General features: G+C 38.0%; 2 protein-coding genes and 1 non-coding gene across 3 annotated transcripts; 2 read left to right on the forward strand and 1 right to left on the reverse strand.

The window, feature by feature from the left end:
- Positions 1-9,334: 9,334 nt before the first annotated feature.
- Positions 9,335-11,629, reverse strand: LOC137734280 (AT-hook motif nuclear-localized protein 1-like). The gene is made up of 4 exons (XM_068473573.1): positions 11,606-11,629; positions 11,021-11,152; positions 9,912-10,067; positions 9,335-9,736 (listed from the first exon to the last, which is right to left on the reverse strand). The coding sequence occupies exons 1-4, from the start codon at positions 11,627-11,629 to the stop codon at positions 9,335-9,337; spliced, it is 714 nt and encodes a 237-aa protein (XP_068329674.1).
- Positions 11,630-21,699: 10,070 nt separating this feature from the next.
- On the forward strand, positions 21,700-21,804 carry LOC137735824 (small nucleolar RNA R71). Its single transcript, XR_011068727.1, has one exon. It is a non-coding gene; the product is annotated as a small nucleolar RNA R71 (small nucleolar RNA).
- Positions 21,805-34,786: 12,982 nt separating this feature from the next.
- LOC137734281 (uncharacterized mitochondrial protein AtMg00810-like) lies at positions 34,787-35,698 on the forward strand. The gene has a single exon (XM_068473574.1). It carries the CDS (start codon positions 34,787-34,789, stop codon positions 35,696-35,698), a length of 912 nt encoding a protein of 303 aa, XP_068329675.1.
- Positions 35,699-72,089: the final 36,391 nt, after the last annotated feature.

Genomic DNA, 72,089 nt, shown 5'->3' on the forward strand with positions numbered 1-72,089 from the left:
GGAAGAGAATAAATGTATGATGGTGGCTAAATGATTAAAGGGAATGAATGGGAATGACACTAGGTTGGTTATGCATGTGGAATGTGGCTGAATTGTTGGTGAAATGATGAAATGGAATGCTGAAAAGGTAGGGAACTCACGGCAAGGATGTTTGTTTGTGTGAAGTGTGTGTGAATGCATGTGAAGATGCTAATAAATAATGCATGTAGGGTTAGGAAATAAAATCATAACTTAAAGGGAGATGATTAAAGGGTGTTGAAAGGTTTGAAATGCATGTGTAATGGCTGAAATTGTAAGGGGAATGCATGTGGAAATGTTGGAATGTGAAGGAGTAATGCACGGCAAAGGAAAGTGAATGTAGATGGGTGCATGTGTTGGTGGTTTTTGCATGTGAATTAGAGGGGAAAGGCATGTGCAATGAATGGTGTTTTGTGATGCATGGTTGAATGATTAAAGAGTTGCATGTGGGTTTGAAATGTGGCTGCAATGATGAAGTGTAGTGGCTGAAAATGGGATGGATTTGCAAAGGCCACGGCAAGGAATGGGTTTGTGTTCATGTGGCTGAAATTGGTGTGTAATTGGGCTAGGGTTTAAGTGCATGAAATGGACCCAAATTGCTCCCCCTTGCATGGCAAGGAATGGTGTTTGTGTTAAGCCCATGGCAAGGTGTTATGTGATTGGGTTAGGGCCATTGTTTTGTGTCCTCAAGTGCATACAAGGCCTTCAATTTCATCCAACACTTGGGCTCCAAGCATAAGCTATCCATCCTTAGCCCAATAGTGCTCCAAAACACTCCACAATGCATCCATTCGTCAAACACGTCTTATTATCCTGAAAACACACAAAAGAAGCATAAAGGACTAAACTAACTAAAGAAACATAACGTAAATGTACGAGAACAAGCCATTTAAGTCGCATGAATATGCTCCTATCAGCACGCGCCCCCACGCGCCTGAACAGGCACGGACCTACGCGCCCCCCACGCGCGGCCACGTGCACTGCACACTGACGGCGTCAGCTGACGCCGTCAGGAATATTCCGTCAACTAACGGAATATTCCGTTAAATCTAACCAGATGCCGTCACTGCCGTTAGGAATATTCCGTTAGACTTAACGGAATATTCCCCTTTCTTCTCCGGCGAGCCTCCGGCGCCGGCGACGGCGCCGGAAAACTGGGAAAAATTCAAACTTAGTTTTCTACTTCGTTTTTCAACCATTTTTCACGATTCAAACGCCAAAATGAAGCTTAGGACTAGTAGAATCACGATAAACTAGTTTCAAGGGCTAAAAATTGCTAGATCATACCTGTCCACAACTTCAAAAGTCGGCCAACTTTGAACTTAGCCTTCCCGACGTCAAAACTCGTCCAACGAACTACTCCCAAGCTCCTGGGAACCTCACAAACCCAACTACAAGCTTAGAATCTCCTAAAACAAGCTAGATTAGGTTTGCATGAACAGTGCTCAAATCGGCCATGGTGATATCGACGTGAAAACGTCAAAGTTCTTACCTGGAAATGGCACCACTGGACTCCTCTCAGCTTCACGAGCACGATGGTGATCTTAGTTTCTCGATTGGTGAAGTATTGGGTATGTTTGTGTGTATGTCCGTGTGTTTGCAGAAGGAAGAAGAAGAAGAAGAACTCGGGAAGAGAGAGAGAGAGAGACAGACAGAGAAAGACAGAGTGAGGGAATGAGGGAGGGAATCCCGGAAGAAAAAGAAAGTGTATGAGTGTGTGTGTGGTCCTACAACACCACACAACACAAAAATACACGTAAAATAACAACTGGGGGGTAAAATTGTAAATTCACACGTACGTTTCGTTAGTTTCGGGACGGGATGTTACAACCTACCCACCTTAATAGAATTTCGTCCCGAAATTCAAAATAACTAATTACACCCCTAACGGTCAAAGAACAATCTAGGATACAAATCCCTCATCCTATTTTCTGTCTCCCATGTCGCTTCTTCAATCGAGTGATTCCTCCACAAGACTTTCACCAAATTCACCGTTTTGTTCCTCAGAACCTTCTCTTTCCAATCCAAGATCGTTAACGGTTCCTCGTCGTACGTCAAATCTGGATTTATCTCTAACGGTTGAGGAGGTATCACATGTAACGGATCAGCAACATAATGTCGGAGCATGGACACGTGAAAAACGTTATGCACTTTAGCCAACTCCGGAGGCAACTCCAACCTGTAAGCTACCTCACCAACTCTTTCTGTGACTATGTACGGTCCGATGTACCTGGGACTCAACTTCCCCTTCTTTCCAAACCGCACAACACCTCTCCACGGTGAAAGCTTCAGAAATACCCAATCTCCGACCTCATACATTCTGTCCGTAGCATATCGATCTGCTAAACTTTTCTGTCTGTCCTGAGCTGCTTTCAGGTTAGACCTAATTACCTGAATATTTTGAGTAGTCTCCTCGACAATCTCCGGACCTACTAAGACTCTTTCGCCAACCTCTGACCAACATAACGGAGTGCGACAAGATCTACCATACAAGGCCTCAAATGGCGCCATGCCAATGCTCGAATGGAAACTGTTGTTGTAAGCAAATTCCATCAAGTCTAACCGCTGGTGCCAAGCATCACTGAACTGTAACACCGATGCTCGCAGCATATCTTCCAAGGTCTGAATAGTTCTCTCGGACTGTCCGTCCATCTGTGGATGATACGCCGTACTGTAAAGTAGTCTCGTACCCAAAGCTTCCTGAAAAGCTACCCAAAACTTCGATGTGAATCGTGGATCACGATCCGAGACAATACTTACAGGGACACCATGGTACTTCACAACCTTTGAGATAAACAACTCTGCTAACCGGCTCAAAGAGTATTTCTCTCTCACTGGAATGAAATGTGCCGACTTAGTGAGCCGATCAACGATCACCCAAATGCCATCAAAGCCATTATGTGTACGCGGCAACTTGTACACAAAATCCATAGTGATATTTTCCCATTTCCACTCTGGAACGGGAAGCGGCTGCAACAATCCAAACGGCTTCTTTCTTTCTGCTTTAACCTGCTGACAAACAGCGCAACTGCTCATATACTCAGCTATCTCCCTTTTTATACCCGGCCAATAGTAAAATGGTCGAATGGTATGATACATTTTAGTTGCCCCTGGGTGCATGGCATAAACCGAGATATGTGCTTCATCAAGAATTTCCTTCTTCAACTCCACATTACTAGGCACGAACATTCTACCCTCTAACATCAACATGCCATCAGAATCACGAACTCTGAGATCTTGCCTCCTTCCTTGATCTCGAGCTCGAATTAGTTCTTGAATCTGTTCATCAGCTACTTGAGCTTCAAGCACCCGATCAACCAAGATTGGCCTAACTTGAAAATTAGCAAGTAACGCCACTTCTCGATCTTCTGCTTCTAACCTTACTCCCGTAGCACGCAAATTCACCAAAAGAGGAATACGACTAGCGTACAACGTATTGATACGGCCATGTGACTTCCTGCTAAGTGCATCGGCTACTACGTTCGCACGACCAGGATGATAGTCAATCGTGCAATCGTAATCGCTGAGCAACTCCAACCACCTCCGTTGACGAAGATTAAGTTCCTTCTGGGTGAAGAGATACTGAAGACTCTTGTGATCTGTGAAGATCCTACACTTTTCTCCGTAAAGATAATGTCTCCACAACTTCAACGCAAAGATGATAGCAGCCAACTCCAAATCATGTGTAGGGTAATTCATCTCATGGGTTTTCAACTGCCGCGAAGCATAAGCAATCACCCTACCATGCTGCATCAATACACATCCCAGACCATTCAAAGAAGCATCGCTATAAACCTCGAAATCACCACTATCGTCCGGGAGTGCCAAAACAGGTGCATTAGTAAGACAATGCTTCAACTGCTGGAAACTTTGCTCACACTTATCATTCCACTCAAACTTAACGTCTTTCCTTGTTAACCTCGTCAGTGGCAAGGCAATTACCGAAAAATCCTTAACGAACCTCCGATAATATCCCGCCAAACCAATGAAGACAATGACAAATCTATCCAGGTAAGGCTGGAATACCTGGTTCATTAAATCCATAAAAGCTGCTGGTGCATTCGTCAACCCAAATGGCATAACCAGAAACTCGTAATGACCGTAACGAGTCCTGAACGCCGTCTTAGGAACATCATCCCTACTAATCTTCAGCTGATAGTACCCAGACCTCAAGTCTATCTTAGAAAATACACAAGCACCTTTCAGCTGATCAAACAAATCGTCGATACGAGGCAATGGATAACGGTTTTTAATCGTCACCCTATTCAATTGCCTGTAGTCGATACACAGCCTCAAAGTCCCATCTTTCTTCCTCACAAACAACACTGGAACGCCCCAAGGTGAAGTACTAGGCTGAATAAATCCCTTATCCACTAATTCCTGTAACTGCACTTTCAATTCCCTTAACTCAACAGGAGCCATACGATAAGGAGTTAATGAAATAGGATTAGTACCTGGAAGCAACTCAACATTGAACTCCACATCTCGATTTGGGGGTAAACCAGGTAAATCCTCAGGAAAAACATCAGGGAAGTGTCTAACCACTCTCACATCCTCAATTCTGCTAGGAACGGTCTCCTCTAGCACCACATGAGCTAGATATCCCTGACAACCTTTAGTCAATAGTTTCTTCGCTTGCAAAGCTGAAATAACGCCATGTCTCACCCCACTCTGCTTACCCACAAATGTAACCTCAGGTAATCCAGGACGGTGAAACGTAACTACTTTCCCGTAACAATCAATGTTGGCACGATAGAAGTGCAACCAATCTGTGCCCAAAATCACATCAAAATCGACAATATCTAACGGAATAAGATCAGCGGGCATAACAACACCCTCTACTATCACTGAACATCCTGGGTACATACAATCTACAACACATCTCTCTCCTCTAGGCATAGTGAACTCTAAATCGTACCCTAGAGGTGTGGGGCGAGGTTGCGTTACTTGAGCAAATGTATGAGAAATAACGGAATGTGTAGCTCCACAATCAATTAAGACTCTAGCAAAATAACCAAGAATGTTTAACGTACCCATTATCAAGTCCGGGTTGTTCTGAGCATCCTGCAGGGAAATATTGTGAATACGCCCCTGGCCCTGCTGTCGTCCGCCACGACCTCTGCTCGCTTGAACACCGCGACCTTGAGCTCCACGCCCCTGACTGGGCTTACCCAACTGTCTCGAAGACCCTGCACTACTAGCAGCAATCTCACCCTGTTGATACTGTCCTCCTTGGTACCACTGAGAACCACCCGTTGGAGCTGGAGGATATTGCAGGTAGTTGCTGGGATACGGAGGATAACCACCTTGTGAATACGGGTCCTGGGGGTACTGATACGGTCCCGGAGCATAGGGAACAACATCACCCTGATAGTGATAGGCACCACCTCTACCTGCTTGACCATAATTACTCGGACCCTGGATTTGCCCAATTGGTGCAGGTGGCGGCATAAAGGTCTGCTGCGGCTTTTGCTGCTGACCCTGGGGACAATTCACCGCTCTATGTCCCACCTGTCCACACGTGAAACAACTACCGCTAATCTGCCTGCACTCGCCGAAGTGTCGGTTATTACACCTACGGCAAAATGGGACTCGGTTTCGGCTACCATCACCTTGTCTCTGGCCTCGAGCACCTCCATAAAACCTACCTCCACGTCCCTGTCCAGAGGCACTGAAACCACCACTAGACGAACTCGAACTGGCACCACCCCTTTTGAAGTTTTGAGTTTGGCGAGGCCCAAGCGACACTTGACTTTTCCCTTTGTCATCTTTCTTTTCATCACTGTCACTCGACATATCCTCTGAGTCCTCTATCCTCAACAGTGTCTCATAGAACTCCTGGTAGGACTCACAGTGAGTCGTAGTCGCCATAGAACGCCATCTCTTCTTAGTGCCCAAGCGAAAACGACGAAGCATCTCCGCCGGATTACCAGCGACGTCAGGATAGTAACGAGACAAATCAGTGAACTTACGATAATACTCGTTAGCCGTCATCTTTCGCTGTTTCAACTCAGTGAATTCTTGTTTCTTACGATCAATATACTCAGGGGGTACAAATCTCCTCTGAAACACGTCCTTGAAAACATTCCAATCGGTCCTCTGAGCTGGAGTCAACCTACGAAGTTCTTGCTCCCACTAAGCTGCAGACTCCATCTCCAGAAACCAAGAGGTTGTCTCAACCCACCTTTCCATAGGAAGGTTCCCCTGGTTATGCAACACACGGAAAGTCTTCTCTATGTGTTCCAACCAACGCTCTGCGCCTTCGTGACCCTCATTACCTTTAAACTTTTCCAACTTCAAATTATACATAGTTTCCAGAGGAGTCCTCTGGGGAGGGCGCATCACTGTTTGAAGGGCTGTAGCAATCACTTCCCCCAACTGAGTAAGATCAGGGAAACTAGGCTCATCAGAGCGACGTGGTTCCCGACGAGGCGGCATGATTCTGACAGAAGACACCAACTATTAGAATACTCACAAAGACACAGGACTGCCAAACCTAGGCTCTGATACCAAGCTGACACACCCCGACCGAGATCAGGGCGTGCTGGCCGTCACACGAAGGTGACATAGCCATGTGCGCGTGTGGAAGCTATTAAGATAGTAAGATAAAAGTACGAATAATTAAAAACCTAATAGCATACAAAGTACTAGTGTATGTGAGACACAATTCAGAGCAAATCTACGACAGTCCAAAAGGAAAAGATACGACATATTTACACCCGAAGGTGACCCTACAATGGTGAATGTCTGTCAGAAATGCCGGGACGCCCTCTGGGATAAACCACCGAACTTGCTAGACCACTAGAACCTGGAGGGGCGCAAAAACAAAAGCGTGAGTGGGCAAAAACAAAGCTCTTTGAAAACTCTTTAGCAAAATACATTCTAACCCCTCGTCGTAAAACCTGTATACTTCCCAGAAAATGAACATATATACGTATGTATAGATATGTCAATCATGCTCCATGATATGCCATTCATGCTCACAATATGCCATTCATGCTCACAATATGCCATTCATGCTCGAGAATATGCCACAACAGAATCTCATAATCAAATATAAATGCTCAAGCGTAATTCACATCAACAACATATAATCTAGCAGCCGGGAGTCACCTAACGTGACCTGTACGGCTGCATCTAGAGCTCCACTCTCAACTCAATAACTGAATCTGCACACGAGTCGGAACCACCTAACGTGGTCTGTACGACAGGCTGGGTGTAATATATATATGTATGCTCTAGTGCTACGATCACGTGAAGCTGGGCGATAAATCGCGGGTCACCTACAAGTCGGAACCACCTAATGTGGTCTGTACGACAGGCTTGCACCTAACTTGGATCCAAGGCGAGCATGCGGTGCTGGTGAACATACACGTGAAGGCTGTGCCCTGGCCTCGGGCGGGAGCACTAACACTGGGGGTGCAGATTATGAGCTCTCTAAACATCTCAAACTACCATTGCATAACAACATGAATACCGCTTACCTGGCACTTACCTGTGCGTCCACAGCACCAAATACACATATATATATGTATGCCACTACTAATACATGCAATGATGCGTAAACAACATTTATATGATGCATGGCATAAAACAAATAACCTTTTCTATTTAATTTCTGGGAATTAATATGTATATAGGTATATACGGAAAACAAAAGCCCACTCACTGGTAATTAGAAGGGTCGTAGCCCCCCTGCCTCGAGTGTGTACGCTCGTCCTCGGAGTACGAATCACCTAAACGCGACAAAGTTACGAAAACGTTAATTTAAAAGCACCTAAGCAATTTCTCGTAATAACTTCTCATACATTGCTCAATTTGGACAAATGAATATACCAACGTGACCTACACAACCTCAGGATCACACCCATATTTTTAGAAAAAATTTTGGACCACGCACGCGCCCCCACGCGCCTGAACAGGCACGGACCTACGCGCCCCCCACGCGCGGCCACGTGCACTGCACACTGACGGCGTCAGCTGACGCCGTCAGGAATATTCCGTTAGACTTAACGGAATATTCCCCTTTCTTCTCCGGCGAGCCTCCGGCGCCGGCGACGGCGCCGGAAAACTGGGAAAAATTCAAACTTAGTTTTCTCCTTCGTTTTTCAACCATTTTTCACGATTCAAACGCCAAAATGAAGCTTAGGACTAGTAGAATCACGATAGACTAGTTTCAAGGGAGAAAGTGTATGAGTGTGTGTGTGGTCCTACAACACCACACAACACAAAAATACACGTAAAATAACAACTGGGGGGTAAAATTGTAAATTCACACGTACGTTTCGTTAGTTTCGGGACGAGATGTTACATTCTCCCCCTCTCTAACCTAATGGCTAAAAAGCCTTATTTATACTACTACAAAATAAAATCCTACCTTGAAAAGGTCCTAGAAGAAAACTAAGAAACATAATTAAATGATAAAACAGAAAATAAAAGGTTTCCAATTTGAACTAAAATTCGGAGTTCTTAGAAAATCATACTTTTGATTGATCAAATCAATTCCGATTTGGTCCTAAAAGGTCTCTTTTGAAAGCTGAAGACGTCCCCTACAAATTCTCAGAAGGAATCTTCCTCAAAATATGCCATCTTGACCTCCAAACTACCCAAAACGTCTAGAAACATCAATGGGAAAGCTGTGTGCTGGGTCTTTATTTCATCGCCACGGTCAAACAGCTTGGAAGAAAAATCTGGAATTTTGATACAATCATCTTGAAAGGTACACGAACATCCTCCAGTTGGAATTACTCCAAAATTCATCCGTTTGATCACGTTTTGCTTCAGAGGAAGTCGAATGTCCTACATTGAAAATATAATACAAAGTATCAAAATTTTACCAAAATAACTGATATATTAATACTAAGATTAGGGTAAAATATATGGTACAATATGGACTCATCAGTATACTTCCCCTTCATATTCCGTAGCGCATCGTAGAAGCGTATTGATCGTGTTATGGCCAATTTTCTAAAGGGTAGGGATAGGGTGCGGCAAGAGAGAGATAATTTGTAGAATGCTTAGGAATTGTGTGATTTGATTCTCCCTATGCCAATGCTGTATTTATAGTAAACTATGAGGAAAAAGTATTCTAACAGGAAAAAATCACTAGAATAATGGATAATCTAAAACCCAATCTAATTAGGACTTACACAATCACATATATTAAGTTATGTTCACAACGTTCTTAAGGCGGAAGAATCATGAAGCAGTATTTATTTTAATTGTTGTATACAAAATGAACCCATTCAGAAAAAAACAAAAATCACCAAAATTAAGAATAAGATGATTGTTTGTTGTGAAACAGCTGGTTCAATCACTACTGAAAATCGGAAACATTGAGATCGTCTAGCGAGTCGAATGGATTATTCCACCACTGTCCCGAATCTTCTCCTTGGGGAGGTAAGGAATATCCGAAGTTTGGATTTGGAGGATAAAAAAGTTGGTTACCATCAAAAGGTGCGACGCCAACATTTGGTTCTGGCCTGGGCATCTCAACGTCTGGCCCTACATTTGGCTCTGGCATGGGCGTCCCAATATTTGGTTCAAGCCCGAGCGTCTCCACATTTGGTTCTGGCCTGGGCGTCTCAACATTTGGTTCTGGCTCGGGCGTCTTCACGTTTGGTTCTGCCCCGGGCTCCTCCACATTTGGTTCTTGGTCGGGCTTCTCAGCCTTTGGTGTTATTTTTTGTGGTCCTGCGGTGAAGCTCCCTATGAAGACCTGGTGGTATGTTCAGAGAAGAAATGAAACGTATTCGTTTTAGGGTATATGGATAACCAAAGCACTTTACGAAAAGCACGTTACGATACGCAGACATTAGCGGTAGAAACACATGCAAACAAATAAAAATATATCACACGCGTCCCAGAAAAAACAAGAGAAAGAAAAGCCTCACCTGCACAGGAGTGGCAGCTATCAGAGCTCCTCCTACAGCTCCCAGTGAAACACGACCATCAGAATCTGCCAAATGAACAGTCATGGCACCACGCCTAGTTCCTTCCTTGTCATGTATCATAAACGTCCCAGACATTTGAATTATTTTAAATTGACCCTACAAGAAATTTCAATGTTCATTCTCAAACCAAGGTCACACACTCATATATAAGATCAAGGGACAAATATTTTTACACTTCTTTGTAGCCTTTAGATTTTATAACATCCAAGAGTTCTTATTTATTCATTAAATGACATGGATACTTATGTGGATTTTAACTAATATTAATGATGAAAATAAAACTGAAACAACATAAAATCTGAAAAATTAAAAATAAATTTTAAAAAAGAAAAAAACCCTAGCTACCTGTAATCGTGAACACAACATGCTTAAGAATTTAATGTAAGTTAATTTAGGGTTTCAAAACTGCAACTTTTTCTATGAAGATTCAATTTTATTTCCGATATCAAGTTTCAGTTTCTGGGCTTAGAAGCATCATCGGGGCATCTTCACTGATTGAAAAAAAAATGGAATTCTTTAATAATGGGACAAGAGTTCTCTGATTCTATCTTTTAATCCCCTCTTTTTCTTCAGCCACTTTGTATTGCTTGCTTCCCATGACTTGCAATTTCAGACAACCCATGAAAATACAATATTGATACTGAGGATGATTCAAGGGAGGAGAGAGAAGGAAGAAGATGGTGAAAGGGTCGATTAGGTTGTACGGAGCGATCAAGATTGATAATCCACCATGGGTGATTGAGTTCTTGTCATCTTAGTTAACAATGGCCTAGGGGTTTAGAGGAAGATGGAGGCTGGGAAGTTTACGTTTTCCTAACTTGATAATGTTCCTTAAAATGTTTTAATTGAATAATATCTTTTTATTTCCATGTCATTACCACATCATTTAGTAGTTTATTTTGAGTCATATTAGTTTTATTGAGGACCATTAGATGTAAAAAGATCCAAGAGCTAATATGGAGTGTGAAGATATTTGTCAAAATAGTTGCCTCTTGATCCTATATATGTATGTGTATATTATATCTCGAAATGGAATGAGTATGGCAGACCTCTTGTCTTATGACACCGGCGTCATGAGCCGGATCAATCACTGCAACTTTTTTGAGCATTCCATTTGCAGACATAATGACAATGCCTCGACGTCTTTGTTGAGCAGCTTCTGCAATCTTCCATGCAACATCCTTAAACCAAAAAAACCAAAAAGGAAACAAAGTGAAAAGCTCCATTACATATCAAGCAAAAAAAAAAAAAAAAAAAAAAAAAAAGTAGAGTTGCATATTGACCAAAAACACAGAAGAAGTTACATTGTAAAATATATCATAACAAAATTGTTTTCTATATATAATAGGAGTAGTATTTTTAACGTTTTTCAGAAGAAACTTCTTTTTATTTAGATTAGGATACTGAAGCACTGTTACGACTATCATCAATTTAAGTAAAGCCATTGGAAGTTTCTGATAATGCAATAATTAAACTTTTCCTCACATTTGTTCCCAATCCTAATGATACTTTTCTACATTCTGTAAATTTTTATGTAACAACCAAGGTGAAATTCATATCAAGGGCAGACAGCTAACCAAAAGTAAGTACAAGCAAGGAAGAAACTTCACTCAGTAAATGATGCTATAATTTACCTCATCAGGACTGATAGTGATCATATGGGGCATAAAACTGTTGCATTGAGTAATGACTGAACTCCAGTTCCTCCCTGCAAAATAACAATATAGAAGGGCTAGTCTACGGTACTCTAAACAATATAGAAGGGTTAGTCTACCGTACTCTTTAAAAATCTAATTTCAATATTCAGCGCATATCGTTTGCAGTAAATATAATGAAAGCTACTTTTCATGATAGGTGGTGAGCACAAGAATCCTTTGAAATAAACACACATTCTATAATCACTCTCTTAATCCTGAATAGAAGTACTCAAGGTGATGGTTCAGCAAGAGAAAATGGAAATATACGGCATCAAATTTTCCACAGAGATGAACCCCTTCGATTTTAAGGTTCTGCACAATAAACATGTATACTTGAATAAAAAATGAACCTAATTCGTAAACTACAGTGATAGGATTTTTACCACCTGCGTAAAAGGGTTAAAAACACCTAAAATACTTGCAAGAGAAACAAGGTTATTGTAGTATAATTGGCTCAAGCAAGGTCGTTCTCCACAAGGATTAATTTAAAGAGATCAAAGCAAAATCAATTCTCAACTAATTAATTAAAACAAAGTTTTTCTTTTGAAAGAGGTGATTTAATGACCTAAACTAAGAAAAACGAATTTAATTAAAAAGATTACTTAAAAACCACAACTTTAAAGAAAGATACGGGGAACAATTTTTAGGATTCAAAGAGAGAAAGTACTAGGGTTCCGCTGTCACCCTAACAATCCTATGTAGCTTTTCTAAATTACTTATGAACCATACATGTATGTTTTGAAAGTTAGGTTTTCCTAGAGTATATCTTACTTGGAACCTCCAACATAGAACGTATATCTAACATGCAACCCGTCCGTGGTGTTCAGATCGAATGTGAACATGCAAGACTCATTAAGTTTTATGAAAACCTTTTTAAAAAAACCATATAACCCTTAAAACGTGTCGTCCATCCTAAGAGGTTACACATATTAACCACAAGAAGCTTTAGTCAATTTTAGGGACAATCCTCCGCCAAAATTGAATCAAATAACTTTTCCAAATATCCTGATGGTCGCGAATCACTAAGACAAATAGATAGTTTAAAGCACAGTGATTAACATTCCAAAACCTGCATGCATAAATTCATAAGCAAAGTAAAAAGAGACTACATATTCTTGCTAAGGATCATGGCCTCGCCCTAGCAAAAAGAATTAGTTACGCATATTCATACTAAAAATCATAGTCTTTATTGAAATAGAAAAAGAATAAAAACACCTTGTAGAATAAAATCTGAAAATCTCTAAACTTTGCCCAAAATCTTCTCTCCAAAAGTTGCATGCGTTCTCTCCTCTTTTTCCCCCAAAGTTGTATATATAAAACCCCCCAAATTAGAACGGCTGACCCTTTTAATATCTCTCCCTCAAGCCAACACAAAAACCCTAACCATCAAGTATTTTATTCCCACTAAGAAAGTAAATAATAATAAAATAAAATAGAAAATAAATTCCTAATTAAACTAGGAAAAGCTGCACAGAAACTGTTCAGCCACGTTTTAGCCTCAAATCTTCTTCAAATCCGGCCCAAGATAGCTTGTTTTAAAGATAAGAACGTTCTGAACACATCTCCAGAAGGTCACGAACCCATCCGAGGTCATCTTGGGCTCCAAAAACGCAAGTTAAGCCCAAAACGTCACTATTCCAGCACTGCGCATGACTCCTATATTTTATTGCCAGAAAATATTCGCTTGGTAGAAAAATCTGATATTTTGACACGATCAAGCTAAGTGACTCACGAACGTCCTCCAGTTGGAATTACTCCAAAATTCGTCCATTTGACCATGTTTTGCTCTAGAGGAAGTCGAAAATCCTATATTGAAAATATAATTCAAAGTATCAAAATTCTTCCAAATTATTAACCAAAATATACTAAGAATAGGGTTAAATATATAATATAAAATATACTCATCAAAATACCCCCAAACTTAGCTTTTTGCTTGTCCTCAAGCAAAACAAAACTAGAAAACAACAATAAACACTAACAAACTAGAACTTAACTAAAACTAACTGACAAAAATTTTTCACCTTCAAAGTTGCAATCCATAGAACATGTTAAAAATCATAACATCTTTTCAAAAGTTCCAACCAATCCCACCACAGAGTCTAAGCCATTTAGAATCAATTAGAAAAGAATTCACGAACTTCCTTTGGTGTAAAGTGAATCAACATAGCTAAAGAGACTCGACTAAAACCTTTACCTCTTGTCCTTCTTTATTTCACACATACTAACTTTAAATATAACTATTTTTCTTTTTCTTCTTGATTTTTTTTTTTTTTTTTTTTTCAGTAACAGTAGTGGTCGTGCAATGTCGGTTCACTTAAGCTTTCGATCCAACCCATGTAGCGAGCTTTAGGTCAATGACTCCCAAACCACTAGGGCTTTAGGGCACTAGGTGTAAAACACCCCTAAGGACTTATTAACCCGAGCTGAAAAGGCTACGAAACCAACTAACCACCCTGCCCCATGCCAAAACTCTACTGTTTGACGCGAGAATCACTGCTGATTAGGCAGGACTGGCCCGGTTACTAGGCAAAGTCTCGGGTGAGACAATTATTACTTTATAACACAAACTAACTTTACTTTATGTAGAACAAAAATTAAAAGTGAAACTTAGACTAAAAGTAAGTGTTTCAATCTCACTCCCCACAAGCCATGTTGATGTGAATGTGCAAGTTGTCAAAGTATAATTCATGAATTAGTGTCTAAGCAACGATAAGTAGAAAAGACTCTAATGTGGGGTTAATCTTCACCATGTCCATTTGTTATAACGTTTAAAATAATCTATGGATATTAACTTACAAAGAATGAAAATTTTAACTTGACACAAAAATTAAAAACCTAAAATGTTATTTCCCACCCCCAAACTTAATTCACACTTTGTCCTCAAGGTGTGGAAAATAAATAGAAGAGACAAGAACATAAACAAAACTACTAAATCCTAGAAAATGTAAAACAAATATCAAAAATAAAGAAAATACCCTAAGCAAACAAAATAGGAAAGAGAAACAAGAAAATAAAATAAAATAAAACAGAAAACAAGAAAGAAAAGAAAAGGAAAAAGAAACTAACACACCAGAGATTTGAAGAGGGAAACTGTGAATTTGCCAAAGTGTGCTGACCAAAAATGTGGAGAACAAAAACACTACTGGACACTTTGGGGATTCGAAAGCAGGACCTGGTAGTTGGAACTAGTGAAAGCGCGCTGACCAACACGTATAAGTCCACACTTGTGTCAAAACCTAGCAACAGCTACAATATAAGCTGGTGTAGCAGCTGCATCTGTCATTTGAAAAAAACCCTAGCTATTCTGGAACACGCTTTGGATTCCCTTGCACACGCCTCGAGCCCAGAGCCAAACGGCTCTCTTCTGTCCATTCCCATCCCCTGTGCAGAAGAATAATAATATTATTTATTGTAAACCCCGAAGCCCTTTTGTTCTCTCTAGAAAAATGAGAGACATCTCTCACTACTCTCATTTCAAACCTATTCCTCTTAGCCCTCTCTCTCTCTAAAAAATCTGGAAAGGGCCTCTTTTCTCCATTTCCTCTCAAGTCCAGAGCCCACCATTTCAAAACTTCTCCTTTCTCTCATTTCTAATTATATTAAGAAATCCTAAGCCTTTTTGCTCTAGAGAAACGGAGAGGTCTCACATTTCTCGCAGCCCTCTTTTCTTTAAAATGTTTCTCATTTCTCTATACTGGAAAACATTAGCCGCTCCTCCAACCTCATTGCAACATCAATGTCTCGGTAACACAACCCGAAATCGCAAAGGTAAAACTCTTTCCTTACTGCCATTGCGTGCTAGAGAGCTTATTTTCATGGGAAAAGTAAAGAACTAACACATGCAACTATTTTCTCTGCGAGGACTCTTGGATCCACAACAAAAGTAAGGCACCAACACCCAATCTTCATAGATCCATAGCTAATACTCCAAAACTCATCCATCAACAGGTAGAAACTTAGTCTCCCCTACACTTTGGTTTTGATTCTAGATTTTAAGTAACATTTTTCTGTGATGTGACTAACCAAAGGGCGAAAAAATATAACATCCATCCGTGCTCTTATTTATGCACAGAGCAGAGTTCGAAGGCTTGGATGACGGCATAACAACGGAAGAAATGATAAGGACCCCAGTTTGACGAAAAACAGCCAAGCCAGACACAAATAACACGGATCGAAAACCAAAGGTAACAATTCATACTCGCATGTGACTGTGCTATGCCTGCATGTTGAGGATCTGCTGGGTTGCATGGGTGTATTATCTGTGAGATCACCCCCAAACTTGATATAAATAATAACTGGACACTGTAGTTGCTGGACAAAAGAAATAACACTGAGATCTGTATGGGGACCATGTATGCGGACCATTTGGAACTTAGAACACTGCTTCTCCCTATAATATTCGTGAATGACAACCTGGATCACCCCTGAACATATGTACGAACTTTTTGGATTTGACCCGTTCGGAGGACGGATAACGAACTCACCCCCAAACTTAAATAATGGCATACCCGGCATCTTCGAAACTAAATGGCGTAGATCTGCATAGAAATAATGATAGCTCCTCAGTACGTATCAACTTGATGTTTTTTTTTTTTTTTTTTTTTTTAGATGAACACCGGAGATCCCCAAAAGCAGCTCATTGGCGGCTAAGGCGTGCATGGAAGAATGGCCGCGTAGCAAAACAGAGGTATAATGTTCTATCCTTTTGTGGCTGGATCTGTGATTCTGCAAGAGCATTGTAATTTCTGCATTATATGTCGGCATGGTCTAGGAATGCGGTTGATGGTAATGTAGACTTGCCACTGGGTGCGTGATTCCAGCCTAAAATAAGTTCTCTGTGTATACATGCTTGTTTGCTTTGTTTGTTGTCTGCAAAAACCCACGTTATGAAATCAGAGATAGATTATAGAAAATACTAACTGTAAACTAAAAATTAAACAAGTAAAATGAGAATTTTTATTATTATTATGATTATTATTATTATTATATATATATATATATATTTTTTTTTTTTTTGAACTTTTTTTTTTTTTTTTAGATGATTGTCGACACTAAATGATAGCCTAGGAATTTAAATGCAGCTAAACGGAAAATAATGAAATAAAAAAAATAGAAAGTAATGAAAAAGTTAGAAAATTGGGTTGCCTCCCAATAAGCGCTTTATTTAACGTCTGTAGCTAGACCGAACAGAAGCCTGGTGATTAACTTGCTGGATTCTTCAGAGTCATAGACTCGGCTGCACTGTCAAAGGGTGACTCTAAGTATGGTTTCAGCCTGTGACCATTCACCTTGAATGTGTTGCCATTAATCTCGCTTGTAATATCAACTGCTCCATGAGGATAAACCTTAGTAACCAAGTAGGGTCCATTCCATCGAGATTTCAATTTCCCTGGAAATAACTTTAATCTAGAACTAAATAACAACACTTTCTGCCCTGGCTGGAAATCTGTCCTGAGAATGTGTTTATCATGGAAGGCCTTTGTTTTGTCTTTGTATATGCGTGCATTTTCATAAGCCTCCTGGCGAATTTCATCAAGCTCATTGAGCTGCAGCTTACGTTTTTCCCCTGCCGAATCGTAAGCAAAGTTTAACTCCTTGATAGCCCAAAACGCTTTATGCTCTAGCTCCATAGGTAAATGACAAGCCTTGCCATACACAAGCCGAAACGGGGACATCCCAATGGGTGTTTTAAATGCTGTTCTGTATGCCCACAATGCATCATTTAATTTCAAACTCCAGTCTTTACGAGTGGAGCCAACTGTTTTCTCCAAAATACGTTTTATGTCCCTGTTTGAAACCTCAACCTGCCCTGATGTTTGTGGATGGTAAGGAGTGGCAACACGATGAGTTATCCCATATTTTGCAAGTAATGCAGCAAACTGTTTATTAATGAAATGCTTACCCCCATCACTAAGTATAACTCGCGGGATGCCAAACCGTGGAAATATGACTCCTTGGAGGAATTTCAGAACCACTGATCCTTGATTAGTTGGTGCTGCAATTGCCTCAACCCACTTAGAAACATACTCAACCCCTACCAAAATATATTGATTGCCATGTGAAGATGGGAATGGTCCCATAAAATCAATACCCCAAACATCGAATAATTCAACAACCAAAATACCATGTTGTGGCATCTCATTCCGTTTGGACTGATTTCCCACTCTCTGACAACGATCACAAAATTTACACCAATTATGAGCATCCTTGAAAAGAGAAGGCCAAAACAGCCCACTTTGTAGAATTTTAGCCGCTGTCCTTGTAGGCCCAAAATGGCCACCACAAGCATAATGATGTGCAAACTTTAAAACACTGTCTTGTTCCTCTTCTGGAATACATCTGCGAATAATCTGATCTGGACAGTATTTGTACAGATACGGCTCATCCCAAAAATAAAATTTTGCATCTGCCAAAAATTTCTTTTTCTGCTGATAACTTAAATCTGGATGAATAACTCCCCTGGCCAAATAATTAACCAAATCTGCAAACCATGGTGTTTTGTGCTGGACAACCAACAATTGTTCATCAGGAAAATTTTCATTAAGAGGCAATGTGTCTTCTTCTGCAGTAGCAGAATTTATTAATCTTGATAAATGATCAGCCACCACATTTTCACGGCCCTTTTTGTCTCTAATTTCCAAATCAAACTCTTGAAGTAAAAGAATCCACCGAATAAGTCGAGGTTTAGCATCCTTTTTAGATAATAAATACTTCAAAGCAGCATGATCTGTGTAGACAATTACTTTAGCCCCAATTAAATAAGAACGAAATTTCTCTAATGCAAAAACAACTGCCAACAATTCTTTCTCAGTGGTCGCATAGTTCAGCTGTGCATCATTGAGAGTTCTGCTAGCATAATAAATGACTTGAGGAATCTTGTCTTTTCGCTGTCCAAGAACTGCCCCAACTGCATAATCTGATGCATCACACATTAGTTCAAAAGGTAAGTTCCAGTCCGGAGCTGCAATAATCGGTGCTGAAGTTAAGAGTGCTTTCAACTTGTTGAAAGCCTCCAAGCATGCATTATCAAAAACAAACTGTGCATCCTTAGCCAATAAGTTACACAAAGGTCGGCTAATCTTGGAGAAATCCTTGATAAACCGTCTGTAAAACCCAGCATGTCCAAGAAACGAACGAATGCTCTTCACAGTAGTAGGAGAGGGCAACTTAGCAATAACATCAATCTTAGCTTTATCAACCTCAATACCCTTGCTAGATACTAAGTGCCCTAAAACAATTCCTTGTTTAACCATAAAATGACACTTCTCCCAATTCAATACGAGATTAGTTTCTTTGCAACGCTCAAGAACCAAAGATAAATTTTGTAAACAATGATCAAACGAATCACCGAAAACAGAAAAATCATCCATAAATACTTCAACAACTCGTTCAACCAAACCTGAGAATATGCTCATCATGCATCGTTGGAATGTGGCAGGTGCATTGCATAATCCGAAAGGCATTCTTCTGTAAGCAAATGTACCAAAAGGGCAGGTGAATGTGGTCTTTTCCTGATCCTCTGGTGCAACTGGAATTTGATTGTAGCCTGAATACCCATCTAGAAAACAATAGAAAGCCCGACCAGCCAATCTTTCCAACATTTAATCAGTAAAGGGTAGCGGAAAGTGATCCTTTCTAGTACCTGTATTGATCTTCCTGTAATCAACGCACATTCGCCACCCAGTAGTTAAACGTGTAGGCACAAGCTCGTTATTGTCATTTGTCACAACTGTAATTCCAGTGCGTTTAGGTACCACTTGAGTAGGACTTACCCATTTACTATCTGAAATTGGATAAATCATTCCAGCATCTAAAAGCTTCATAACCTCATTTCGAACAACTTCCTTCATGATCGGATTCAATCGGCGTTGAGCATCAATGGTGGGTTTGACACCCTCCTCCATCAAAATTCTGTGCATACAGAGCGTTGGGCTGATCCCCTTAATATCTGCAATTGTCTACCCAATGGCATCTTGAAAATTTCTCAAAATACGCAGCAATTTGTCTTCCTCAATTGGAGATAAATCTGCAGAAACAATAACTGGCAGTGAAGAATTAGCACCCAAATAAGCATATTTTAAGTGTGCTGGTAATGGCTTCAATTCCAGCTTAGGTGGCTGTATTTTTGAAGGCTGTAATGGCGTTTTTGGTTCTCCCAAACTCTCAAAAACGTGCCTCCACTTTGGCTGGTGTAAAGGGACACTTTCCAAAGCTGTAACGTACTCAAAAGCTTTTTCATCTTCAGTTTTGGCGTCTTCAAAACCATGTAAAACTTTTAACAGTGGATCTGCTGTCAAACTGGGCATAATATCTGCATGCATGATGCCTTCTAACACGTCAACTCTCATACAGTCTTGCATATCACTAGGCCTCTTAGTTGCTTCAAATAAATTAAACACAACAGATTGTTCTTGTACTCTAAGCGTCAATGTGCCAGCTTCCACATCTATCAAAGTTCTAGCAGTTGCCATGAATGGCCGCCCCAAAATAATTGGTGTTTGCATATCTTCATCCATATCCAAAACCACAAAATCTGCTGGAAGGTAGAGATTATCCACTTTAATAATAAGATCTTCAATAATACCCCTAGGATAAGCAACCGAACGATCTGCTAACTGTAAAATAACAGATGTTGGTTTGATTTCTCCTTGTCCCAGTCGCTGAAAAACAGAGAAAGGCATTAAATTAATACTAGCACCCAAATCAATTAAAGCACGTTTAAACTCAGAATTTCCAATTGTGCATGAAATTGTAAAACTCCCTGGATCTTTTTTCTTTGGTGGTAGCTTTTGTAATAGAACTGCACTGCACTGCTATGTGAGAATCACTTTTTCAAAGTCCACAAGCTTCTTTTTATTTGTGCACACATCTTTCAAAAACTTGGCATATGAGGGAATGTTCTTGATTGCATCAATTAATGGTAGATTAATCTGAACTTTAGCCAATGTCTTCATGAAATCTGTTAATTGTTGATCTTTTGCATATGGCTTCAATCTTTCGGGATATGGCATAGGTGGAACATAAACACGTTTTGACTTTTCTGCATTTTCTGCAGTAGGCACTGCAGTATTTTTGGATCTGTCCAGTGGTTGGGCAGATTCTGCAGAACTTTCAGAACCTGTTTGTGGCTGCACAAGTGCTACCCGTGAAGCTCCAGCACCGTTTTCTTTATTTTCTGCATCACGGTTGTCATAACTTTTACCACAACGCAATATTCTAACAGCATTACAATCTGCATTTCCACGTGGATTTGGGATAGTTTGGCTGGGAAATTTTCCTGGTTCTCTGCCCGAAAACTGGAGTGAAAGCTGCCCCATTTGCTGCTGTAGATCTTTCATTGTTGCTTGTATGTTCTGAATGTTTTGGTTGGTTTTTTGAATTTCTTGTTTTGTTGCATCAAAACTTGCCTTAGTATGATCTGCCAATTTTTCAACTGCGACTTCCCAAGAAGGTTTAGCTTGAGCATCAGGTTGCTGTATTTGTTGTTGAAACTGTGGTTTAACCTGTTGATCTCTATTCCACTTGAAATTTGGGTGATCTCTCCACCCGGGGTTGTAAAAATTTGAGTACGGATCATTTCTAGGCCTTTGATAATTATTGAATGCATTAATCTGCTCTGTAACATGCTCCGGGTATGCGTCCCTATGTGGGCAACCCATAAAATCATGTGTTGTAATGCCACAAATGGTACAGGCGGCTGCAGTAGGCTGTTGGACAGCAACCTGCTGCATAGGTGCTGCCATTCTTTGTAAAAGCATGTCAAATTTTGCATCAAAATTTTCTAACTTCTTCTCCATCTTTTCTATTTGTGCAGATACATGAGGTGAACCACTAGACATCTCAAAAACACCCCTGGTCTGAGGTATATCAATTGCCCATTGTTGAGATTCTGTCGCCATGTTCTCAAACAATTGATACGCTTGCAGTGCATTTTTGTCTGAATACGTTCCTCCACAAGAAGCATTAACAAGAGTCTTAGTAATCAAATTCAGCCCTCTGTAAAATAAATTCATTTGAGTGTCACCATTAATGCCTGAATGTGGACATTTCCTGAGTAGATCCTTGTAACGTTCCCATGCTTCATGAATTGCTTCATTAGGTTTCTGAGCAAATGTTAAAATTTGAGTACTCATATCAAGTGTTTTTGAAGCTGGGTAGTATTTGCTTAAAATAGCAGCACTAAGTTGGTTCCACGAAGTAATGCTTCCAGATGGAAGTGTGAGTAACCATCTCCTTGCAACATCCTTCAAAGTGTACGGAAAAAGTCTGAGTTTGATAGATTCTGCTGAAAATCCTCTCACCAAAATGTTTTTGCATCCCATTAGAAATTCAGTTAGATGCATGTTAGGATCATCTGTTGATAAACCATGAAATGAAGGTAGAATCTCCAACATATGATGTCGTATCTCAAACGTAGACCCATCTTCAACTTCAGGATAGGTAATGCAGCTTGGCACCTCTGTGGCATGAGCAGCCAGAGATTCCCTCAGTGGTTGTCCCGCTGTTGGTAGAACAAATGCCATAGCTTCCTCGCTGTCCAAAACCCCAGTAAACCGATTATGCAAAACTGTACCCTGCAGTGAAGGTTCACACTGTAGATTCTGCTTTCTAAGTCTCTGTCTGGCAGTACGTTCAGGTTCTGGATCAAAATCTGCAATTTGTTGTTTGTGTGATCTGGTACAGACCATGCACAATCTGCAGAGAAAAAAAAATGAAAATTAATTTTTTTAATTTTTTTAATTTTTTATATACGGGAATAATTAATTGAGAATATGATAGACAAAAATTTATTTAAAATCAATCCCCGGCAGCGGCGCCAACTTCTTGATAGGATTTTTACCACCTGCGTAAAAGGGTTAAAAACACCTAAAATACTTGCAAGAGAAACAAGGTTATTGTAGTATAATTGGCTCAAGCAAGGTCGTTCTCCACAAGGATTAATTTAAAGAGATCAAAGCAAAATCAATTCTCAACTAATTAATTAAAACAAAGTTTTTCTTTTGAAAGAGGTGATTTAATGACCTAAACTAAGAAAAATGAATTTAATTAAAAAGATTACTTAAAAACCACAACTTTAAAGAAAGATATGGGGAACAATTTTTAGGATTCAAAGAGAGAAAGTACTAGGGTTCCGCCGTCACCCTAACAATCCTATGTAGCTTTTCTAAATTACTTATGAACCATACATGTATGTTTTGAAAGTTAGGTTTTCCTAGAGTATATCCTACTTGGAACCTCCAACATAGAACGTATATCTAACATGCAACCCGTCCGTGGTGTTCAGATCGAATGTGAACATGCAAGACTCATTAAGTTTTATGAAAACCTTTTTAAAAAAACCATATAACCCTTAAAACGTGTCGTCCATCTTAAGAGGTTACACATATTAACCATAAGAAGCTTTTGTCAATTTTAGGGACAATCCTCCGCCAAAATTGCATCAAATAACTTTTCCAAATATCCTGATGGTCGCGAATCACTAAGACAAATAGATAGTTTAAAGCACAGTGATTAACATTCTAAAACCTGCATGCATAAATTCATAAGCAAAGTAAAAAGAGACTACATATTCTTGCTAAGGATCATGGCCTCGCCCTAACAAAAAGAATTAGTTACGCATATTCATACTAAAAATCATAGTCTTTATTGAAATAGAAAAAGAATGAAAACACCTTGTAGAATAAAATCTGAAAATCTCTAAACTTTGCCCAAAATCTTCTCTCCAAAAGTTGCATGCGTTCTCTCCTCTTTTTCCCCCAAAGTTGTATATATAAAACCCCCCAAATTAGAACGGCTGACCCTTTTAATATCTCTCCCTCAAGCCAACACAAAAACCCTAACCATCAAGTATTTTATTCCCACTAAGAAAGTAAATAATAATAAAATAAAATAGAAAATAAATTCCTAATTAAACTAGGAAAAGCTGCACAGAAACTGTTCAGCCACGTTTTAGCCTCAAATCTTCTTCAAATCCGGCCCAAGATAGCTTGTTTTAAAGATAAAAACGTTCTGAACACATCTCCAGAAGGTCACGAACCCATCCGAGGTCATCTTGGGCTCCAAAAACGCAAGTTAAGCCCAAAACGTCACTATTCCAGCACTGCGCATGACTCCTATATTTTATTGCCAGAAAATATTCGCTTGGTAGAAAAATCTGATATTTTGACACGATCAAGCTAAGTGACTCACGAACGTCCTCCAGTTGGAATTACTCCAAAATTCGTCCATTTGACCATGTTTTGCTCCAGAGGAAGTCGAAAATCCTATATTGAAAATATAATTCAAAGTATCAAAATTCTTCCAAATTATTAACCAAAATATACTAAGAATAGGGTTAAATATATAATATAAAATATACTCATCATACAGTACTCAAGGTCAAATAAGAAATGAAGCCTATAAATAAATAAAGAGAGCCTAAACTGCACAATGTAAAAAACTAATTCGACTAGGAATCGTCTCTTCACAGATTTCATGACAAACCAAACAAAAATGGAAAATGGAAAGACTGATTTGAAATAAAAATAAAAAAAGAGAATGGACTGATCAACAATGAAACCTATAGTTCCAAGCAATCTATGAATATTAGCCAGATATGATATATGGATTCATTCGATTCCTCCCCCATCTGTACCAGCTTCCCATTGATACTCAACCATAATTTTAATCTGTCTTTGTCTAATTCTTTCCTTAAAACCAAATCTTTGAAGTCAAAAGAAACAGTTTGTACCTTCCGAGTATGTGACAGAAACCAAGAGGGAAGATGATGAATCCGAACGACATGTGAGAGAGAACCAAGAGTCAACATAAATTTATTTCTTTTCTGACACAAACCCGAACACGACAAGGATACTTTAAATTATCAGGTTAGGGTTAACTATTATAGGAGTGAACTCAAGTTGCCAACCCTAGATAAAGGATGAAAGGAATAACCCTAGCTTAATGACGGGTGAAGGGGTTAAATCTAGCTGAATGACGGCCAAAAGGGTTGAGTAGGAGCATTGAGGAGGGGTTTAGATTTGACGTTTGAGGTAAGTGGATCAATATAACAACTAAAGTTTGATGAGGTTATGAGTTTAGATTGATGGCGATCATTGTGAGAGAAATGAGAGAAAAGAAGAAATGGAATGGCGATAAGACCGGGAAAGAAGATCTTCGTACTAATTTTTTCTTTTCTGGAAAAAAAATTCAAAAAGAAAGGACCAGATACAAAAAGGAAGCTAAATAAAGATTTCGCTTTATAGCGGGGACTGCATGATCAGTCGGCAGGCTGAGGTGAAGGCGGGCGGTATAGATAGAGAGAAGGGCGTATAATGAGTAAACGCTGATAGGACTTACGAGTATATGTTGTATAGTAATTATACAAAACATGATTAGCTGCTAAACCTCAGAGTTTTTGTAAAATATAAGACTCGTAGGCTCGATGAAAACCTGCTGTATTCTAAAAGAAACTCCTCACAACTCTAATTATAATCTAAAAGCCTAATAAGAAAGTAAGGATGGGCGTCCACTTTCAAAGTTTTGGTACCTAGTTAATATCTAATGTTTTATTCAATTCTATCATCTTAGAGTACTTGCGCACGAGAGATTCAACCGTGTAACCTCTTCTCTATCTCGCTAATCACGTGACGTTACAACTAAGAATGGAAAGGAAGTAACGACAAACTTTACTTAACTCTTAACTTTAAAACTTATTCTTAATTAGTATCAAGTAGAGAAATCCAAGAGTATTAACCATAATCTTTTAAGTCTGAAAGCGTTACCACTAAAAAATAAACAGAAACAAACTATTAATACTGACCAAAACCGAACTGACACCATCAAAATTTTCCTATAGATCAAACTCGCAGCACATTTATTATACCTTATTTTGTTACATAACACATATCATTCTCAAACACTAACTGCAGATGAGTGAACACTAAAATGGTTAGAAGATACTCACCAATTGGTTCGGATGTTGGTGTCTTATCCTGATTGTGCTCTGATGGGGCACGTGATGAAGTCGGCACTCTTGGCGAGTATGATCTTTTTGCCGCTGGCGCTGTCCCGTCGGGGCCATACTTCCTTGGCTTTCCCTTCTTTTTTGTGCCTGAAGTGCTAGCAGCATTAGATCCACCCCTGGCCCTCCCCCTTTAACTGCAAATGCTATAAATGCAAATGAGTGAATACTAAAATGGTTAGAAGATACCCACCAATTGGTTCGGATGTTGGTGTCTTATCCTGATTGTGCTCTGATGGGGCAAGTGATGAAGTCGGCGCTCTTGGCGAGTATGATCTCTTTGCCGCTGGCACTGTCCCGTCGGAGCCATACTTCCTTGGCCTTCCCCTCTTTTTTGTGCCTGAAGTGCTAGCAACATTCGATCCACCCCTGGGCGGCGGTGGGGCCATTCCAAGCGATGCAGCCTGTTTATTCGGGACCTGATACCCCGATGCAACTTCAGTCGACTTTCTTGCCGTTGCTGCTGCAGGTTACCCTGCTGCCTGGTTATTAGGTATCTCGGTCATGGGAAATGCGTGCGAACCTGATGGAATTTCACTCATTCCTGGCCTTTGAGCTGCCATTTGTACAAAAACCTGCAATCACCCTAAACCTCCAAAATCTGTCAGCAACTGCAACAAAAGAGGCCATGAGAAGAAAGACAGAGAAAATAAAAACAAATAAAACAAAAGAAACCAGATAAAAGAGGCCAAGATGCTAATTAATTCAAATCTTTCATTCTTTCATTTAACCTTTACACATGAAAAACCATATAAAACCGAAACCCTAACTAACTCCAAAGTAACAAAGAACTGAATTAAAAAATAATTTCACATGAACTAGACAATAAATTCAGGCCCCCCATTTTACTCAACTTGTAGAAGATAGAAATCATAAAGCAGGATCCAGTTGGGAGAAAAAGATGTATGTATTGAACTCAAAAAACTTATATCTTTCCCAACATCTAAACTTTGAGGTCTGAACCCACCAGGGACACAATCAAAAAGTTATCATTTGGAATAGTTTGGCTTTGTCTTTTTTAAGCATTCAAATGTCAACACATCTAATTAATTAGGGAATTGTTATTGGCACTCCAAATTTCTCATTCTACACTCCAAACTTTCTATATTTAGAAAGAAAAATACACTTGTGAGGAGTGTAGAATTAGATTTTTAGAGTGCCAATAACACTTTCCATTAATTAAAGCCAAACCAAAGTTCGAAAAAACCGTTTCAAATATATATATATATATATATATCAATTCAATTAAATAAGATAAAAAGAGATAGAAATCGAGTGTAAATTATAAATCGTTTCTATGAGAAAAAAGGAGAGGGAAATAGAGTGAAACTAAAAGAATTTTAGTTGATTTTCAATGTTTAAATTTTTGCGGTTACTTAGCCATTTTTCTAGAAGATCAAAGCATGCAACTCAAAAACCAAAAAGATCAAAACGTGGCTTGGTTTTTTTTTAAGCATCAAATATCAACACTTGGTCATTCAAAAGATAAAAAACCACAACACCAAAACTTTAAGCGAAAACAAAGACATAGCTAGAAATCCTAGAAACATATCACTTTAAAAATTACTCTCTTTAAACTCTATATAATTTACACACTTCTCTAACTCGATGAACAAACAAAATGTTGAAAAACAGTAAAATATTATAAGGAATTACCAGTTAGTTTCACAAGAAAATAAAAATTGAAAACAGCGGCGGGGATTTTGAGGAAAATGTGTGACTTGTTAGGGCAAGGGAAACGAGTGTGGGGGTAGATGTTATTTATAGCCCAAAATAGCCGAAGAGGGAAAAAAATCCAGAGCAAAAATGTCCGTTACTTTAGTTTTGGAAATATTTTTGCTATATTTTCTATGTCCGATAAAATAAGATTGAGTTAAAGAAATTTTCACCTGGACAAATTAGAAATTGAAAAAATAAAACTGAATATCGGATAAACATTGGATAATATGGTAAATAAATAAATGGCCTATTATTCCTTGTTCATTTTTCTTTAATTTGTTTCCATGTAAAGCTGAAAAGGTGGCCTAAGAATATATCTAAGGGAGATGTTAAAAATTACATAGACTGTTTTAACAGAAAAAATAATTTTCTAGTTTCAAAAGAAAAGGCAAAATCCTACATGATTTATAGCCAAAATCCTAAATAATTTTTTTTGTTTTATTTTAATGTTGCGCCTCTTATTTTTTTATTTTTCTTTACTTATTGATTATTTTGTTATAAACTTTCGACCTACTTGATTTTATAAATAATAAAACATATTTAATTGACATCTCAATTGAAATAGATAATAAAATTTCGACCTCTTTTTATTGGTGGAATTTAGCCATTTGAAACCATTTCATTTTCTTTTTGTCGGACAAGAAAAATCATTTCAAAACGTTTCACCAAAAGCTACAAACGAGTGTAATAATATTTTTGTATCCTTCATTATGATTTGGTAAGAAAAGTGGCAAAAAAATTTACGACCTGTCGTACTATATCTGGCACGATATACACCCAATAAAAAATGTCAACAAATAAAATTTAGTGAATTGAGTCCAACAGTTGAACGTACGATTTGAATGTCTATAGACATTAGCTAAAATGAAAATATTATAATTTTTATTAGATTAATCGAATTAAGATGTGTCGTCTGAATTGGACATATTATGTCAACATCAATCAAATCAGGTATCTTCGATAAAAATTAGTTAAAATTGAACTATTACTAATTTCGTAAAATTAAATGAATTACGACATGTCATGTTAGCTTCAATGAACATTTCAAAAATCAAACGAATGAGGTCTAAACACAACAAATGTACTACCCATATGGCATTATTAAAATTAATTAAATTACGCTTGTCATACTAATCACGATGCAATAAACCTAGTCGAATGCGTTAGCAAAATATAGAATTCCAAAACATACTTCTTGGGTCCAATACAAAATGAACGTACATGTTGCTTTATTAGCTAAAAGAGGTATTTGTCAATTTGCCTCTTCCTCTTGAACTTGTATAGAGCTGCCAATTTTCCCATTGAACTTTAATTTTAGCCAATTACGCCTTAAACTTTAATAATTAGCAATTTTCTCCTTGAAATTTAACTTTAGGTGATAACCCTCCTAAAATTTTATAAATAGCCAATTTCCCCCCCTTACGTTAGATTTTAAAATTTTTCATCCAGTTTTCACCAATCCAATTTTCCATTCTTTTTGCCCTCATACAGTTGTCATGTGCTGTATGTGTGATCAAAATGGGTGGAAAGTTGGATGAATAATTTTAAAATTTAGCATTAGGTGGAAATTTGGCTATTTATAAAAGTTCAGGGGGGTAGTTGGCTAAAATCAAAGTTCAAGGGGGAAATTGGCTAATTATACAAGTCCAGGAGGAAAATTGATAGCTTTATACAAGTCCAGGGGGCAAATAGACAAATATGCCTAGCTAAATAAGGATGTTTACAATTTTTTAAGATTAAATGAATTGTGACGTGTGGTGGTGGATTTAAGATCAACCCAGTACATTGTCTTAGCAAAACATAAACTTTTGAAACCAAACGAATTGAGTCCAAGATGAATGCACAACTCGAAAGGAGATGTTACGAATTTGATAAACTTTAAGGCACATAATGGTTTACCACCAGTCTCACTGATATTGTCTCTACTTAGCTGGCTATTTCTAGGTGTTAAATTTTATACATAAGGTCTCGATAATAATAGAGGTATAATCTCCTATCATGAAATTAATTAAAAGGGAGGTGTTGCCAATGTTTTATCCGGATTACAGAGTGTCATGTTGGATTTGAAGGAAAATTTGTGAAAAATTAAGTTCATTAAGCAACATAATACTTGTATTTAACAATTAAATGGCGGAAGCATGTTTCTATGTACTTTAAGACAAAACTTAAACCATGAAATTCAAAGCCTAGTAGTTGTGGTGAACCAAGACTCAACTCAAATCTTAAAGAAAGGAGTTGAGAAACTTTTATACCTTTGAAGCACCTCTTTGCTTAGCAAAGGATATTCACCCATGTGAGGGTCTTCTTTCCTTTATCTCCTTGCTCCTTGGCTCCATGGATGTGGATGGAGGAACTTTGCTTCTTGGTTCCATGACTTCTTGATGGATGGAGAAATGGGTTCTTCAAAAGTCCCCAAAGTTGGAGACCTCTAAGTTCCGACACCAACGATGGTTGAGGAAGAAGATGAGTGACCATGGAAGAACAAAATGCTAGCAATGCTCTCCCATTGTGGCCAGCCTCTCTAGAGAGAAAGAGAGAGCTTGTGTTTTTTCATCTTTCCTCAAAGAAAAAAAACCCTTATGAAGAAAAGGCTATAAAGTTACTTTTATGCCTACCTTCATTGGAGTGGTAAACTTGTAATAAGTCCAAAACCACTCCCTTTCTAAGCATGGTTGGCCTCCCTATTGTTAGTAGGTTAATTGCCCATTTTGTTTTAGTTGTCACACAACTTAAACCTTATGTGCCTTGTGGACCAAAACCCTTTTGAGTCGCGAAACCCAAAACTAACTTAAGGCCTAAAACGAACCTATAATTCTTGATTAATTAACTTTTAATTAATCCTTGCCATATACAATTAAACTAATTAATTATCCTTAATCATCTTCGTTATTTCCTTCAATCATTACCTTACACGATGTGTGATCCATTAGGTTTCTTTCAGCGAGCTAGTGGGCGATTAGAACTCTTACTAATTGATTGTTAATTGAAACTTTCTTTCAATTCTCCCTTTAGTGATTATACACCTTTAGGGCTTCCACAAACCATGAGTGATACCTAGCAGTATGTTATGGCTACCCAAGCTAATCAGAAGAGGTTGGAGAACTTATTCAGTTTGGGATTACAATGCAATACGGTCTTTCTTTAATACAATACTCTTGATCACATTGTTTGGTTTGATAGTTTATTCATGTCTACTATCCAATGTGATTCTCTTACTTATATGATTACCTTGAATGTGATCTGGAACAGCTTCCTAAATCTCATTCATACTCTGCCCAGAGATTCTTAATCATATCATAGAATATCTCTCTCATCGGTTTGAAGGTTAGAGATCCTTTGTTGTGCATTCACCTACCTTTATAGTTAAGTGGCTTAACCCCAACTATTCCATGGACACCCTCTGATGGAGTGCCTGTGACACAGTCAAAGATCAAGGACCTAACCATAAGACAACTATGATGCCTCAGGTCAAATGACTACTTTGTATTATCCCAACCTTGAGCTCTCATGTGCCATGAGTACGAGAACTCCTTGTTGATCGCGTTCAGTGGACTCATTCTCTATTGAGCACCTACATGCTTGTCTTGGTGTCAGTCACACCAATGACTCGAGACAAGTCAATCTCCCAGAGAGAAGACATAGCCTGTACTGATCTTAACGGACCATCCATGCCCAATTGGCAATCTTATGATCAGGAACGTTTAGGATATATGTATGAAAGAGAATGGTCTCATGAATCTAACTTCTTTAGATCACATTCTCCTAATTACATATTCCTTGGACTTATTGTTCAAGCATATAACATTTATATGAGATGGCTTTAAATAATAATCTTTGCCCTTATATTAAACTAGATTAGTTTAACATATGAAATGTCCATAAAATATCATCATATGATTGGCTTTAAGGCACATTTCCAACATGATTTGACACAACAAACCTAATATAATGTGACGGCAAAATATAAATTTGAAACCAATGGAATCGGTCTAATACAAAATGAACATACAACTCTTTATTCTCCACACATTTGGAGCTAACAACTCACTCTTTTCATTGATATGGTTCAATATCCTAGTCGATAAGGTATTGGGTTTTTACTTATGCTTCTGGGTTTGAAACTCCCGTTCCCTTAATTATTATAATAATTTCGTGCCTTCCCCCCCTTAATAATAATATTATTATTTTTTCTTTAAATACCCACTTTCTTTTTATTAATTAGTGTGATCTTTTTGTTTTTATATGCTCATCTTTTCAATTACTAAACGGTAGTCAACACAAGCCCAGTGGTACCAAAAAGTTGGAATGCTACATAAAGTCAAATAACCCAACCTTTGCAGCAAATGGAGGAAATTAGGGGATCGAGTGTAGAAGAGCAAACACACTGGAAAAATCAGAGTATATTTGCAAGAGTGGATCTGAAAAGAGGAGTAAAAAGGAAGAATAAGTGCATTTTTCCAATGGAGTGTCGTGCATGCCATTGGAGTGTGTAGTGTTTCTTGGTTATTTCTATCCTTAGTTTTAGTTCAATGTTTATGTTAATTGGGTTTTCAATTATGATGAACATGTGTAACTAATTTCTTTTTAGTTAGAGGTGAATTTGAAGCCATGCTTATATGTTTTATATGAATTGATTACATCCAGTTATTGTTTCTTAAGCCTTGAATGTGATTTGCTTATCGAAGTTCTTAAAACTTGTTTATGTATGTTGGTTGAGGGTTGACACTTAATTTGCATGCATGAATTTGATGCTAGAGTATAAGGGAGTTTCACGTAATAGTTATTCACTTATATTCACAAGTAGTGGAGGTTGCTAGTCACAATCGTGTTAAGTAAATCCTTGGTATGAGTCTCATGCGTTTCATAGTGATGAATGCCTTGTCAATGCTTATGATTTTCACAAAATGTAATGACTTTTGATATGTATCTTTATTATGCGTTTCATATAAAGGACTTGAGAAAGATAATTTGGTTGTAATGCATATTCATTCAATTCAATGGAATAAGGAAAATTTGATGGTTAGTTGTGCAATGCAACTAACTTGGGGCGTAATCATTCATAGTCTAAAGGAATAATAATTGGAAATTGGTTTGTATGCATATATTATGTGTGGAGAAGGACCCTCTAACTAGCCTTTCACCCATTTAATTCACCCAAATTCGTTTTTACAAAGTGTTTTATGCAAAGTTTTTGTTTTAAGTTTTAAATTCGTCAAAAACAATCCCCCTTTCATTTAGTCTTGTTATTTGAGTCAAAATCTGTTTTCTTTTAGTCTTTTGAGTCAAATTAAGTTTTATTTTCGCCAAAATCACTTGTTAGGTCTAGAATTGAGTCTTTTTGAGTGTTTGTTGCTGTTTTAAGTGTTTTGAGTTAGTTTTAAGTCTATAGAGTGCAAATTAGTGTTTTCAAGTATTAATTCTGTTGATTAGCATCCCTAGTTAATCCTCGGTCTAGAACGATCCATACTTGCATATATACTACAATTGTCACAAATATGGTTTAATTTGTGTGTTAAGTTAATTTTCACATCAGTCATGTCTTGGCTGCTCAACTTCATAGAGCGTAGGATCGCTGAGATCTTCAGTTACTCAGAGTCATCTATGCATCTCTGGAAACAAGTTAAAGAGATGTATGGAAATAAAAACAATGCCGCACGTGTCTTTCAACTCAAGAAAGATATCTTTAGTCTTTAACAAAGGGAAAAAACCTTTTTACAACACCTTGGTAGTCTTACAAGCATGTGGAATGAGCTCGATGTGTACCGTCCTCATACCACTGACGCCACTGTGTTGACTAAGAGAGCTGAAGAAGACAAGATCTTTCAACTCTTGGCAAGCTTAGGTCCAGAATATGAAGATCTAAGAAGCCACATCTTGATGAACGCTGTGCTTCCCTCATTCATTGGTGTTTGTGCTATCTTCCAAAGGGAAGAAGTAAGAAAAAAGGTCATAAGTCAAGAGACCAAAGCCACTATCTCCGAAACAAGGGCTTATGTTTCCAGCAACAACCGAAATGGCAAAATGTGTAAGGGAAAGAGACCTGAATGCAGCTATTGTGACACACTTGGGCACACAAGAGACAAGTGCTGGATATTGCATCCAGAATTGAAGCCCAAGTTCTTTAAAGAGACAAAGGGTCCACAAAGAAACCTGAACTACAATGCTTACAAGGCAAATCATGCAGCTACCTCTTCAACCGAAGGGATGGTGAACTTCACGGCCAATCCTGTTGCACTAATCAATGAATTTGCAGTATATCTTCACAACAAACAAGTCCATAACCATGGAAATGAAGCTCCTTCAGTTGACAAGAAGAAGAACACAGCCTTACTTGGAAAATTTGCTGGCTTCTTAGCTGAACATGATCATGTCTCGCAGAAAGGTATTCCAGGTATTTCAAGTGCTTTCTTAACTGCCGTAGATGCTAGTAATGAACATGACTATTAGATTATAGACTCAGGGGCCACAAATCACATGACAAATCAAATTACCAACTTGCATGATTTTAAAATCTTGTCAAGTCTCTATATGAAGTATTAAAGGAAAGAAAAATTGACCTCTCACATTTGAAGGTTTTTGGTTCCACTAGTTTTGTTCATAACCAACCTTCCCATCGTGACAAACTCAATCCCAGAGCAACTAAATGTATTTTCATGGGTTATTCATCTATTTAGAAAGGTTTCAAGTGCTACAATCCAACCACAAGAAAACTTATGGTCTTAAGGGATGTGAGGTTTGATGAAAACATTCTTTATTTTTCAAAGAAACTGAGTGATGTAGGTCGGGGGGAGTTCTTAAGTGATATGGCTCATTTGCCAAGTGTTCCTCACTATTGAGAGACTCCCACACCTTATGTCACTTTACCTATATCCCCAAAATTATCACCCTTTCCAGTTACAAATCTTGAACCTCAAGTCCAAATTAGACGAAACCTTTCCAGAGATAGACAGCCCCCACTTCGCCTACATGACTATGTCACCTTCACCTATAGGTATCCTCTCACAGATTTTGTCTCGTACCAGCATTTTTCACCACCTCATACTTCCTTTCTCAGCACCTTGGACAACACTCATGATCCTCAAACATTTCAAGCAGCAAATGAACTTGTAGTTTAGAAAGATGCAATGAGGGATGAACTACAAGCACTTCATGACAATAAAACCTGAAGTGTAGTTAGCCTTCCCAAGGGAAAGAAAGCTGTGGGCAGTCATTAGGTGTACAAAACCAAGTTCAACACAGATAGGACCATTGAAAGACACAAGGCTCATTTGGTAGCTCGTGGCTTCACTCAGACATATGGCTTGGATTACAAGGAAACCTTTGCTCCAGTTGCCAAAATGAACATTGTTAGGGTTCTGTTATCAGTTGTTGTGAACTAATCTTGGCCTTTGTATCAAATGGATGTGAAGAACGCCTTCTTACATAGTGAGTTAGAGGAGGAAGTGTACATGAAACTACCACCTGGTTATCCTCAATCTCATGATCCTGACATGGTTTGTAGACTGCACAAATTTCCACGTGCATGGTATGCAAAACTAAGCTCGGTTCTTGAAGCATTTGATTTTCAAAGGAGCAGTGCCGATTCCTCACTTTTTATCCGTGTTGGTTCAGTTGGGAAGTTGATTGTGTTAATCTATATTGATGATCTTATAGTGACAGGTTACAATATTGAAGAAGTTCACTCTCTCAAGCTTGCTCTTCGAAGCAAATTTGCAATCAAGGACCTGGGAACTCTAAAATATTTTCTCGGTATTGAACTTGCCACATCATCGAAAGGCCTCTTTCTCAATCAAAGGAAATTCATCCTTGATCTTTTGAAGGAATCTAACCTACTGGATTGCAAGCCTGCCCACACTCCTTTGGATAGTAAACTCTGTCTCCATGATCATAGTAAGCTCCTTTGCAATGTCACTAAATATCAAAGGTTGGTAAGCAAACTTATCTACCTCACAATAACGCGTCCTGATATTTCTTATGCTGTGAGTATTATCAGTCAATTTATGCATGCTCCTACATTAGGGCACATGCATATTGTGAAAAGAATTCTTCAGTACCTCAAAGGGTCCTTTGGTAGAGGGCTCTTTATGAAAAAGAATGATAGCACTGCCATTATGGGTTATACAGATGCTGATTGGGAAGGAAATTCCCTTGATTGCAAGTCAACTAGAGGCTTCTGCACATTTGTGGGTGGCAATTTGGTAACATGGCGAAGCAAAAAGCAAAGTGTTGTAGCTCGATACAGCGCAAAGGTTGAATATCGTGCCATGGCTTCCACTGTTTGTGAACTTTTTTGGCTGAAAAGTCTTTAGTCTGATCTAGGGTTTCCAAGCAATGCACTTATGCCTATGTTATGTGATAATCAAGCCACCATGCATATTGCTTCCAATCTTGTTTTCCACAAGAAGACGAAGCATATTGAAGTAGACTGTCACTATGTTCGATCCCAGGTCCAATGAAAGGTTATCGCCACCCATTACACTCGCAGTCATGATCAACTGGCTGATATCTTTACTAAGTTTCTCCCTACGGTTCAGTTTCTGTGCATTCTGTCCAAGCTTGGCTCAAGGAACCATCTTAATCCAGCTTGAGGGGGAGTGTTGGAAGATTGACTAATTGGAGGATATCGGGAGTTCCATTGATACAAGTCTAATCGGTTAGTCAACTAGGGTTTGCAGTTTTTACTCAACATGTAAAACCCTAGGGCTTAGTCTTTTTTCCCATTGTGTTTACTTGTGTTGTACTTAACCTTAAATTAAGGAGTCTTGATATTGTAAATAGATTAGGAGTGATTTGAGGAAGGTTGAGTGTTGCTCTCCTTAATCTCTTCTCCTATATATGTTGTCTATTGTAATCAGTTCAATCATGAAATATACATAAAAAATTCAATACTTTCAAATGACCAAAAACAATTTATATAACATTTGACTAACGTGTTCAAAAATCAAACCCAAATTGATCGGTATCCAAGAATTTGGGCATATTACATTGTCTCTAGATTCAAAAACCTACATGATTAGATCAAATGACATTTGAAACTATAGAAAACTATGAGTAACTCAAACTAATCAGTACATTCGAATCCAATGCAGACTATTTGGTTTGTTCTAAAGCTTCTTTAGTCCTGTAGGAATTCTGAGTAATTAATTTCTTTGAAAAAAATCATGTTTTGTACATTTTATAACAGATACACTTTTCTTTAGCAATCTATCTCATATACCAAAAATTTTCATTCTACACCAATGTATCATCATAGTATAACTCTAATTACAATAATGAATTATGAAACTTTACGATGAACCATAAATTATGAACTTCTAAGCACTTCCAAATAGTAAACAAATAAGCACAAATGGCAATAATCAAAGGCTTCAAAGCACAACAGAACAGATACTTGTTCCAATTTTGTAATTTGGTACTGTTTGGGTTAATATTTAAACTTTGGGCTTCAAAGGGAAGGAAGCCTAAATGAGCTCAATAAAGAAGGTCTGCTTGAAGCCTAGAGTAAAGCCCATGTCATACAACTTGTCTCTCAGTTAAGCAAATACTCAGAAAGCTGCGCTTTGTCCAAACTCTGCACCTTTCAGCCTTAGATTTCCTGTAGAAAGACATCTTTTTTCTATGTTATAGTATCGATTCTCTTGTGTAAACTCATTTACCCCTCATCCCTCTTTATTACTCAACCCTTTGTAACTGCAAAGAAAAGAGATTGCAAGACGCTTTAACCTTGCTCTGACAAGGTGAAATCTTGCCCGACTCTTTTTAGTTTTGCCTTTCCATTAATAGATCTGGTGTTATAATGTATCCTTCAGTATATATGTGATAGGAGCATATTTAGGCGACTTACTTAGCTTGTTTTCGTGCATTTATATTGTTAATTCCTAGTTGTTTTAGTAGTTTAAGCCATTTTCGTGTGTTTTTAGGTTCATATGGCTAAGGAAGCAAAAAGATGCATTTTGGAGCAAAATTGGGCTTGGAATGGATAGCATATGCTTGGAGCCAAAGTGTTGGACGAATTTGAAGGCCTTGTATGCACTTTGGACATAAAACAAAGGGCCTAGCCCAATCAAACAATCCTTTGATCCATGCAAAACCTCTAGCCCAATCAAACAATCCATCAAAGCCATGCAAAACCACCATCCACACACACTTCACACTTCCACATGCATTCCCTCTTTTCCTAGCTGTTTTTCCATCATTATTTCATCCACATGCATCTTTAATCATTCACTCACAAGCTTTAACCAACAAACAAATCAGCCACAACACACAAACACACCCATGCCGTGCCTATCCCTTGCATTTCCAAACATTCCCATTTGCATTTTCAGCTTTCCACCAACCAATCTAGTTGTCATTCCACATGCATTCCCTTCTTTAATCATTCCTAGCTGCCATTCACATGCTCTCCCATCCATTCTCTCCCTATAAAACCATGCAATGCATTCATACAAATCATTCCATTCACCACAACACAACACACAACACACCAACACAAAATTCCCCATTCTTTGCCGTGCATCCCCTTCCAGTTTTCCAGCATTCTCTCCTCCATTGCAGCCACTCCAACCATTCCCCACTCCATTCCACATACATCTAAAGCCCTAAACACTTCCTTAGACCTTGTGCCGCAACGAAGAGGAAGAGAAGAGGGCCTAAACATTCATACAATTCAAGTTTGAGTTGTTGGAATGTTTAGATGTTTCTTTGATTTCAATGTTTAAATTCAATTCTCTTTGTCTTGTACGTATGAGGAACTAAACCCCCTTTAGCTAGGGGGTGATTCGAAACTATGTTTATGCTTGCAATATGAATTGATTATCTTTGGTTGGAAATTCATTAGTTGTGGATTCAATTTGTTTAACCGTTTGATTGATAACTTATTTATGTATGTTTATTGAGAGTGCACGCTTAATTTTCATGCATGAATACGACGCTAGAATATAAGTGAGTTTCACCTAATAGTTATGAACTTATATTCACAAGTAGTGGAGGTTGCTTATAAACAATCGCGTTAAATGAATTCTTGGCACTAGTTTCATGCTCATCATAGTAACAAATGCCTCGTCAACACTTATAGTTTTCATAATGCTTAATGATCTTTGATTGTATCCTTATTGTGCTTTTCACGTAAAGGACTTTTGGAGAATGTGGTGAATTGCGTTGCGCTAACCCATCCAATTCATTAACTTAAGGAGAACTTGACGGTTAATTTAAGCGGACCTAATTAACCCGGGGTGTTGAGTTTCATAACTTATCGAAAGACCAACTGAAAATCAATCTTGTATGCAAGTGTAACATGTGTGGAGAAGAACCCCTTGGCTATTCCATCATCCATATTTTCATCACATACATATTTACATTTTGCCCTTAATTACAATTTGTGCAATTTAGTTAATTTTGTCAAATCAAACCCCCCCCCTTTACTTTCTTGTTCTTTAGTGCTTAGAATCTGTTTAGTTTATGTTTTAAAGTATTTTTGAATTCTTTGAGTCTAGTATAGTGTTTTATATTGTGTTTTTACATTTCTGAGTCAAATCCAAGTGATTAACTGTCCATTTAATTTAATCTCATCCAAACACAATCCCCCCCATATTTTGTTAAGTCTTAGTCATTATAATCTGTCTTATTTTGGTTTTCAAGTATTTGGAGTCACAAACACCTTTAAATTCGTCCAAATCTGCCTCATTTACATTCTTGTTTTAGATTGTGTTTTTAGCTAATTTTGAGTCTTGTGAACTTGTTTCGAGTTTTCTTTAAGTGAATCAAGTGTTTTAAAGGTTATTTTTATTTCTTTGAGTTAGTTTAAAATAGATTAGCACCCCTAGTTAATCCCCGGTTAGAACGATCCCTACTTACATCATTACTACAATTGTCACAAATAGGGTTTAATTTGTGTGCGTATAAATCTCGCATCAATATGCAAGTCATTTTTGGACTCCTGATGATCCAAAGTTTTATTAACCTTCATATCAGGTTCACTTAGTACTTTTACTATCGTAAAAGTAAATGAAACTGATGTCTTGATCAGATATGAACCCTTACTCTTTAAAAGCATACAAGATAAACAAAAGTCCTTAATCTCAAGGCACAAAATAGAACTTAATGTGGATTTAACTCATCCACGACAATCCTTTGATGATGAGAAGTCAGAATAACTTGGGGCGCAAGTAATCGACTTAAATACACTCATTCTACATCTGCCATACAGAGATGGCAGTGGCACACCTCAGCATTTAGTCAGTTTTGATTGCGAGCCTTACGGCCTACATCTAAGGCTTGACAAAGGCACATTTCAGAACTAATTCTGTCTTCTTCTTGCAGCCCGACAAGCGAGCGAGAGCTTGACAATCAACCAAAGTGTCAACTCCTTGGGGAGATGTGTGCTGGAGCCATGGACCATTCCCAGCGAAATTCCTGCCCGAACATAGTTTTGGCATGCCCGGTAGGATTCGAATCTTGTATGCCAAGAAGACGAAGGAAAGAACAAACCTTATGGTGGAAAAAAGAACGAAAACCACCCCAATACATGCTAAGATTTAGCATGGAAAATTTGCTCGAAGACTTGCAAGAACCTGTTGTAATGGAAAGCCCGACTCCTTCTGAGAAATCAGGAGGGAAGGTTACAAATGAAGACTTGCATGCTACCTTGATGGTTGTCACAAAAATCATGGAGAGAAATTCTCTACAAACAAGGGAAGAAGTAAGTAGACTCTGTTCCTTAGCAGGACATTTACAAAGAAGACTGGATCTGGAATATTCTACCCCAGAAAATGATCGTACTAAAGAGACGAGGAGAGAAGTTAGCCTTGTGGAAGATCTAGTTATTCCTTTGTTTCCTTTACTTGAAGAAAAGAGGAACAAAGGGAAAAACAAAGAAGGATCCGAAATAGATAAGCCAGTATTGGAAGAAATTCTGGAGGTAGAGTTACCCGACCCCATATTCCCACTAAATAGTAGGGGGCAAAACGGGCAAGAAAGAACAAAGTATAGGATGCCCCCAGTTTATTGGGGAATCCAGCGGGAAGGGAGAGTATACAATTATGGACAAACCCCCTCCTTATAGGCCACCACCATTGGCTAAAAATGGAGGATACATCAAGTGGAGGCAGCCCGAGTCAAGAAGGAAGGCTTCATCGGGTAATAACCGTAGCCCAAAAGGGGAAACTCCTCATACCCCGCCTAATAATACAGCAAACCAATAACTCATAGATGAGTTGGCTAAGTTAAGAAGGATGGTGGTAAGAAATGCCCAACCACAAGCTCGTCCGCTGTTTAGAATCGCTTGTCAAAAGCCCTACCCGGAGTTTATTGATGAGCAGAATCCTCTTCCTCTTAATTTCAAGATGCCCGCGTTCCTAACATGCAATGGAAAAAATAACAATGTATCTTCTAGGGATCACATCTTCAAGTTCTTCAACCACTGTGTAGCATTTGAAGACAATCCCAACTATAAGTTGAGGTTGTTCGGGAACTTATTGGTAGGCTTAGCATCTCAGTGGTACTCTTTATTGCCCCCCAAATTCCATTGCTAACTGAAATTCCATTGCTAACTAGGGGCAAATAGAGATGGCTTTCCACGAGCAGCTCTACAGGATGGAGCCAGAAATGACCATCAATGATCTAGTTGAGGTAAAACAATACGAGCATGAATCTACTGAAGACTTCATTATGAGGTTTAGAAGAATGAGGATAAGATGCCAGTTTCCCGTCAACTATGTCCAGCTTATAGTTATTGCTTAGAAAGCCTTGAGACTACCCTTGAGGAAGAAGTTTTATGATACACAGTTTAATGAGCTTCAAGACTTAGTGATTGCGGCCACTAAGTATAAGAAGTTGTTGCTTGAGGAGTAGCAACTAAAACACTCCTACCTTTCTACAAAAGTAAAGACGTCATTCACCAAGTGGAATTTGAGGGAGAGCCAGAAAAAGACGATGGTTGAGGGAGAGAAGTAATAGACATGTGTGCTGCAGAGATGACCACTCCCTTTAAACCCTTGATAGTCAAAGGATTGATTTAGCCGATCAAGGATCAGAAGATAATAATGAACGATGGTGGATTCATCCTCATGAAAACCCCAAAGCACCAGAGTTATTCCTTCAACTTGACTAAGGCCGCAGAGATCTATGAAGAATTGGTGCTGGCAAGAGTGATTGTGCCTAACAACACAAAAAAACTACCTAAGCCCGAGGAATTAAGAGGAAAAAAGTATTGCAAGCTACCCTACACCTTCAATGACTCCATCACTAACTATGTCTAATTTAGAGATTGGATACAAGATCTCATCATTAAAGGGAAGTTGTTATTGGAAAAGCCTCATGCCAACATGATGATTGACATGGATCCCTTCCTAGAAGCTCCTATAAACATGGTCAACCTAATGTGGACCAAGAAATAAAGAGGGAAAACCACTTGCGAAGTAGGAGCATAATGAAGGGTCCACAGAGGAAACTCTTAAAATACCTGAAAAATCAAAAGCAAGCCATAAAAGAAAGACTTTTACTATTAAAAAGTTCAGAAAATGAAAATTCAAAGAGAAAAAGATTTCATTCCATTTCATAAAGGGGTTACAGGGATCTTAGTCTAATAACTTTACATCTTCGGCAAGAGCAACTACTCTAGAGAAGTAAGTTTGCATGATAGTGAAAATCCACCCTGGTTCTCCTAAATACATGCTGTTGTTCATAAGTTGGACGCTGGAATCCTCAACCTCCTGGGAAATCTTTTCCAACTCTTCTACTTTTTGGGAGAGGTGGTTGGTAAGGGTCACTTTCTCAGCTTTAAGAGAAAACAACTGCTTCTCCAAGTGCTAGATTTCAGAGTCAACCACTGTAATCCTTTCTTCCATCACTGACCCTTTTTCCACCAATTGTCGAAGCGTAATTGTACTCTTTACATGTTTTTCTTGAAAACATTTCACTATGTTTGCTGCCCGCTCTGCCTTCTAATGCTGATCCCTTAGTGCTCGCAAGTTCTCAAAGAAACTCAGAAAAGATTTATACTGAACCTGGGATAATAAATGAGCTTGGTACAACTTAATAAAGGTATTCTCTGTGTCATAAAGGGTTTAAAAATTGAAGGAAGCTGTAAAGTCCTTTTTCATCCAATCCTTGAAGATCTGACGAGCATGCTGAAAAGAAGTAAATTCTCAGGATGTTGAAGGTGACTGCGCTATGGATTTGATTTGCCTGAATTTCTTTACTAAGGCAAGCAAGGATGATGTTGGTGACATGGAAGATTCACTTCTCGCACTTTCAACCATAACAGAAGAGGTAACATCAGCTGGAGAAGTAGGAAGGATTGCAAGAACAGGAGTAGGAACAGGTGCAGGAATGGAAGTAGTCGTTGCAGTAGTTTTGCCTCGTTTTTCAGGCCCAGGGGTAGAGGCGTCTGTACACCTAGAAACTAGAGAAGAGCGTAGAAGATCTCTCTTACGTACCAAGCGTGGTGGAGAGTTGCCCGAGCCTTTTTCGGAAACCTGTTGCAACTAAAACAGATGTGTTAAAAAGAAGAATTCACAAGACAAAGGAAGACAAGGTAAATCTACCTAAGTTAAGCCTGGAGCCTTGGAAGGAAAATGAGGTACTTTAGTTGAGTGTTGGGGAAGATTGTCATGGCTGACCAAGGAAGGATAAGTTGTGCTCGAACTTTCAACAAAAACCTACAAATAACAGAAGCAGGAATAAAGTCAATAATAGGTTTTGAAGAAGAAAAGCAGAAAGTCTAAATAATAATATACCTGAGGAAGAACCTGAGGTTGGGAAACAGGCACTTCAAAGACTTCAGGTACATCAGTAGGAGTTGCCCGTGAGACTTGTGGATTAGCCACCCCTAAAACCACGGGAATCTCAGGGACTGTGGGCTCCCCAAAAGTAGAAACTGGTGGTTGATGAAGTTCCTGCACTCGAGAAGGCTAGGAAAGATAAAATATGATAAGTACAAAGAAGAAGGATGCTTGGTATGAAAGTGTTAAGAGAAAGCACTTGCCGAGTCATTGTCGTCTTCCACATAATGCATCACCTTCCCAGTGGAACGATCAAAATGGGAAATTGGAGTCACCTCCAAGGGAATAGATTTTGCTTGAGAAGGAGTTGGCTTCGGTTGGGGTAAGGGAGAAGAAGTCTCAGGCGGTGAAATCTTTTCTGTCCAAATCTCCTATTACAGACGATCAGGCATAGAGTTATAAAAGGAGGAAAGAGAAAAGGGAGAAAATCGAAGAAAGAAGCAGGCTACACCTCTAACTCTTTAAGGATAGCATCTTGTTGTTCTTTGGCGCTTCGTTGTGATGTGTTATAAACTAGCACTCTGTTGGAAATGTGCCCTAAAACCAATCATATGATGATACTTTACGGACATTTCACAAAGTTAAACTAATGTAGTTTAAATGTAAAGGGCAAAGATTATTATTTGAGCCGTCTCATATAAATGTTATATGCTTAAACGATAAGTCCAAGGAATATGTGATTGGAAGAATGCGATCTAAAGAAGTTAGATTCATGAGACCATTCTTTCATTGACACATCCTAAACGTTCCTGATCATAGGATTGTCAATTGGGCATTGACAGTCCGTTAAGATCAGTACGTGCTATGTCTTCTCTCAGGGAGAGTGACTAGTCTCGAGTCATTGGTGTGTGTGACATCAAGACAAGTACGTAGGTGCTCAATAGAGAATGAGTTCACTGAACACGATCAACGAAGAGTTCTCATATTCATGTCACATGAGAACTCATGGTTGGGATAATGCAAATTAGTCTTTTGACCTGAGGCATCACAGTTGTCTTGTGGTTAGGTCCTTAATCTTTGATTATGTCAAAGTCACTCCATCAGGAGGGTGTCCACGACATTGTTGGGGTTAAGCCACTTAGCCATGGAGGCAAGTGAATGCGCAACAAGGGATCTCTAACCTTCAAACTGTTGGAGGGAGAATACTCTATGATATGATTAAGAATCTTTGGCCAAAGTATGAATGAGATTTAGGAATGTGTTCCAAATCACATTCAAGGTAATCATATAAGCACAAGACTCACATTGGATAGTAGACATGAATAAACTATCAAACCAAACAATGTGGTCAAGAGTATTGTATTAGAGAAAGACCGTATTGCATTTGTAATCCTAAAACTGAATAGGTTCTCCACCTCTTCTGATTAGCTTTGGTAACCATGACATGCTGCTAGGCGTCAACCATGGTTTGTGGAAGCCCTAAAAGTGTATTATCACTAACGGGAGAATTGAAAGTAAGTTTCAATTCACAATCGATTAGAAAGAGTTTTAATCGCCCACTGCCTCGCTAAAAGGAACCTAATGGATCGTTCACCGAGTAAGGTAGAGTTTGAAGAAACAACGGAGATGAGTAAGAATAATTAAATGGTTTAATTATTTATCTAAGGCTAGGATTAATTAATATGTTAATTAATCAAACGAATAAGTTCGTTAAAGACCTCGGGTTAGTTTTGGGCCGCAAGGCCCAATGGGATTTGAATGTCAAGCCCATTAACTCAAGTTGTATGACAACTTGAATAAACAAAGGGCTTGAAAGCCCAATAAACCCTATAGGCCGGCCATGTTAGAAGAATAGGGCTTTTGGTCCATTAGGTCACTTATTTGAAGGGACTATATAAAGGACTTTATAGCCTAAAATTCATTAAGGGTTGTTTTTGGGGAAAGGATGAGAACACAAGCTCTCCTTTCTCTCTAAAATTTCGGCCACCTTGGAGGGATCATCTAGCAATCAAACTCCTCCAAGGTCACTCATTTCTTCTTCATTATGCCTTGGTGATGAATCATTAGAGGTTCTCAATTTTGGGAACTTGGGAGAAACCTTTTTCATCCATCCAAATCCATAGATCTAAGATGCAAGGAATGAAGGCCCTCTCTTTGGGTGATTAGCCTTTGTTTAAATACAAAGAGGAATCTACAAAGGTATATATTTCAACTCACTTTGTTTTGAGTTGATTATTGGTTCACCATTTTACTAGGCTTTGAACATTCATGGGTAATGTTTTGTTTTTAAGTGCATGCTAGCATGATTCCGCCTTTAATTTGTTAATTGCATGCTAATGATGTTGCTTAAATGAACATGTCATCTTCCAAAATAATCCTTCACACTCAAATTAAAACTTCTTATTGACAATTATAGTAAAGATGTAAGTAGGGATCGTTCTAGGCCGAGGATTAGGAGGGATTGCTAATCTACTTAAAACTTACTCAAAAACACAAAACTAGGCTTAAAAACACTTAACTAGACTCAGAGAACTCGAAACAAAGTAAAGAGACTCAAAACAACATAAAATGATCAAATAAACTCAAACGAGACACTAAAGGATAATTTGGATGAAAATTAATTTTAACTTGACTCAAAACACTTAAAAACACAAGTTTGGACAGATTCTAACTAATTTGACACAACAAAGTAAAGGGGATTGGGTTTTTGACGAATTTAAAGTAAAGACATGTTGATTAAAGACTTAAACAAGTTTGGCACGAAATTGGGGGAAATTATGGATGATTGGCTAGCTAGAGGGTCCTTCTCCACACATAACACACTTGCATGCAAATCGATTTCCAGTTGCTTTTCCAACAAACCATGAACCTCAACGCCCCAGATTAACCGTGAACAACACTAATTAACCTTCAGATTTTCATTGAGTCATTGAATTGGATTGATAACGCATCGGCAACCAAATTATTCTTCAATAGTTCCCTACATGAACATCATAATAGAGATAGAATCAAAGATCATTAAGCTTTGTGAAAATCATAAGCATTAACAAGGCATTCGTAACTATGAACAACATGATACTCCTACTAGGAATTTACGTAACACGATTGTGACTAGCAACCTTCACTACTTATGAATATAAGTTCATAACAATTAGGTGAAACTCCCTTATATTCTAGCATCAAATTCATGCATGCGAACTAAGTATGCATCCTTAATCAACAAACAAGAATAAGTTCTGAAAGAAACAGTTAAGTAAATTGCATTCACGATTTATAAAATCACAACTGGAAGTAATCAATTCATAATGCAAATATGTTCATGGCTTTGAATTCTCCTCGAGCTAAAATGATTATAGCTTCTCATGTTCACAATTAAACAAAGATAACTCAATTTCAACATCAAAAACAAAAGATGGATTACACCTAAAAATGTTCCAGCAATCCAACAATCTTGAATGGCAGGCACGGCTCCAAGCTATCCTCTCATTCCTTGTAAAATTACGGCACAAGTGTGTGAATGAATGCTTATGTGGATTGGATGATTGGTGTCAAGTATGATGGATGTGTGGTGCGACTTGTGGTGAAATATGGGTGTTGAACGATTGTTGCGACAATTTATATTTATAGGGAGAAGGGAAGGCACAACAAGGCTGAGAAAGAGGGGAATTAGGACTCCAAATCAACAAAGAACAATGAAAGTCTCAATCAGATTCCAAGGAGGAAAAGGAATGATCCTTGCGGCAGGAAACATGGCTTCTAGAAAGGAAGGGTGCAGAATACTTTTAGGGATAGGGATAGGGCTTCTAGAACCCTGATATTTAGGTGTTCTAATGTCATTTAGATGTCCTTCTTGCAGCTGGAATTAAGGTAGTAAAAGATTAGCATAGGATAAGATAAGATAAGGTTGGATAAGGTTTGGATAAGATAAGGTAGTTTGGATAATGTTTCCTTCTTCTTAGCTAATTCCTTATATTCTTTGATCTTGAATTAATTCTTCCAAAAGTTAAGCATATTCCTAGCCCTTCTTGAACTTCAAATTCGTCCATCCACCTTGGTCCATGCATGTGGTATCCATTCCAAGTCCAAAACTGCTCTAAAATGCTCCAAATTGTACTTTCTTGCTAACTTTGTCATTTGAACCTAAAAACAAACGAAAATAGTCTAAAGCACTCTAATAAGTAGAAATGATAGGAGCATATTTATGCGACTTAGTTAGCTTGTTTTCTTGCATTTACATAGTTAGTTTCTATTTATTATAGTGATTTAAGCTATTTTCGTGTGTTTGTAGGTTTAAATGGCAAAAGAGGCAAGAAAGTGCATTTTGGTGCATTTTAGAGGAATTTTGGGCTGGAATGGATAGCTTGCATATGGAGCAAGATGGATGGACGAAATTGAAGATCAAAAGAGGCTAGGAATGTGCTTAACATATGGAAGAATTAAATCAAAGACTTGGAAAATAAGGAATCAGCTAAGAAGAAGGAAACCTTATCCAAATAACCTTATCTTATCCAACCTTATCTTATCTTATCCTAACCTAATCTTTTGCTACCTTAATTCCAGCTGCAAAGAGGACTTAATTTTAGATTAATACACCTAAATATATGGTTCTAGAAGCCTTATCCTTCTCCTACATTGATGCCACACCTATTCCTTCTAGATGGCCCATTCTCTGCCGTGTAACCCTAACCTTTTCCCCCTAGGATTGTGCAATCCTTTTCCCTTCAGAAATTGTGCAAAACCCTAGCATATAAATATATGTTTTTGCCGCAAAAAAAGGTTCATCCATTCATTCATTCAGCCATCTATCATACAAAGCTGCACCACCTAAACACCACACCCCATATATTCACACCATATGCATATCTTAAGTGCCGCAGCAAGGAAAGAAGGAGAATAAGGATTAGAGTTATACCTGCCACCATCCAAGGGAGTGCCGCAGCCGACTTTGGAGTGTTGGAGCGTTTCTGGGTTCTTTCTATCCTTAGTTTTAGGTCGATGTTTATTTTAATTTGGTCAATTATGATGAACATAAGGAACTAATTTCTTTTTAGTTAGAGGTGAATTCAAAGCCATGAACATATATGTGATATGAATTGATTTCCTCCAGTTATTGTTTCATAAAACATGAATACGATTTACTTATCTATTTGATTGATAACTTACTCTTGTATGTTGATTAAGGATGCATACTTAGTTTGCATGCATGAATCTAATGCTAAAATATATGGGAATTTCACCTGATAGTTATGAACGTATATTTATAAGTAGTGGAGGTTGCTAGTCACAATCGTGTTAAGTAAATCCATGGCAGGAGTATCATGTAGTTTATAGTTACAAATGCCTTGTCAATGCTTATGATTTTGACAAAGCTTAATGATCTTTGATTGTATCTCTATTATGTTGTGCATGTAGGGAACTATTGAAGAATAATTTGGTTGCCGATGCGTTATCCATCCAATTCAATGAATTTAGGAAAATCTAAAAGTTAATTTATGCTTCTCATGATTAATTTGGGGCATTGTCATTCATGGTTTAAAGGAATAATAACTGGAAATCGATGTATATGCATATGTGTCATGTGTGGAGAAGGACCCTCTAGCTAGCCTTTCACCTTTAAAACACCCAATTTCATGTCTAACCTGTTTAGTTTATGCAATCTATTTGTTTAAGTTTTAAATTCGTCAAAACCAATCCCCCTTTAATATTTTATGTTTGAACTTAGTTACAATCTGTTTAAGTCAATTTCTATTAGTGTTTTGAGTCAAGTTAAGTTTTAAATTCGTCCAAATAACCCCTGAGTTCTTATTTGTGTTAGTTCAGTTTAAATTTGTTAGAATCTATCCCTATTGAGTATTTTGAGTCTTTTTAGTTTAATTTTCATCCAAATCACTTTCTGGAACCTGTTTTGAGTCAATTTAACTTAGTTTGTGTGTTTTGAGTCTATTTAGCTTGTTTTGAGTTGTTAGAGTCTAGTTTTCTATTTTTGAGTCAAGTTTAGTGTTTTAGAGTTTAAATTGTTTAGATTAGCATTCCTTCTAATCCCCAACATAAAACTATCCCTACTTACACATATTATAATTATAGGGTTTAATTTGTGTGTTAGTTAATATAACATCAAATTTTGGCGCCGTTGCGGGGGATTAGCAAAATTGCTAATCCTTCTTTGTTTCTTTTCGTGTCTTTAGTTTGTGTTTCTAATTTTGCTTTGTTTTATTTTCTTGGTTTTAGGTACTAGTTTGTGACTTGAAGTTCTCAATCTGTTGGTGCACATATTTTGGAGTTTGACGACGATTTTGAATGAACTTTGAGAAGGAAGAGGAAGCAACTAGAACCTAACCCACCTAGTTCTAGTTCTAAATCTGAATTTGAAGAAGAAGAGGAGGAAGAACAAGACATGGTGGTGGACAATTGAACAATCAAGGAACTTTCAGCCTCGGGGTTGGACAATGACGTACCTATTTGCATTCAATACCCTAGGGTGGCTCAAGGCAAGACCGATGAGTTTAAATTGAAGTCAAGCTTGCTGCATCACATTCCCAAATACCATGGGCTGTCTATGGAAGATCCGAACAAGCATTTGAAGGAATTTGAACTAATATGCTCGAGTATGACACCCATTAATGTGGATGGGAATATTTTGAAGATGAAAGCCTTTCCATTCTCTCTTTTGGAAAAAGGCTAAGGATTGGCTCTTTGAATTAGCACCTGGAACCGTCACCTCTTGGGAAAGCATGAAAAGAGCATTCTTAGAGAAATTCTTCCCAACTTTGAGAGCCATTCTTTTGAGGAAGAGGATTAGCGGAATTCAACAAAGCTAAGGAGAATCCTTTCCAGTGTATTATGAGCCTTTCAAGACTTTAGTTGCATCATGCCCTCAACATCAAATGAAAGAAGAGATTTTAATTCAATATTTCTACGAAGGACTTCTTCCAATTGAAAGATAAATGCTAGATGCTTCGGCAGGTAGTGCTTTGGTTGACAAAACCCCGGTTGTTGCAAAGATCTTAATTGCGAATCGAGCCTTGAATGTACAACAATATGAGGGAGTTGGACATAGGGACCCCCCATGGCAAACCCAAGTGAATGAGGCAAGTGCAATTTCCGAAATTCAATCTCAATTGGCTAATCTCACTATTCTTGTGTTACAGGTGGCAGATAGATCCAAAGTGCAGGGAGCAAGTGTTTGTGGCATGTACACTATGCAAGGACATTCCAATGATCAATGCCCTCAATTAATAGAGAGTGGAGGATGGTAAAGTGCCAATGTCGTGGGGTACCAAAGCCAAAATCAACCAAGATATGATCCATACGCCAACACTTATAATCCGGGCTGGAGAGATCTCCCAAACATGAAGTGGAGGAAGCCTCAACAAACCCAACAACAAGGAGGATTTCGACAACCATCCCCTGGGATATTTCAAAGGCCATTCGTACCCTCACAACTTCCACCACAATCTGCCCAACCAAATTCAGGTTCATCATTGGATAATGATAAAATTCTTCAAGTACTAACTTCTTTGACGCAGGGATTAAAAAACCAAGCCAAAGAGATGGGTGAGGTGAAAAAGCAAATTGGGCAGATGGTGGAGTTCATAGGACAGTTCAGAGAAGGCAAACTACCTAGTTCAACCATTGTGAATCCAAATGGAGGTTTTGAAACCGCTAAGGCTATCATATTGAGGAGTGGCAAGGAAGTTGGAACCGACCCACAACTATCCAAATCAAGTCAAAATGAAGATGAAAAACTGTTGCTCGAAGAAGAAGAAGTTGACAAAGCCACGGCAAGGGTAGAATAACCCTTGCCGCAGCCCCCTAATGCACCTAAGCCATCCAATTCAGGTAAGGGTGGTTCAAATTCAAGTCATTCTAACCCTATTCTACCAACTGTGCCTTTCCCTCGCAGGTTTATGCAATCTAAGAAAGATGAGAATGAAAAAGACATCTTAGAGACTTTGAGAAAGGTACAAGTCAATATCCCACTTCTTGATGCAATAAAGCAAGTTCCAAGGTATGCTAAATTCTTGAAAGAGCTTTGTAAAACAAGGAGAAGAATTTCAAAAAAAGAAGTGGTGAAGGTAAGTTAGAACTTTCAGTAGTCTTGCAACGAAAACTACCACCTAAATGCAAAGATCCAGGTAGTTTCACAATCCCTTGTGTTATTGGCAATACCAAGTTTAAACATGCTATGTTAGATTTAGATGCTTCCATTAATGTCATGCCCTACTCTATTTATGCATCTATGAACCTAGGAGAGCTTAAAAACGATGATGTTATAATTCAATTAGTTGATCGTTCTAATGCATATCCGAAAGGAGTTTTGGAAGATGTTTTGGTGCAGGTTGACCACTTGATATTTCTAGCAGACTTTTATGTGCTTGACATGGAAGATTCAGCTCATTCTACACCATTGCCGATCCTACTTGGGAGACTTTTCATGAAAACAGCCAGCACTAAGATAGATGTGTTCAAGGGGACACTAACAATGGAATTTGATTGCGAGATTATTGATTTTAATATTTCTGAAGCAATAAAGTATCCTAAAGATGATCATTCTTGTTTTTCTATTGATGTATTCAATTCATTGGCGCATGACTATCTTGACTCTTTGGAGAAGGATCCCCTTGAAACGACCATTACAAAAACAATGAGACTAAAAAACAAAGGGGCAGGAAATGACCACACTCACGGCATGCATAAGGAGGTCCTTGCCGTGCCTACATGTGAAGAAGGCCGAGATGATTGCTTCACTTGAGTCATTACCACAACACATTAGTAAGCCTCCAATCCCATTTCCAATTCCCATTTCTACTAACAAGTTGTTACCTTCGGTGATTCAGGCACCCATTCTTGATCTTAAACCATTGCAGAATCATTTGAAGTATGTCTATATGGGAGAAAAAGAGACGTTGCCCGTCATTGTCTTTTCATCACTCACGGCAATGGAGGAGGAGAAATTGGTTCAGGTGTTGAAAGAGTAAAAAACAGCCATTGGATGGACCTTGGCCAACATTAAGGGAATTAGCCCTACAACATGCATGCATCGTATACTTCTAGAGGAGGGGGCTAAACCAACTCCAGAGGCTCAACACTGGCTCAACCCTCCAATGATGGAGGTTGTGAAAAATGAGATTATCAAGCTTCTCAATTGTGGAATGATTTATCCTATTTCAGATAGTCGTTGGGTTTCACCGGTTCAAGTTATTCCAAAGAAATCTAGAGTCACTGTGGTGAAGAATGCAAAGAGCAAACTTGTACCCACTCGTATCCAAATAGGTTGGCGAGTTTGCATTGATTATAGGAAGCTCAACGCCACCATAAGGAAAGATCACTTCCCTTTGCCGTTCATTGATCAAATGCTTGAAAGGTTAGCTAGTCATTCTTTTTATTGTTTTCTTGATGGTTATTCGGGATATAATCAGATTGTTATAGCTCCAAATGACCAAGAAAAGACCACATTTATTTGTCCATTTGGTACTTTTGCTTATCGTCGAATGCCATTTGGTTTATGTAATGCACCAGCCACCTTTCAAAGATGCATGGTAAGTATCTTTTCAGATTTTGTGGAGATGATTATTGAAGTTTTCATGGATGATTTTAGTGTATTTGGTGATTCGTTTGATGATTGTTTAACTAATCTCACTTTAATCTTGAAACGATGCATTGCAACTAACCTTGTTTTAAATTGGGAAAAATGTCATTTCATGGTAAAACAAGGCATAGTTTTAGGTCACGTAGTTTTGGCCAAGGGAATTGAGGTTGATAAATCGAAAAAGGATCTTGTACGCTACTTACCCTCTCTTACTTCGGTGAGAGAGGTTCGTTCTTTTTTTGGACATGTAAGATTCTATAGACGATTCATCAAGAATTTTTCAAAGATCTCCACACCCCTATGCCCACTTCTCCAAAAGGATGTTCCCTTTGTGTTCAATGAGGAATGTGAGAAGGCCTTCAAACACCTCAAGGAAATGTTAACTTCGGCCCCTATTATAGTTCCACCATATTGGAGTTTTCCTTTTGAGCTCATGTGCAATGCCTCCAATTATGCAATAGGAGCTGTTTTAGGCCAAAGGAAAAACAAGCAGCCACACGTCATCTATTATGCATCCCGGACCTTGAATGATGCTTAATTGAACTACTCCACCACTGAAAAAGTACTCCTTGCTGTTGTGTTTACTTTAGATAAGTTTCATTCTTATTTACTTGGCACTAAAGTTATTGTTTATTCGGACCATGCAGCGTTGAAGTACTTACTCACAAAGAAAGAGGCCAAAACAAAGCTTATTCGCTGGATTCTTCTCCTCCAAGAGTTTGATATCGAAATTTGAGACAAGAAAGGAAGTGAAAACGTGGTGGCTGACCACTTGAGCCATTTGGTACATGATAAGGTGATGTGGTAAATAATAGCACTCAAATTAAACCTTCTTATTGACAATTGTAGTAAAGATGTAAGTAGGGATCGTTCTAGGCCGGGGATTAGGAGGGATTGCTAATCTAATAAAAACTTACTCAAGAATACAAAACTAGGCTTAAAAACACTTAAATAAACTCAAAGACTCTTAACTAAACTTATATGACTCAAAACAAACTAAAAAGACTCAAAACAACACAAAACAATCAAATAGACTCAAACTAGACTCTAGGACTTACTTTGGACGAAAATTGAATTAGTTTTGACTCAATACACTTAAAAACACACAATAGGACATATTCTAGCTAATTTGACACAACAAAGTAAAAGGGATTGGGTTTTTGATGAATTTAAAGTAAAAACAAGTAACTTAAAGACTTAAACAAAGTTTGGACGAATTTGGGGAAAACTATGGGTGATAAACTAGCTAGAGGGTCCTTATCCACACATGACACAGTTGCATACAAATTGATTTCCAATTGCTTTTTCAATAAAACATGAACCTGAACACCCCAGATTAACCGTGACATCACTAATTAACCCTCAGATTTTCCTTAAGTCATTGAATTGGATGGGATACGCATCGTCAACCCAAATTATTCGTCAAAAGTTCCTTACATGAAAAGCATAATAGAGATACAATCAAAGATCATTAAGCTTTGTGAAAACCATAAGCATTGACAAAACATTCGTAACTATGAACAACATGATACTCCTGCCAGGAATTTACTTAACTCGATCATTTATAATCAACCTCCACTACTTGTGAATATAAGTTCATAACGATTATGTGAAACTCCCTTATATTCTAGCATCAAATTCATGCATGCAAACTAAGCGGGCCCTCTTAATCAACATGCAAGAATAAGTTATCAATCAAGCAGTTAAGTAAATTGCATTCACAATTTATGAAATCACAACTGAAAGTAATCAATTTATATTGCAAATATAATCATGGTTTTGAATTCTCCTCTAGCTAAAATGAGTTTAGCCTCTCATGTTCATAGAAAAACAAAGAAAACTTAATTTAAACAATGAAAACAAATATTGAATACACCTAGAAACGCTCCAACAATCCAACTTGAATGGCCAAAACGTCCAAGGGTCTTCTCTCCTTCTTCTTTGTTGCGGCACATGGGTGAATGGGTGTGAAATTGGGTTGTGGTGGATGGTTGGTTGAATGGTGAAGGGAAGTTGCAGAATTGTGGTCTGAAAGGGAAGGATGATGGCTGAATAGGTGAATGATGAGTATGGATGTGTAGGATCTCCTAATATGTGCGGTAGATTGTGTAAAATAATGGAAGAAAGGGAAAAGTATTAATTAAATGTTTTGGGAAAGAATTGGCCTCCAAATCCTCAAGGAAAAAGGGTAACAAATCAGAATCCCAATAGAAAAGGGAAGGAAAAGGTGCGGCATTGACTAGGAGAAAAGGGAAAAGAAGATATGTGGCAGATTTTGGAAGAAAATGGTAAGAAGGGTGCGGCTCCATCTTGGATTGGGATTAGGGCCTCTAGAACATATATTTAAGTGTCCCAAATCAATTAGGAACCCTCCTTGTAGCTGGGAATTAAGTAGGAAAAGATTAGGATTGACTAAGTCAAAATAAGGAAGTTTGACTCAATTTTCCTTCTTTGTAGTTGATTCCTTTTCTTCCAAGTCTTGAATTAATTTCTTCCATCTCCTTAGTAGATTCCTAGCCTCCTTTGGTCTTCAATTTCGTCCATCCACCTTACTCCAAGCATATGCTATCCATTCCAAGCCCAAAACTGCTCCAAAATGCACCAAAATGCACTTTCTTGCCACTTTAGTCAATTGGACCTGCAAACACACGAAAATAGCTTAAAATACTAAAATAACTAAGAACTAACTAAGTAAATGCAAGGAATTAAACTAACAAAGTCGCATAAATATGCTCTTATCATAAAGAGCCATTACCCATCCTAGAGACGTTCCCAGATGAGCAGTTGCTATCCATTGAGGTAAGTGAGCCATGGTATGCCGATTTAGTGAATTATTTGGTGTCTAAACAAGTTCCAAGCAACCTAAATAAAGACCAACGTGATAAAATTAAAAAGGATGCACAGTTTTATGTGTGGGATGACCCATATTTGTGGAAATATTGCCCTGATCAGATTCTACGCAGGTGTGTGCATGAATCGGAGTTTAATTCAATTTTAACTTTCTGTCACACTTGTTATGCATGTGGGGGTCACTTTGGCACACAATGCACAACCCTTAAGATGTTAGAATGTGGTTTTTATTGGCCTACTATCTTTAAGGATGCTAGAACTTTTTGTATGACTTGTGATCGTTGTCAAAGAAAGGGCAATATAGGTGCAAGGGAACAAATGCCGCAAAATCCCATTTTTTCTGTTGAGATTTTTGATGTTTGGGGTATTGATTTCATAGGTCCTTTTCCATCATCTCATGATTTTAATTATATTTTACTTACGGTTGATTATGTGTCGAAATGGGTGGAAGCAAAAGCCACCCTGTACTAATGATTCCAAAGTGGTTGCATATTTTGTCAAAATTAACATTTTTTTCCAGATTTGGGATGCCAAGAGTACTAATAAGTGATGGAGGTTCTCACTTTTGTAATCGGACCATAGAGGCGTTGCTCAAGAAGTATAATGTTATGCATAAGGTTTCCACACCTTATCATCCTCAAACAAGTGGGCAAGCTGAGGTTTCTAATCGAGAAATCAAGCTAATTTTGGAGAAGACCGTTGGACCAACTCAGAAGGATTAGAGCTTGCATTTGAATGATGCATTGTGAGCATATCGTACGGCCTACAAAACACCAATGGGATGTTTCCATTTCGGCTCATCTATGGGAAACCATGCCATCTTCCCGTTGAATTGGAGCACAAAGCACATTGGGCAGTCAAGACATTCAATATGGACATAGATGCCGCTGGAATTCATAGAAAACTTTAATTGAATGAGCTTAAGGAGATTAGGAATGAGGCTTATGAGAACGCTCGCATTTACAAAGAGAAAACGAAGGCTTTCCATGACAAGATGATTCATAACAAGACGTTCTCTATAGGGCAGAAAATGTTACTTTTCAATTCTCGCCTTCGTTTGTTTCCGGGTAAGTTGCGTTCTAAATGGATTGGCCCGTTTGTTATTACTAATGTATTTCCTTATGGTGTAATCCAAATTCAAAGTTTGAAGACGGGACATGAATTCAAAGTGAACAGACACCTTTTGAAGCCGTACTACTAGAATTTAGAGGAGCAGGTCATGGAGGAAATACCCCTCCATGCCATGGGCCCTATTGAAGCTTAAAAGGAGGTGTCATCCAGCTGGAAAACGTTAAAGCAAGCGCTTATTGGGAGACAACCCATGCGTTCAAATAAAGAGACCTAGGAATCTCTGGCTCCACAACCAGATTTGTGTTCCTAAACCCTACTCTTTATTGCTTCTACTTTGCCATTATTGTCGAGTTTGTTAGTTGTGTTCTTTATTTGTTTGTTTGTGAGTCTATGTTTGAAACATTGAGGACAATGTTTGATTTAAGTGGGGGGGGGGGGTAAACAAGCTGTTTTTGCATGATTTTCATGGGATTTTATCACCTATCACTTCTAAAGTTGTTACTCACTGTTTTTAAGTGTTTTATTGTGTTTTGGAGTGTTTTAATGTGTTTAGAATAGAAAATCCAAAAATTTGAAAAAAAATCGAAAAAGAGTGTTTGAAAAACCCAAAAAGACTTGTTTTTGCTTTTGTGGTTGTGTCTTAGGATACCTTCTAGCGCAATGATGAGGATTTGGTTTTTAATTGCATGACTGTTAAAGAAAGTTACAAACATGGGTGGAAGTTTGATATGCTCTTTGGTTTATGCTTAGTTGTAGTTGTCATTTATGAATTCACATGTAATCACAAAAAAAAAAAAAATAAAAAAAAAAAAAATAAAAAAAAAAAAAATCAGATTTTGTAACATGCTTGAAGGAAGAAACTCAAACTAACGCTACAACCCTGAGAGACTTGAGCCTAAACTTTGTTTGGAGAGTTATTAAGAAACTCAAACTAACGCTACAACCCTGAGAGACTTGAGCCTAAACTTTGTTTGGAGAGTTATTAATCTGTGAATTCTTGCTTTCTAAAGTCGTTGCATGATCTCATTATTTCTTTGCTTGGTTGCTACTTAGAATGTGTTTCATCACTATAGTTCCAAATACTAGAACTCATGCCCATTTCATTCAAAGCATAAAATTGAGTGCATAACATACAATAAGATGAAGTTGTTTAGTTAAACCAGAGCCAAAAAGCCTTACCCTTTGCATATGTATTGTAGGTTTAACCCCTTCGGCCTTAGTTAGCCTATTTTCTTTGTTAACCACATTATCCTTACCTAGCCTAGAATAGGACTATCCATACCCTTGTTCTTAAAGTAAAGTGGAGCATGACTTAGAGGGTTCCTTTTGATCTACAATTTGCAGAAAAACAAGTGTGGGGGAAAGATTTTCATTGGAATTCTATGAGGTTGTACGTGTAGTGTGCCAAAGAAAAAGAAAAGGGCACAAAATAAGAAGAAAAAGAAACGTGAAAAAGAAAGAAAAAAGAAGAAAAAGTTGAAGAAAAGAAAGAAGTAGAGTTGAAAATAAGTGAGAATGAACTCACAAGTATTGGTTGTTGAAGAAAGGGTCCAAAAGTTTGAATCTGACCCTAAGTGATGTGTGAATCTTCCCTTCGTGTTTAGAGTTGATTTCTGCACCCAAAAGTGAATTCTAAGTGTTTATTTCATTGCTTTGTTTACTATTTCTTTAAGAACTTTTGTTCATCCTCACCTTTCTTTGTTAGCCAATACCTTAGCCCCATTACAACCCATAGACTTCTATCTTGATTGTTATGTGTTTCAATATGTGGAGTTTAAAATTGGTTTGAGCATATGGTATCCCTGGTTCTCGCGTCTAAGTAGTGGCATTCCATTCATGAGATCATATACATGCTAATAATTCCTGAAAGTGCCTTCTTTGTTATACATATGTGAGTGTTAGTCTACATGTTTACATCAATCTTATCACATATACCTAGTGTAGGGAATGTAGTCAGAAAATTTGTGTGAAAATAGAGAGTATATCCGGTGAGGAATTGAGTCAATTTTCTAAGGCATGTTACTACATTCAAAATGGTGTTTTAATTGATTACATGTGAGCTAGTGAGTGGTGACTATAGTTATGTATATGCTCAAGAGTAGGGATAGCTAAAATATGTGGGAGTAGTGATTTTTAACATGTCATGTTGCATTGGAAATCCCTAAGGCAATTGTTGGAAGGTTTAGGTTGTGTTTTGTTTGTTTTGTTTTGCTCGGGGACTAGCAAAAGCTAAGTGTGGGGTAATTTGATAGGAGCATATTTATGCGACTTAGTTAGCTTGTTTTCTTGCATTTATGTAGTTAGTTTCTATTTATTATAGTGATTTAAGCTATTTTCGCGTGTTTGTAGGTTTAAATGGAAAAAGAGGCAAGAAAATGCATTTTGGTGCATTTTAGAGCAATTTTGGGCTGGCATGGATAGCTTGCATATGGAGCAAGGTGGATGGACGAAATGGAAGATCAAAAGAGGCTAGGAATGTGCTTCACATCTGGAAGAATTAAATCAAAGACTTGGAAAATAAGGAATCAGCTAAGAAGAAGGAAACCTTATCCAAATAACCTTATCTTATCCAAACCTTATCCAACCTTATCTTATCTTATCCTAACCTAATCTTTTGCTACCTTAATTCTAGCTGCAAAGAGGACTTAATTTTAGATTAATACACCTAAATATATGGTTCTAGAAGCCCTATCCTTCTCCTACATTGATGCCACACCTATTCCTTCTAGATGGCCCATTCTCTGCCGTGTAATCCTAACCTTTTCCCCCTAGGATTGTGCAATCCTTTTCCCTTCAGAAATTGTGCAAAACCCTAGCATATAAATATATGTTTCTGCTGCAAAAATGGGACCATCCATTCATTCATTCATCCATCCATCACACAAAGCTGCACTACCTAAACACTATACCTCATATATTCGCACCATATACATCTCTTAAGTGCCACAGCAAGGAAGCAATGAGAAAAAGGATTGGAGCCGTACTTGCCACTATCCAAGGGAGTGCCGCAGCCTACTTTAGAGTGTTGAAGCATTTCTGGGTTCTTTCTATCCTTAGTTTTAGTTCGATGTTTATTTTAATTTGGTTTTCAATTATGATGAACATGAGGAACTAATTTCTTTTTAGTTAGAGGTGAATTCAAAGCCCTGAACATATATGTGATATGAATTGATTTCCTCCTGTTATTGTTTCGTTAAACATGAATGCGATTTGCTTATCTATTTGATTGATAACTTATTCTTGTATGCTGATTAAGGATGCATACTTAGTTTGCATGCATGAATCTGATGCTAAATACAAGGGAATTTCACCTAATAGTTATGAGCTTATATTTATAAGTAGTGGAGGTTGCTAATCACAATCGTGTTAGGTAAATCCATGGCAGGAGTATCATGTAGTTCATAGTTACGAATGCCTTGTCAATGCTTATGATTTTCACAAAGCTTAATGATCCTTGATTGTATCTCTATTATGATGTTCATGTAGGGAATTATTGAAGAATAATTTGGTTGCCGATGCGTTATCCATCCAATTCAATGAATTTAGGAAAATCTGAAAGTTAATTTGTGCTTCTCACGATTAATTTGGGGCATTGTCATTCATGGTTTAAAGGAATAATAACTGGAAATCGATGTATATGCATATGTGCCATGTGTGGAGAAGGACCCTCTAGCTAGCCTTTCACCCTTAAAACACCCAATTTCATGTCTAACCTGTTTAGTTTATGCAATTTGTTTGTTTAAGTTTTAAATTTGTCAAAACCTATCCCCCTTTAATATTTTATGTTTGAACTTAGTTAGAATATGTTTAAGTCTATTTCTATTAGTGTTTTTAAGTTTGAAATTCGTCTAAATAACCCTTGAGTTCTTATTTGTGTTAGTTTAGTTTAAATTCGTCAGAATCTGTCCCTATTGAGTATTTTGAGTCTTTTAGTTTAATTTTCGTCCAGATCACTTTCTAGGACCTATTTTGAGTCAATTTAACTTAGTTTGTGTGTTTTGAGTCTATTTAGCTTGTTTTGAGTTGTTAGAGTCTAGTTTTCTATTTTTGAGTCCAGTTTAGTGTTTTAGAGTTCAAATTGTTTAGATTAGCATCCCTTCTAATCCCCGGCCTAGAACGATCCCTACTTACACATACTACAATTATAGGGTTTAATTTGTGTGTTAGTTAATATCACATCAAGAAACTAACTAAGTCAATGCAAGGAAATAGGCTAACAAAGTTGCATAAATATGCTCCTATCACGCTGCATTTCCACGCCCAAAGGCTCATCCCTTGAGACAAAAGAAGGCTTTTTGGATGCCGTTGGTCCTATGATGCAAGAAAATTGAGTTGATAAGTCTCAGGCATAAAATACAAACGGAAGATTGGGGCAAAGAGCACTTAATAGAGGCTTTCTGTTTCTGCCTACCCACTACGGGAATAACAACAGTAGAAGGATTTGCAGCAAAGACAGCTTTTATGGACTTGGAAGTTTGGGCCCTTGTACTCTTCTTGGTTAGGGTTGCTCGCTTAGGTTTAGGCTATTTTTTAGGCTTAGAGTCCAAAGTTTCTACCACAATTGTCCGTGCCCATTTGGGTGCTCGAATATTTACTTCAGGCTCCCTTTCAAACTCCGAGTCTCCAAATAGCTCAGAAATATCTCCACCTTCTCCAACCTCTTGCCATTTGGCCTCAGCTGCAGCTTCTTGAAGGATCAAGCCGTCGGCTGATTCTTTCTCTGACCCAATGTCTGCCATTTCTGTGGTTCCTTGGGCTGCGAATATTAGAAAGAAGGAAAGAATAAGAGGTTACGGAATGATAGACTCACAAGATTTTCATAGAATATGGATTGAAATAACATAAAGTACCTATCAGAAAAAGCTGGTTCTTTTGATAGACCATTTCTTTCCAATTCTCGAGCTTGCCTGAGCCATGATAAGATCTGAGAGAAAGTTAGTTGAAGAGACGGTCGTGAGCCTCCCGTAAGTCCCCTCTGTACTTCTAGATCCATTTAGCCTCCCATCAAGTAGAAAAAGTCGAGGTGTATTCAAAATTAAAGGCCAAAGGCTTTCGGGCAACTTTGCTCATAACCTCAAGGCTACGTCGGGCAGCTTGGAAGGTGTCTTCATGAGGGGAGTAGAGGCAATAAGAAGTACCACAATGGACATAATAAAAAAAAATGGGACTGGAATGGCCTGCCTAAAGCCTAATTGTCTACTGAAGAAGTTGGGATAATAGACCTCTAGCCCACAATCATAACGATCATTGCGAACTCCCCAGGGTAAGTTCTGTGGTTGAATACAACTAATAAATTATTCTCTACAAAAAGGATTAGCATCTTCTCCAAAGGAATTTTGGAAGGCTTGATCAGGAAACCAGGGATATCTCCAAGAGTAGACACACTCCACTCTAAATCTGCCCGAGTTTGGCAAACTCTGAAGAAATAGAAGCAGGCAAACCTAGAATGGTCTGTGGGAGGAGCTTTGGCTAGGATTCGGGCAGAGGCCACACCTTCGGGGAACTCCAGGTTAGCTGCCTAAAACTTTGAAAAGTACCATTGTAGCCATAGTTGGATCATCCAGATTGGACTGTTAAGGTTGGTCTCAAACAGTTCACCCCGAGTCATCTCAAAAAGGAGATGGTAGAAATGAGAAAGAAAGAAAGGGCCCATAGCGACATGATCAAAATTATGAAAAACTTCTACTAAGGGGATCCATTTGAACTTCACTCCCTTAGATTTGTTGGGGAAGACATGCTTGTTAAACTAGTATAGGAGGAAATTCATGTGCTCTTGATCTAAGTTAGCATTAGAAGAACCTGCACGAAAGTTGTTCTTCATAAAAGGGATAAAACCTTTGAAAGATGTTCCATAACTTTTGAAGGTTGCAGAGTTAGATTCTAACTAAAGAGAGGTAGCCGTAGTGCCCGAACTTGTACCTGAACTCTCAGCAATTGGATGAGAAGAGGGGGCCCAGTCATGAGTCACATCCACGATTCTACCCAAAGGTCGTAGCCCGAAGATTTGTGCCATATCTAGAATTGTTGGGGACATATGGCCCATCTTGAAATTGAAGGTGTTAGTGCCCGAATTCCATAAAATAAAATAAAAACGGTGGTGAGTAATTCAGGTTTAGTGATGATGGTAGTCTTCGAAAGCATTATCAACTCATAGATGCCATTGTTCATCCACTTCTTTTTAAAAATTGGCTCGAGTTCGTTTATCCACTGAACCCAAGCCAGGTCGTTCATTAGAGGAAAACCGCGACGATATTGCGACCACTTAGATAAAGAAACGCCTGACTTTGCCATGAATGGGTTAGGGGTAAACCAATTATCCCTGGGCATGTTAGTTTCTACTACATTGGAACCCAAGAAGTTCATGTAGGTCCCAATAAATGCACCCCACTTTCTTCAAAGAAAAGTTCAGAATACAGGCTCGCCCGAGGGCGATGAAGGGCATTAAGTAAACGGCACAGAGTGGCAATACCCTCACCAGATTCATGAGAAGATCGTGTTTGAGTAGCTTTTGGGGCTATTAATTAAAACTTGGAGGGAGATGAGAAGATTTGAAAAGAAAGCTAGAAACAAATAAGAAAGGTTTTGAGGACTCTGGGAAGTTCAGGAAGTTCTAAGAATTTGGGGGTTTAAAACTGTTTAAAGTAGAAAGAAAATTATATAAGGAGCAAATGATTAAGGATAGAGATCGTGGGTTAGTGTAAAAGACTCCAATAAACACCAACTGCATTAAATGGTGCATGTACCAAGAGAAGGCATGAGACAACTGTTTAATCATCATTAGGTTGCAGGCTTAACAACGATTGAAGGGGGCACTATTTGGGTTAATATTTAAACTTTGGGCTTCAAAATGAAGGAAGCCCAAATGAGCTCAATAAAGAAGGTCCGCCTGAAGCCTAGAGTTAAGCCCAGGTCATCCATCTCAAGACAAAATGACGACCCTTATTAAATGCAAAGACTAGGTGCTTACAAGAGAAATGACAACTAATAGACATCCACGTACTTCCAGCGTAAAAGTACTTTTGGATGGCAGAACATGTAAAAATGATGATGATTCATTACCTTCAGTTACTTTCGGGCAATAACAGAAACAACACAGTTGGGTTAATTCATCTATAAAATAATGAAGAAGGCCCTGAGACAAGGACACTTAACCAGTTAAACAAACAAACTTACAACTTATCTCTCAGTCAAGCGAATACTCAGAAAGCTACGTTTTGTCTAGATTCTGCACCCTTTCAACCTTAGATTTCCCATAGAAAAACATCATTTGTCTATGTAAAAGCTCTGCTACCTTCCCCAAATGTTGTAGTATTGATTCTCTTGTGTAAACTCGTTTACCCCTAATCCCTCTTTATTACTCAACCCTTTGTAACTGCAAAGAAAAGAGATTGCAAGACCCTTTAACCTTGCCCAACAAGGTGAAATCTTGCTCGACTCTCTTTGTTTTTGCCTTTCCATTAATAGATCTGGTGTTATAATGTATCCCTCGATATATATGCAAGTCATTTTCGGTCTCTTGATGATCCAAAGTTCTATTAACTCTCAGATCTGGTTCACTTAGTACTTTTACTATCGTAAAAGTAAATGAAACTAATGTCTTGATCAGATCTGAACCCCTACTCTTTAAAAGCATACCAGATAAACAAAAGTCCTTGATCTCAAGCTAGAGAAAAGAACTTAATGTGGATTTAACCCATCCACGACAATCCTTTAATGATGAGAAGTCAGAATAACTTGGAGCGCAAATAATCAACTTAAATACACTCATTCTACATCTGCCATACAGAGATGGCAGTGGCACGGCTTAGCACTTAGTTAGTTTTGATTACGAGCCTCACGGCCTACATCTAAGGCTCGACAAAGGCACCTTTCAGAACTAACTTATCATCTTCTTGCAACCCGACAAGTGAGCAAGAGCCCGACAATCAACCAAAGTGTGAACTCCTCGGGGAGCTGTGTGCTCGAGCCAGGGACCCTTCCCAACGAAATTCCTGCCCGAACAAGTACCAGGCGGTAGAATACTCTGCAAATAAAAATTCAACTTTGCACAATAGACTAGTCAAATGAGCTAGTCAACTAGTCACAAGTTCGTCAGTGATATAAAGTGTAGTTGCAAGAACAAATCCTAATTGACTAGTATGTCCAACTAGTCAGAGTCTGCCCAGATCAGTTTCAGAACAGCAAATCTCAAACTTCAACACATTCAAATATTAGTTCATTATGCAGACATCAATGACAAAGCAATTATGAATTAAAGTAGGATGGATTGACTAGTCAAACTCACCAATCAACTAAGTACAGATTCGTCAGTTAATCAAACGCAAATCTACAAATCAAACTTAGTTCACTACAAGTTATCTTTGTCAACGACAATTCAGTTCATTGCTCATAATATGTAACATAAACTTAGTAGCAAACGCGTATCAATAATAACCCATATGATGCATGAAACATATGCTAGTAAATAAGATATGTGAACAAGTTCAAGAGACAAAGAACATAAGAAGTTTTTCACCAGAAAAACCCATATTCAGGTTAAAAAACCAGGGACTCACCACTGGGTCCAATCCACTAGTACAAATAAGGTTCTTACAAAGTAGCATGCAAAGCTCAATTCCTAGACCTAGTCTACGAAGCAGCTTTAACTTTGTGCAACCTTACTTTGCTCGAGTTGAGAATTCTTTCGGTCTTCACAAAGTGGCAGCTCTTCCTGAGCTTTTCACCTTATGGCACAGAAATGGAGTTCTCTCTAGTCTTCACAAGATGGCGGCTCCTTCTGAATGCTTCACCTTGCGGGACCGAGACCAACACCAAAAAATTCACATGATATGATAACGATGATAGTGTGCAATTTGGATTCAATGACTAGTCAGCTTCTCTAGTCAAACAGTTGAAGGAAGAAACTAATGAAAATCCAAAAATGGGTCAGTTTAAAGATTTGAAACTTGAAGAACTTGACCACCAAGTTAAAACAAAACCATGAAGACAATGCTACCCTAATATGCAATGATTAGGTGTTTGATGCATGAACATGGTTTTGTTGTTGGGGTTTCAATGAAAAACACAAGAGGTAACTCAAAGCTAAAGCACTATTTTCAGAAAATGTGAACTTCCTACCCAAAACAAATGAGCTTATTAAAAAAAAATTAAGCAAGCAATTTCAAAGATAGATTGATAAATATTCAATAAAGAACATTACCCAGAAAAAAAATGTTTGATGCTCCTAGGGGATTTGAGATGGAGATGAAAGAATAAATCTCTCAATTTTTTCCTATCTCAGTCAAGAAACAAATGAAACCTACATAATCCTAATAAAAGAAAATGTTTGTTTCAGCAGTCAATGACACAAAAGATACTTGTCAAATGTAGAAGCAATCTGACCAGATCAATGGTGAAAAGCTCAATCTTATATAGAAGGTGTCAGTCAGCCCATGTAGGCCATCTTCAATTGTGTGCCGAACTAGCTGGACAACAACGAAAAATTCTGACGAGACAAGGTCATTAGTTGAAATGCATCAGTAAATTAAACGTGAAATGCATATGCATGAGCAAACCTTTGAGGTGATACGCCACAACCTTGAACACTTATTCCTAGTAGCAAAAACCCTTAAGGAAATATTCTAAAAACTAATTAGAGCATGTGTGACACAATTACAATATTGATAAGGAAAGCCAAACACAAAAGTCTGGACTTCACAAATTTCTATTCAATGTTCCCTTTTATTCCTGCAAAGCTACAAAATTATAAATAAATTGAATCAAATGACAATATCACTCCATAAAATTAAATAGAATTACAAATAAATCACTGCATTGAGTACCTAAAAGTGGAGCATAAAAAACACTGCATTTTCCAGGTAGATTTTCCTGGGAAGCAAACAAAACGTAAGGAAGAAAACGAACCTTATCACTGCAGAGCGTTGCAGGTGATCGATAAGATAATGACAAATGCGAATTCTGAAACCTTAGCGAGTGTAAGTAAAGCATGAGTCTCTCTCTCTCTGTAACATTTAGATTTTTTTGGTCAAGGGAGCGCGAAGGAAAGAGGAGGGGAGAGTTATATTAGGAAATACGAATAATGTACGGTTTGATTAAGACACTGCATTGTATGATTTGTGATCAGATGACGTGATGAAATAAATGACGTATGATGTGAAAAAGGAAAAATGTTTTGAATTTCAAATTTTGGTAATTGTGGGACCATGATTTTCCAGGGCCTAAGTAAAGTTGATCTGAATACTGTTACCTTAGAAGTTCGGTCATGGACTCACAGCTCCGGGCGGAGCTCTATCATACGGAGCAAGGTGCCACCATCACTCTACTCTGAAGCAATATGTAGAGTCTAATCAACTTCGCTGGATGACCATGCTTGTTCCGCAAGACACGCGATTTGATCCGGATAAAACACAATCAAATCTTATAAGTCTTGGATTTGCTACAATCTAGGGATAGGCGCGCACCGCAAGTGATCACACTCCAAAGAGAATGCAATATCTACTTACTTGATATCCTCTAGGATTCTCCCGATATAGAACGAGGATTCTATCCTAAAAAGGTCTTTCTCCCACGGTACAAATACACCAATTTAGGTTCATTTACAATAACGCAATCTAGACACTTGAATTTTACTGCCCGCTTCTTGAGTTTAAAATTCATTCACTAACTTGACCGTAGGAGAGCCTTTGGCCGGCACACTCTCTCGGCCTAAGGTTTGCTTACAGTTGTTTCACTGTTTTGTAGGTTGCTCAGGATTACATGAATTTGTGCTCAACCGCTACTCACGGAGGTGTGCATATTTGATTCCAACAGTAATCATTCCATGGATTTTTCTTTTTCCAAACTAAACGTTCTTGATTTATTTAAAAGAGAAACTAATGAAAAGCTCTTAAAAACTTTATGCTTAATCATCAAAACCAAAATTATTTCATAATACTCAAAATGAGCATAAGGAAAAGATGACAAAGCAGTGCTCTAGGGAGACAATTCCAAGAGGCCTGCAGCAAGTTCACGTGGTCCTCATGAAAATAAATGGTGAATGACAAAGAAAGGATAGCCACAAAATGAAGAAAAGGACAAGTAAATAAAAAACACTAGCACTGATACTTTTAGAAACTGTGCGACAAATTCAAAAACATAAATTTTGTTGGTCACTTTTAGAAACAGTTGTACATAATTGTATAACTTTTTAAAAAGCATTTTTATAGTTTAGCGAACCAATTTGTGAATAAGAGAGTCTTCTCCCATTCATTGTAGACACCTCAACCTAGACATACACACCACTCAATACACCTCAACCCGCAGAGCATCCGAAGCTTTCCTTTCCTCTTTGTAAACTTCCTTCTTTTTAAGCATCCTTTGTAATCATCTTGTGTATACCAATAAAAGAGCAAGTGTATATATTCAAGCAATATTCAATGTTAAGTAAGTTTTTGTTTCTTTCTTTTAGTGTGTTTGTTTAATCAGACTTTTCATTACAAAATAGGGAAACACTATTGTATTTATATTATTAGCTTGGTAAATTGACATTCATACTTTGTTCGAGCACTATGTTATAGTTGAATGTTTGCCATACAAATAACTGAACATAACCAGGGTACCTGTGAGTTCTTTGTATCTTTGAGTTCAGCCTTTAAGACTTTATACCTGCATTGTGAGTGCCATCATGTTGAAACATGTTGAGCTTCATGTGCAAGGTTTTAAGTCCAGTTGTTATAAAGCTCATCCGACTATTAACTGAGCCTCTGCTTCGAATTCGGTATTAAGCCAACTTTGGCATTTCAATAGTATAATTATAATAGTAAAGTACCTTGAATACCGAAGTCATCAACAACTAAATCACACACTTGTTTAATTTGTATGAACACTGTATATTATTGTCTGTGTAGACCCTGTCAACCATAACCACTAAGAATATATTATCCTAGACACCTAACTATAACTAGCATAAAGAGAAGATTAGCTTATATTTCTAATAAAATTAACAAGAATATGAAGAAGCAGAAGTTTTATCTTGGTTACCTTGAACATCCTTCATTTATTAATAAATATAAAAACACAAAAGTGCAGCATAACGTACTAGCAGCAAAAAGGGCAACATATCATACTTTAAAGACGTTGAGAAAAGAAAAAGAGTTTTCAAGAAATCAATTAGCCATAATACTAAATAAAAAAATTTAAATTTACTTGAATACAATGAATTTACTTGAATGTTTACACCAAGCCAAACAAAAACTGAAAAATAAAGTAAAAGAAACAACAAACATTTGTTGCACACCAACAGTCGCGCCAAGGCAGTGAAAGCAAGGTTTGCACGATGAAGAAGTGCCCTACGTCGTGCAAAACTACTTTGCACGACGCAGGTTCCACGTCGCGCAAAACCACTTTGCGCGACGTAGGCACTTGCGTTGCCCAAAGTAGTTTTGCGCGACGTAGGTCACTTCTTCATCACGCAAACCCTTATTTTTTGTTTTTTTTTTTTGACAAATATATTTTTATTTAATTTTTAATAAATATTGTAATTAAATTCTAAACAATAATTAATAAACCAAGAAAAAGTATTTAATTATAAAATATATGAAAATGTACATACAAGATGTCCGAACAAAAAAGAAAAAACTACAACAAGTAGTCTTCTAGGTTTAATACATCATGCTACTGGGTATCAGCTGGGCGAAGTGGTTGGGAGGTCGAAAGTGGAGCAACATTAGGTGTTGGCATCAGGATTTAGAGGCCGGACATCACTAAGGCCCTTACAATCATACTAATCTGCTCGCCCTGGGCCGCAAGCTGACCTTTTAGGGTTGTCACTTCCTCCTTTAGGGCATTGATCTCTGTTGTGGACGATCTGGAAGAGGAGGCACCCGTCTCACGAACCCCCACCTTCCCCATACACCGAACAACCTTGCCATGATGACGACCAAACTTTTGATCCAAGACCTTAGTCATGATCGAAAGACTTGCATCCTCGGGTACAATGATGTTCTCGATCGGGGTCTTCGGGGGACGCTGCAATGTTGCTTCTTGGAGAACAACAGTGCGAATGGTCACACTCCGACAACGAGTGATCAACTGCGACATCTGTACACTTTTTGAACCATAAAAATATAACATTAGAAACTAATCCTTTCTTGCATTTGAAATTAATCAATTAGCAACTAAAGTAATATAAGTAAGTAGGTTACCAACATTCATAATTTGAAAACAAGAGGAACTACCTATCCATTTTCATAACCAACAAAAAAAAGTGCATCAAGTGAAACAAAAAAGAATGGGTAATCCGACACTAGGAATCTGTTATAAATTTTAAAGATTATCTGAATCACTATTTATAACAACTAAAACTTGTTTTAGGATGCCTAGTAAACACTTTAGTAAGCAGACATTGTAATCAATCAATGGTACCAAAACTTCATTACACTAATAGATATGATCAAAGTACCGTACAAAAATAGTTTACTTCATACAAGCCATTCAACCAGACACATGACCATAGAGACTGACTAATAAACAGGTAGGAAGGTAAGAGAAGCAACTGATGCTGTTAGGGGATTTAAATCCCATAATGTTAAGTCGAGATCTAAACACCTTGAGAAATGAATGTTCAAGTTCCAATAACCAGCAAAAGATAGCTTGCATAGTTCACCAGGAACCAACTATGTTAGTTCCTATACAGTCTAAGTCTAATCAATGAGATACACAATTGTTCTAGGGAAGAAGTTAGAATCGATATGCATGGATGCAACAAATATTCATGTTAATTATATATACGTATACATATATTATGCAGATCGACCTGGGTTTTTCAGCCCAACAGAGAGGGCCAAATGGGATGCACGGAAAGCTGTTGAAGGTAATAATACCTAGAAATTATTACATTACAAAAACCCTAATGATATATTTAAGCATGCATTCAAATTTGAAAGTATAAAGAGTGATTTTATACCAAACTGATGAGCTTGCTGACGTTCTCTTATATAAGTGGGTCTAATATGTCAATTTTGTGATTCTAAATAGTTTAACTGAAACATAGAGAGTACTGTTGCTAAACTGACCATGATGTATGTGTTACTAATTAGGGAAGAACAAAGAAGAAGCAATGGCTAAATACATCACAAAGGTGAAGCAGCTGCAACAACAAGAAGTAGCCTCGACATAGATCATACAACATTAATGGAGTTCTATATCTATATCTTAAACATTTTCCATGTGTTTCAAAAAGAAAACACATACCAGAATGTAATAAACCAATAATTTTCAATTTCCACAGCTTTTGCTTTTATAATTAAGTCATGAGGTACTGCGCCTATGAGTAGAAATGTTTGTCAAACAATGGAGATGCAATGGAGATGCAAATCCCATAAACTATAGAGATGCAAATCCCATAAACTAGGGCATTGAGGCTCGAATGACTTGGTTTACAAAGAATGAGATATAAACCTAGAATCTACAGATTCGCATCGTAATCAATTACGTTTGTATACTGAGACTTACTTCAAAGACTAAAAACATAAGATCCATAGAACATCAAGAATCATAAGATCCACAGTCCCAATATTTAGCAATGGTAAGAAAGAAAAAAATGTGTCGAGGAATCCTATAAACTTTACAAGCTAGTAAAAATCTGCCTCTTGTTGACAGCCAAAGACATAAGTGAGACCAAACATCTAGTTTATTTTTATTACCAATGAACACACCATGTTTAATCAAGTGAAATGTTCATCTGACTGTAAATGTGGACAAGGAAATGCTCAACTAATAAAACAAAATGGAATTTGGGGTATGCCTATGTGTATCTAGCAACTAAACATTATCTGTACAATTCCTCCAAGCATTTGAGTCAAATACTGTAAATTCTAACAAGAAAATGACTCACATAATATTATATTTAGAAAGTAAAAAATTGAGGACAGTCAAAGAAGAAAATAGTGAAGGAATAGAACCAAGTCCTCGAGCAATATGCTAACCTCGGTCAATACCTACTAGTTGGCTGGGAATCGAAAATCTATACCAAAATTGCTTCAAACTGCAAACAAGAAACAACAACAATGAAATTCTTAAACCTTGAAATTCAGCCCATTTCCTAATAATTTATCCCAACTAAAAACCATGATTCAATCCACATTTCAAAATTAAAACCCTAATTCCCATTTACAAATTTTTAAACCCTGAAATCCATCCCATGCCCTAGTAATTTATCCCAAATTAAAACCCTAAATTCTAAAATTCATCTCAATTCACAATCAAATCCTTAATTTCACAATTTCATAATTTGTAATTAGACTTACTTTCAAGGAGAGATACGAGGGTGAGAGACAACCGACAAAGTTGTGGTGGTGGTTGGATTCGAGATTGTGAAAAGGAAAGAGAGGTCTGGGTTCAAGATTTGGGGTTTGAGCTTGCAAAGAGGAGAGAGAGGTCTAAGTTCAAAATAAAGAAGATGAGGAGGAAGGCTACGGGAGAGGATGAGGA

The sequence above is a fragment of the Pyrus communis genome, chromosome 5 (genome assembly GCF_963583255.1).
Source record: "Pyrus communis chromosome 5, drPyrComm1.1, whole genome shotgun sequence".
NCBI lineage: Eukaryota > Viridiplantae > Streptophyta > Magnoliopsida > Rosales > Rosaceae > Pyrus > Pyrus communis.

What these genes read in the sequence shown, in the direction of transcription:
- LOC137734280 (XM_068473573.1), bottom strand. Translation starts at nt 11,629, where the DNA reads ATGATCACTATCAGTCCTGATGAG. An exon ending in TCACTATCAGTCCTGATGAG is followed by an intron (nt 11,153 to 11,605) that starts GTAAATTATAGC and finishes TTTTGGTTTAAG; the next exon opens with GATGTTGCATGGAAGATTGC. An exon ending in TAGCTGCCACTCCTGTGCAG is followed by an intron (nt 9,737 to 9,911) that starts GTGAGGCTTTTC and finishes ACATACCACCAG; the next exon opens with GTCTTCATAGGGAGCTTCAC.
- LOC137734281 (XM_068473574.1), top strand. Translation starts at nt 34,787, where the DNA reads ATGGATGTGAAGAACGCCTTCTTACATAGTGAGTTAGAGGAGGAAGTG.